Source organism: Pieris rapae, chromosome 22, assembly GCF_905147795.1.
Source record: "Pieris rapae chromosome 22, ilPieRapa1.1, whole genome shotgun sequence".
In the NCBI taxonomy this organism is placed as follows: Eukaryota; Metazoa; Arthropoda; class Insecta; order Lepidoptera; family Pieridae; genus Pieris; species Pieris rapae.
Genome location: NC_059530.1, coordinates 7,491,474 through 7,563,562, shown reverse-complemented (window position 1 = coordinate 7,563,562; position 72,089 = coordinate 7,491,474). Strand labels below are relative to the sequence as shown.

The 72,089-nt window shown below is 37.3% G+C and overlaps 3 protein-coding genes across 14 annotated transcripts; 1 reads left to right on the top strand and 2 right to left on the bottom strand.

Annotated features, from left to right (window-relative positions):
• The first annotated feature begins 14,822 nt into the window (after positions 1-14,822).
• On the top strand, positions 14,823-23,124 carry LOC110992886 (sorting nexin-25). 10 transcript variants are annotated; one of them, XM_022258871.2, is made up of 16 exons: positions 14,824-15,280; positions 15,353-15,660; positions 15,848-16,020; positions 16,209-16,395; positions 16,799-17,045; positions 17,281-17,490; positions 17,563-17,734; positions 17,815-18,155; positions 18,227-18,355; positions 18,429-18,569; positions 18,644-18,774; positions 18,849-18,985; positions 19,056-19,203; positions 19,826-19,959; positions 20,038-20,186; positions 21,919-23,124. In XM_022258871.2, the coding sequence occupies exons 1-16, from the start codon at positions 15,050-15,052 to the stop codon at positions 22,009-22,011; spliced, it is 2,931 nt and encodes a 976-aa protein (XP_022114563.2). In that variant the 5' UTR covers positions 14,824-15,049; the 3' UTR covers positions 22,012-23,124. The 10 variants fall into 10 exon arrangements, with proteins under 10 accessions (XP_045489103.1, XP_022114561.2, XP_022114565.2 ...); XM_045633147.1 differs by having other exon boundaries at positions 14,823-15,280; positions 18,852-19,203; XM_022258869.2 differs by having other exon boundaries at positions 14,823-15,280; positions 19,826-20,186.
• Positions 23,125-24,805: 1,681 nt separating this feature from the next.
• LOC110992902 (low-density lipoprotein receptor-related protein 4) lies at positions 24,806-44,833 on the bottom strand. 3 transcript variants are annotated; one of them, XM_045633174.1, is made up of 35 exons: positions 44,684-44,833; positions 42,367-42,550; positions 41,727-41,912; positions 41,392-41,510; positions 40,868-41,072; positions 40,462-40,591; positions 38,415-38,521; positions 37,769-37,928; positions 36,911-37,061; positions 36,532-36,842; positions 36,176-36,362; positions 35,834-35,987; positions 35,441-35,650; positions 34,517-34,698; positions 34,081-34,244; positions 33,864-34,001; positions 33,681-33,786; positions 33,393-33,543; positions 32,992-33,153; positions 32,218-32,430; positions 31,959-32,148; positions 31,789-31,885; positions 31,177-31,339; positions 30,901-31,034; positions 29,286-29,373; positions 28,572-28,677; positions 28,145-28,448; positions 27,524-27,852; positions 27,305-27,428; positions 27,134-27,228; positions 26,803-27,046; positions 26,364-26,619; positions 25,897-26,085; positions 25,618-25,772; positions 24,806-25,492 (listed from the first exon to the last, which is right to left on the bottom strand). In XM_045633174.1, the coding sequence occupies exons 2-35, from the start codon at positions 42,461-42,463 to the stop codon at positions 25,364-25,366; spliced, it is 5,736 nt and encodes a 1,911-aa protein (XP_045489130.1). In that variant the 5' UTR covers positions 42,464-42,550; positions 44,684-44,833; the 3' UTR covers positions 24,806-25,363. The 3 variants fall into 3 exon arrangements, with proteins under 3 accessions (XP_045489130.1, XP_045489132.1, XP_045489131.1); XM_045633176.1 differs by having other exon boundaries at positions 24,806-25,223; XM_045633175.1 differs by having other exon boundaries at positions 31,789-31,879.
• Positions 44,834-48,363: 3,530 nt separating this feature from the next.
• LOC110992873 (gamma-aminobutyric acid receptor subunit beta-like) lies at positions 48,364-59,903 on the bottom strand. Its single transcript, XM_022258853.2, has 10 exons — positions 59,660-59,903; positions 55,032-55,138; positions 54,480-54,547; positions 53,448-53,593; positions 52,973-53,130; positions 52,543-52,658; positions 51,675-51,843; positions 51,310-51,558; positions 51,031-51,219; positions 48,364-48,938 (listed from the first exon to the last, which is right to left on the bottom strand). The coding sequence occupies exons 1-10, from the start codon at positions 59,749-59,751 to the stop codon at positions 48,760-48,762; spliced, it is 1,473 nt and encodes a 490-aa protein (XP_022114545.2). The 5' UTR covers positions 59,752-59,903; the 3' UTR covers positions 48,364-48,759.
• Positions 59,904-72,089: the final 12,186 nt, after the last annotated feature.

Sequence of the window (72,089 nt, the reverse complement as noted above, 5' to 3'; positions counted from 1 at the left end):
ATCCATAAAAATAAAATAACACACTCGCACATTCACACCGACTCACAGTCATCACTTGCCGCACTCAAACAATCGTCTAACACACACCCGCTTGTAGCACAAATACACAAAACGATTCACAAGATAAAACACACACACGAAAACCCCGAGATCTTATTTCAATGGGTGAAAGGACACTCCGGGATCCCTGGCAACGAAGCCGCGGACGTAGCCGCCTCTAAAGCCGCGAACCAGCACTGCTCCCCATCCCACATAGCATGTCCCCTTTCCTACATAAAAACAACAATTAAAAGCGCGACCAAAGTCATAAACAATAACAGATACGTAGGAGACAGCACAGGCCGCTTTACGGTTAACATATTCCCGAAATTAGAAGATATAAAATCATTTTTTTCGACCGTACCCATTTCTTTTCAACTCACACAATTCCTCACAGGACACTCTTACGCCAAAAGCTACCTGAGCCGATTCAAAATCACAGACAACGACACATGCCCATGCGACAACCACACAACACAGACACTGAAACACTTGCTCGAAGAGTGCCCTAGGTTTATAACTGAAAGACATAACCACACACAAAAATTTACAACACATAATTTGACAAATACCAATCCCTTCTCCCTAAGAGAACTGATTCCGCACCCCACAGAACTAAAATCACTCATTAGCCTTATGACCTATATCGTAAACTGCCTAAAAAAGTTCAACAATTAAAATCAAAAGCCTATAGAATTGTATAAATTCACACGACCTATTGTTTATTTTTTATTTATTTTTTTGTATATCTAGCTACTTGTTGCAATGTTTAAAGGCATATTAAAATTAACATTACTTGCAGTGTATAAATTTAATATAACAGATATTTTTTCTTCTTTTCCTGTTTAAAATATTGAATCAACTGTAACTTAACACTATTACGGTAAAAGAAGTAATAGAAACCTAAAAACTTTGTATTATATAACCGTTAACTAAGCGTAAAATCATTTAATTTATTTATTTTAACACCGAGACTCCACGTCACATTGGACGCCAATTTTTTGCTAAAACTCAAACACAATTTACTTTGTATAATTATTCACTCATAGCAGGTCATAACCAATTTGTTTTGTATAAACTTTTTGTTTCGTCTATGTGACAAAAATTGTAAAGGTGTAAGGAAAAAGAAGGTATCAAATAGCCACTTCTTCCTTGCATCTCCACCCTCTCGTGAATAACTTTTGTAATAGTTTTTAAAAAACATACATAATCAAAAAAAAAATAATAATTGCGAACAAACAAAAAAAAAAAAAAAAAAAAAAAAAACCTAACCTAACCTAACCTAACCTAACCTAACCTAACCTAACCTAACCTAACCTAACCTAACCTAACCTAACCTAACCTAACCTAACCTAACCTAACCTAACCTAACCTAACCTAACCTAACCTAACCTAACCTAACCTAACCTAACCTAACCTAACCTAACCTAACCTAACCTAACCTAACCTAACCTAACCTAACCTAACCTAACCTAACCTAACCTAACCTAACCTAACCTAACCTAACCTAACCTAACCTAACCTAACCTAACCTAACCTAACCTAACCTAACCTAACCTAACCTAACCTAACCTAACCTAACCTAACCTAACCTAACCTAACCTAACCTAACCTAACCTAACCTAACCTAACCTAACCTAACCTAACCTAACCTAACCTAACCTAACCTAACCTAACCTAACCTAACCTAACCTAACCTAACCTAACCTAACCTAACCTAACCTAACCTAACCTAACCTAACCTAACCTAACCTAACCTAACCTAACCTAACCTAACCTAACCTAACCTAACCTAACCTAACCTAACCTAACCTAACCTAACCTAACCTAACCTAACCTAACCTAACCTAACCTAACCTAACCTAACCTAACCTAACCTAACCTAACCTAACCTAACCTAACCTAACCTAACCTAACCTAACCTAACCTAACCTAACCTAACCTAACCTAACCTAACCTAACCTAACCTAACCACCGTCGCAGTCGAACCGCCGCCCTGATCGGTCAGAAAGCGTGCCGCTCCGCCTTAGAAAAATCTTAAAAATAGGTTTTTTGTCGCGGATCGGGCAGTGCCGTATGTCATTGTACGCGTCTCGCGACGACGAATCCGAATATATAAACATTGTTGTATAAAAAGTGAGAAAAAGTGACAAAAAAGTGAAAAAACACAAAAAGTGCAAAAAATTTAGTGTAAAAGTGCGTGCGCCGCGCGATTTAGATCGATAACTGCAATATATTTTGGAACCACTAAATGCGCCTCATTAAGCCGCATTTAATAAGGTTAGTCCCAGATTTTTAACCCTACAAACAAGGGAGATATAAGAGAAAAACAAAAAAGGGGCGTGACAACTGGTGACCGAAATTGAGCTTTCCCCCATAAGTGCGATACACCAAAAAACGCAGCTTAAAAAGACGAAGAGATTGGTGTATCGTTCTAAAAAATTGGACTTGGGGAAAAATTTTAAAAGGGAAAAAACTAAAATAACCTATTTAAAAATCAATTAAGAGCATATTACACAAAAACTAAAGCGACGACCCCCAAATTAAAAATCATATATAGATAAAACTCAAGAAGACGAATCTTTTGAGGGGTCGATCGGATTTTTCCGGCTAAAAATAAAAAAGTTAAAGAGAAAAAACACCAAAACCACGTGTAACGTGGTTTGGGATCCCGAGGGATATTGAGGACGTGCTATACATCGTTGAGAAGCTCTCGTCGAGTGCAGCTAGCAGCCGTTTAAATCGTCGAGATCGAGTCAGCGGCTGCGGAGAAAAACCGACGGGAAGAACCACAACATAAAATAGGGAATAACTCGGGAACGGTAGGAGATAGGGCAATTTTAACGTCACCCCGGTATATGGATATACTATCCATATACCGGCTTTGACTGCACAGCCTCGATTCATATAAAGACATTTTTTAAATTTTAAAATTCGAAATTTGAAAAAATCCCGAAAATTTTACAAAATTTGTGAAAATCGGAAAAATTAAAAGGCCCGTATCTCAGGAACGGTGGATTTTTCGGGATTTTTAACAGCGGTCTTGTATACGAAGTATACAAGCCTTGTTCGGCGTAGTAAATTTTATATATATAAATAAAAAATTTTTTAAATTTGGATTCCCCCCCCTAACTCCCCCCCTCTCCCTCCGCTCTCGAGTTTTCACTCAAAAAACGCTTTTTATTTTAGAAATTTATAAATTATATCCCCGCAACGAAATTGTAGAGACGGCTCTACATAGAGTCGGAAAAAATTTTGTTTTTTAAAAAAACGACTGCGACTCTAGGATAAGTGACAGGGGTTCTCCTTTTGGAAACCCCTTTTAGATATAAGTGTTCTGACACGGCTACCACCCTTTTGGGGGTAGACCTTAGAATAAGTTAGGATATAAAAATTGACGGCTGCCACCCTTTTGGGACAGCCATTAGAATAAGTTTAGGAATTTATAATAATTTAATTGACAATAATTCATAAAAAATTAATAATTAAGAATATTCATTGTTTGTAAATTATTTGTAAATTATTATTGACTTGCCTACTACCCTATTGGGAGTAGGCCTTAGATTAAGTATAGATATAAGAAAATTTATTGTAAATAAAAATATTATTAAAATTGACACGGCTACTACCCTATTGGGAGTAGCCTTAGATTAAGTATAGTTTTAAGATTAATTATTCTTTAAAACAAAATATTATTAAAATTGACACGGCTACTACCCTATTGGGAGTAGACCTTAGGCTAAGTCTTTTAACTTATTAAATTCATCTGACAATCCTAATAGGCAAAATGTTGGGTATACGCACTCCACCAAAAACGGCACCTGCCATCAGGCGCAGTATAGATAAGTGGGAGGAGGCCTCCAGCCAGGCCCCTAGGGCAGCACAAGAAGAACCTCTGGCAGGGGGGAGGGGAGTGGGTAAGTCTCCTGCTCCCGCTCAAGCCAGGGAAAAAGAGGCAAAAAATTGTTACCTAAAGGCAATGGCGCACTTGGCGGAGTCCCGAAACATAAAAACCGAAATAAAAACAGGGGTACAGTCAGCTGTAAAGCGGCTGTACCAAATGGTAAAAGAAGCCGAGGAGGAGTTGGCGGGAGGCCCAGCAAGAATAACAAACAAAACAAGAAATGAAAAAGACAGGGAAGAAAATATATATGATAAGCTAAACAGACAAATTGAAAGATTGGAAACAGAAAATAGTAGGCTGGAGAAATGTAGGAAAGGAATAGAGGATCTGGCAAAAAAGAAAGATGAATGGGTCCTGACCGAGATAAGGAAAGAGTTTGAGGAGAAGGAAAAGAAGGACATGGAGAGGCAGAACAAATGGGCTGCAAGTATGAAATCGTACGCCGAAGCGACGAAAGTAAATCTCGGTCAGGGCAAAAACGACACAGAAGGCCCGGGGCAAAAACCTGCACTGCACTCTGTCGTGGTGGCGCCGAAGAACGCGACCGACACGGCAGAGGAAACGGTGCAGAACATCCGGCACTTGCTAAACGCGAAGGAGGAAGGTTGGCAAGTGCAAAAAATAAGAAAAGCAAGAGATGGGAAGGTTGTGGTGGGTTGCAGGACAGAGGAAGAGAGAAGAAAACTTAAAGAAAAACTGGGCACAGAAATGGAGGTCAAGGAGACCTCCAACAAAAACCCGCTTGTTAAGATCAAAAACCTACTGACCTGCAACACCACCGAGGATATTGCCCGGGCCCTAAAAAACCAAAATAAGCAAGTGACTGCGCACCTAGAGGAAAGAGAGTTAACTATAGTAGAGAAATATAGAAGGAAGGCGAGAAACCCTCTGGAGAGCCACGTGGTCCTGCAGGTCACGCCTAAACTCTGGCAAGCTCTGACATCGGCTGGCAGAATACACGTGGACCTGCAGAGGGTTTGGGTAGAGGACCAATCCCCTCTGGTCCAATGTACGATGTGCCTGGGGTATGGGCATACCCGCAGGAACTGCAAAAGAGATACAGAGGTGTGCAGTCACTGTGGAGGAGCCCACATGAGGGCCGATTGCCAGATCCTCGGGGAAGGAAAGCCTCCCAGCTGCGTTAACTGTAAAGCAATGAAAGGAAGAGACGCAGAGCACGGAGCCTTCAGCCAGAGCTGCCCAACCCGGCAGGGATGGGACAGGGCAGCGAGGCTGAGTTACGCGTACTGTTAAAAAAGCCGAGGGCTCCAACATAAACACCGGCTTTCTCCTGGCACAGGCGAACCTTGGAAGAAAGAGAATCGCGAACCAGGAGTTTATAAAGGAAGCGGGGGGTAGGAAGGTAAAGATAGCACTACTCCAGGAACCGTACACAGGGGCCAATAAACAGATGGCAGAAAGCCCTATGTACAGAGTAGTGCAGTGCGTTCCCACAGGGAAGAAACCGGTGAAGGCGGCGGTACTTGTTTTCGACGAACATATCGAGGTCTCACAAGACAAATCACTCACCACCGAAAATATAGTGGCCGCCGTCCTGAGAACGGACAAGTGGGAACTAGGGGTAATATCAGTGTACTTCGAAGGCGATGAACCCATCGAACCATACCTCGTACAGTTAAGAAGCTTCACGAAAAAGTTAAAAACCAAGATGGTATTGATTGGAGGGGACGTGAACGCATGGAGTGAGTGGTGGGGGAGCCGGAACGAAGACACAAGAGGAAAGGAACTACGAGGGTTCCTTGATGAAGAGGGGCTGAGCATCTTAAATTGTGGAAACACACCCACCTTCGACACCGTTAGAGGGGGCCGTAGATACACGAGTACAGTCGACATCACAGTATGTACAACGGCTCTCCTCAGCAAGGTAACGAAATGGTGGGTTGACACATCAATTACCAGTTCGGATCACAACACAATTTTTATGACTACAGCCCTTCAAAAACCCCAAACGCACACACTACCGAAGACGACCCGCAAATACAAAACAAAAAACGCAGACTGGGAGGATTTTAAAGAGAAAATAAAAACGGAATTGACACAACAAGGATTAGACAAAGGGACGATAAAAGAACTGGACACCAAGGCCAGGGTCAACAACGCAGTAACGGAATACACAAATATAATAATAAAAGCCGCCGAGAAGCATATCCCCAAACTGAAACAAAGAAAGAAAAGCTTCGAACCACCCTGGTGGAACAAGGAAATAGAGGCCCTTAAGAAGGACATGGTAAGGAAAAAGAAAAGGATCTCATACGCAGCTCCAAGGAGGAGAGAGTGCGTAGTAACTGCCTACCTGGAGGCAAAAAAGATGTACGAAGAAGAGATCGAAAGGGCTCAAAAGGAAGGGTGGAAGAAATTGTGCACGAAGCAAGAAGGGGAGAGCTTATGGGACAGAATGTATAAAGTAATAAGAAAGGCGGAAGGGATCAGGGAAGACACCACGCTAATAGAGAAGGGCATTTCGTTGAACTCCGAAGAATCGGTGCAGCTGCTGGCACAGAAATTCTTCCCGCCTGACAATTGTGAGATGGATGATGACATCCACCAAAGAATAAGGAAAACGGTTGAGGAAATGACTAGCAGCCTACGGGGAAGCAGCGCTGATGAAGTGCCAATCACAATGGCGGAGCTCATCAGCACTGCTCGAAGCTTCAACCCGAGGAAGGCCCCGGGTGCCGACGGACTCACTGCGGATATCTGCTGCGCAGCTATCACGGCGAATCCGGAGGTTCCCCTTGCCATCTTTAATAAATGCCTCGAAGTGGGATGCTTCCCTGATCTATGGAAGGAATGCACGATAGTGGTACTGAGGAAGCCAGGGAAGGAGGACTATACGGCCGCCAAATCCTACCGTCCTATAGGCCTGTTGCCAGTCATGGGGAAGATACTAGAGAAGGTAATGATAAACAGAATTAGACACAGCCTACTCCCCAAGATGAGCAGGAGGCAGTATGGATTTATGCCAGGAAAGAGCACGGAGGATGCCCTTTACGATATCCTGACGAAAGCGAGAAGCCACATAGAAAACAAAGAGATAGTGTTGATGGTGTCGCTAGATATCGAGGGGGCTTTCGACAACGCATGGTGGCCAGCTATCAAGTACCAACTATCAAAGAAAGACTGTCCCAAGCAATTGAGACTAGTAGTGGAGGACTACTTTAAAGGCAGGAAGGTGGTGGTACGCTACGCAAACAGAGAGCATGTGAGGCGACCTGGAAAGGGATGCATTCAGGGCTCGATTAGCGGCCCCACCTTCTGGAACATCCTGCTCGACCCACTACTGGTCGAACTGGAAGAGGACGGGACTTATGCACAGGCATTCGCAGACGACGTGGTGCTGCTGTTCAGTGGAACAGACACGCACTCGATCGCGCAACGAGCAAACGTAGCCCTCGAGTACGTGAGGAAGTGGGGTATCGAGAACAAGCTCAACTTCGCGCCACAAAAAACCAAGGCAATGGTCCTGACGCGAAGATTGAAGTTCGATACCCCAATAATAAGGATGAACGGACAAGACATAGCCATAGAGAAAGAAATAAAACTGCTGGGACTGACAATAGACGGAGGGCTCACGTTCAACAAGCATGTGCATAATGTCACCAGAAAAGCGGCAGAAATATATAAAAAAGTATCTAGAATGGCGAAGCTGGAATGGGGAATGACGGGAGACATGGTACTCCAGGTGTACCAAGCCGTCATTGAGCCGACGGTAACATACGCGTCGGCAGCCTGGGCACCGACAGTAAAGAAAATGTGCACAAAGAAAAAACTGGAGACGGTGCAACGGGCCTTCGGACAGAAGATCGCAAAAACGTACAGGACGGCATCGCTAAATTCCGCGACGCTATTGGCGGGGATACTGCCCCTCGACCTCAGGGTGGAAGAAGCCGCCGCGATGTTTGAGGCCAGAAGGGGGTCATCCCCGTTTATACGCGAAGGAGACCGGATTGAGCGTGCCGTACCTGCTATAGAACAACCCCATCCTGCGGAAAGACCAGATATAAGCTTCGCCATCACAACTGACCCTGGCCAAATACAAAATGAAAACATAACGGCCATATACACAGACGGGAGCAAAACAGAGAAGGGAGTCGGAGCGGCTTGGACGAAATGGGAGGGAGGCAGAGAACGAAAATGGAAGAAGATAAAGATGGCCCCTTACTGCACCGTGTATCAAGCAGAGCTAGCGGCTCTCGTCGGTGCAGTTAGGGAGGCGACGGCAGCGGGTACTGACGTGAACATCTGCAGCGACTCGAGGTCCTCGCTCGAGGCCATCGCGGGCGGACGCTCTCGGAACCCCCGAGTAGTCGAGATCCGCAGCCACCTGGTGGAGAGCCGAAAAAAGGGCCAAAACATAAGACTCCACTGGGTGAAAGCGCACGTCGGCACGGAGGGGAACGAGAGGGCGGACGAACTCGCGAGGGCCGCTGCGGAGACCTCTAAGGTCAAAGCAGTCCACGTAGAGTACCCGCTGTCGTACATAAGGAAAGAAGTAAGACGGAAAACGATAGAAGAATGGGACAAACGATACAGAGAAGGGACTACGGGCGGAATAACAAAGATTTTTCTAAAAGATGTTGCGAGCGCTCATAAGCAACTGAGAGTAGCGAGATTCAGTCCTGAGATGGCACAGATACTCACAGGCCACGGGCCTTTTGCCGAGTACCTGTGCCGTTTCAAATTAAAAGAGACAGCTGAATGCGAGTGTGACAGCGGGGTGCAACAAACCATCCCGCATCTACTTATAGAGTGCCCCATTTTTGCCTCCTCCAGATGCGACCTGGAACAGATGACAGGCATGGTGGTCAGTCTTGAAGGACTGCCCGGCATGCTAGCCTGTTACAGATCGCAACTGGAGGAATTTTGCTTAAAAATAATAAAAAGAACCGCCAAATTTAATGGAAGTAAGGGAGGGGCGGGGACCGCGAGGCGGCCGGCGCCCACTTGCTAATGGGTATCATAAGGATACTCACGGATAAGTGAAAGCTGCCCGCCTCGCGGGCCACGTCTCAGGATAGATATGGAAAGAAAATTAGATAAGTTGGAATATTGTAAAGTAATATTTTAAGAAAGTTGAAATTGAAATTATTTGTACAAAACCTAATAAAAATTAAAGCTGTGTTTTCAATTATTTAGAGGATGAATGTGAGAAAGGACGGATGGGTAGCTTAGACAACGCCCCCGGCGATAAAGTAGCCGGGGAAGGTAGGCCTATTAGGTGCAAAAAAAAAAAAAAAAAAAAAAAAAAAAAAAAAAAAAAAACCTAACCTAACCTAACCTAACCTAACCTAACCTAACCTAACCTAACCTAACCTAACCTAACCTAACCTAACCTAACCTAACCTAACCTAACCTAACCTAACCTAACCTAACCTAACCTAACCTAACCTAACCTAACCTAACCTAACCTAACCTAACCTAACCTAACCTAACCTAACCTAACCTAACCTAACCTAACCTAACCTAACCTAACCTAACCTAACCTAACCTAACCTAACCTAACCTAACCTAACCTAACCTAACCTAACCTAACCTAACCTAACCTAACCTAACCTAACCTAACCTAACCTAACCTAACCTAACCTAACCTAACCTAACCTAACCTAACCGTCGAAGACGTAATAGATAATCATCGGCCTCTTATGTTGTTTCTGCCATGTAACAATATCGCGTTTCGACAAAATTTATTTCTCAGCTGGCGCCATCTATTATCAAGACTCCAAAATATTAGAACAATATCAAGTTTTGTAATATTATATATTTTGTAACCTTTATGTTATATTGACGTTTGTTAAAAAAAAAAAAAAAAAAAAAAAAAAAAAAAAAACACCAAGGTAATACAAGCAAACCTACAGAGGGCCGAAATTGCCATCGAAGAGCTGATAATGGAAGCCCGGAAGCGCCAAATAGCAGTGGCTCTTATTCAAGAACCATACGTCGGATCAAAAGGCAAAATGAAGGAATATAAGGGTGCCGATGTGTACCAGAATGTAGACATGGTGGGAGGCCCCAATAAGGCGGCTATTGTAGTGTTCGATGAATCATCGAGGTACTGCAATATCCAGAAGTCACAACAAGGAACGTGGTGCCCATCGGTCTAAAAACAGCCAGAGGAGATGTAAATGCGAGCAGCCCATGGTGGGGCAGCAATGCCACCAACGACAGAGGTGAGGAAGTCGAGGCGAGTCTTGATAGTATGAGCATGGAAGTCATGAACCAGGACGGAGAATACACATTCGACACTATCAGAGGAAACACAAGGTATACCAGTCGTGTTGATATCACCGCTGTCACTCATGACCTTCTCGCACATACTGAGGAGTGGAGAGTGGATCATTATGTGACAGGCTCTGATCACAACGCTCTCACATTTACAATAAAAATAGATTTAACTCATAAAGTACACGTTGCCACCACGACAAGGGTATACAACGTGAGGAAGGCGAACTGGACCCATTTTTGTAAGAAAATCAGCCAGTTGCTTTCCGAACGTAATCTCTCAATAGAACACATAAACAGTATACACTCAACACAAGAATTGGAAAATACACTCACATACTACACAAACATCATCACAGAGGTATGCAACACACACACCAAAAATTAAAAAAACGAAAAATACCAACATCCCCTCCCTGGTTGTCAGAAACGCTCTAAACGCTCTACCCAATGGAAAAAGACGTCACCACAAAGAAGCGTAAAATACGAAACGCAGCTCCAGCCCGCCGTACCGTGGTCGTTGAAGAGTAGGGAGCATAGTTAATGATAGAAATCATTAAAATTGTATAATATATTTGTCAAAATGAAATTGTGAATAATAATTAAAAAATTGAAATAATAAAAATATTATTTATAATATTCTTAAACTGTATTGAAATGTGATTATCGGGTCTCCCATTTTAATATGTGATCCCGAATATTTAGTTCCATTTATATCAGCTTTATGAGTTCGACAACTTAGGTAAGAGGTTATTTAGTTAACAGCTACATTTTTTATACCGTAGTGGTGAAGTTTGCAATGCAGAGTCTCATAAAAGAGTTCAAAGTTTTAACTACATCACTGCGGACATATGCGATCATGCGATCTCGGCAAGTCCCTCCGTCTATTTGCCATTGGCAAACAAATCCCTAGCTCTCGGCTACTTCCCGGCCCAATGGAAGAAAGCCACGATCATCATATTGCGAAAACCGGACAGGGAAACATATGACAAACCGAAGGCATATCGCCCAATTGGGCGATAAACCTGTATAAGCAGATCGCGAGAGCCGCGAAAGTCAGCTGGGGCACCCAAATATAATACGCACAATTTAGACAGCAGTATTATAAAAATTTAAAAATTTTGTATAGAAATAGGGACCTTAGTTAACAATAGAAATAAGTAAAATTGTAAAAATGTATTTAAATGTAATTCTGAATTTAATAGTTAAATAAACTAACAAAAAACAAAGTACATAATATCAGATATTCCCCGACCCGGAATGCCGTGCTACTGATTGTACTCCGGCCATAGTTACGATTTCGCCGGTCTTGTTGCTCTGTTCTCTGTCAATTATCTTTTCTGTTCTTTCTGAGATGGCATTATAGACAGCCACAAGTTATTGATCATCATGAGGTGAGTTGTACATATTTTAGTGAGTCGCCCCGCCCTATTTTGAATCACGTCGGGGTCACCAGTTTAGTGTTTGAGGTACACAAATGAAAACCGAAATAGGAATTCCTTGTCTTTATTGTAAGCACTGTATTACATGACCGTTTTAGGGCGACTGACCTGATCCACGTGCCAAATAGAATTACGAACTAATGATACGTAGACATAACTGGAAATACATAGAACTGGAAATACGTAGACAAATGGAATTACGAAATTTTTATATAGACATAATCACACATAAGTTTAGGTTAGGTTTTATGATAATTTTTTTACTAAAAATATTCTTAAGACTCTAACATACGCTCTCTCTACTTTGAGGATTTGACATCTACTACAAACAATAATTTCCTAACGCCATCTAGTCTAACAAAATAGTAAATAGTCTAACAAAACTACGTGAATACGAAACCAATTATTAGCTAAATATAAAAATTTATAAATAAATATTGGGCTAGAAAAAATGGTGGCTGCCAATTATTTAACTTATATTGAGAACAAACATGTAAAAAAATATATGATTTTTTTTACATGTTTAATTCGTTCTGAGGTTAAAACTTTTTAATGTCAGTATTGCTAAAATACCGAAACCGAGCCATCATCATCAGCTGACGATGGACTCTGAAGGTTGGTACTGGATCTCGAGGACGAGACGACTGTGTGTGTGAGATGTTTACTGCTTGCCATCCTCGAGACCCAGTACCCACCTTCGGAGTCCATTATCAGGTTCATTTTGTCACATTTCTAGTATCGTCTCGCTGAGCTGATTACAACGAGCTCCATGACGGCATGTCTACTGCTTACCATCCTCGAGATCCGGTCCCTACCTTCGGAGTCCATCATCAGGTTCATATAGTCACATTCCTAGTATCGTCTCGCTGAGCTGATTACAACGAGCTCAATGATGGTATGTCTACTGCTTACCATCCTCGAGATCCAGTACCCACCTTCGGAGTCCAGTATCAGGTTCATATAGTCACATTTCTCGTATCGTCTCGCTGAGCTGATTACAACGAGCTCAATGATGGTATGTCTACTGCTTACCATCCTCGAGATCCAGTACCCACCTACGGAGTCCAGTATCAGGTTCATATAGTCACATTTCTCGTATCGTCTCGCTGAGCTGATTACAACGAGCTCAATGACGGCATGTCTACTGCTTACCATCCTCGAGATCCGGTCCCTACCTTCGAAGTCCATCATCAGGTTCATATAGTCACATTTCTAGTATCGTCTCGCTGAGCTGATTACAACGAGCTCAATGATGGTATGTCTACTGCTTACCATCCTCGAGATCCAGTACCCACCTTCGGAGTCCAGTATCAGGTTCATATAGTCACATTTCTCGTATCGTCTCGCTGAGCTGATTACAACGAGCTCAATGATGGTATGTCTACTGCTTACCATCCTCGAGATCCAGTACCCACCTTCGGAGTCCAGTATCAGGTTCATATAGTCACATTTCTCGTATCGTCTCGCTGAGCTGATTACAACGAGCTCAATGACGGCATGTCTACTGCTTACCATCCTCGAGATCCGGTCCCTACCTTCGAAGTCCATCATCAGGTTCATATAGTCACATTTCTAGTATCGTCTCGCTGAGCTGATTACAACGAGCTCAATGATGGTATGTCTACTGCTTACCATCCTCGAGATCCAGTACCCACCTTCGGAGTCCAGTATCAGGTTCATATAGTCACATTTCTCGTATCGTCTCGCTGAGCTGTTTACAACGAGCTCAATGACGGTATGTCTACTGCTTACCATCCTCGAGACCCAGTACCCACCTTCGGAGTCCATCATCAGGTTCATATAACACATTTCTAGTATCGTCTCGCTGAGCTGATTACAACGAGCTCAATGACGGTATGTCTACTGCTTACCATCCTCGAGATCCAGTACCCACCTTCGGAGTTCATCATCAGGTTCATATAGTCACATTTCTAGTATCGTCTTGCTGAGCTGATTACAACGAGCTCAATGACGGCATGTCTACTGCTTACCATGCTCGAGATCCGGTCCCCACCTTCGGAGTCCATCATCAGGTTCATATAGTCACATTTCTAGTATCGTCTCACTGAGCTGATTACAACGAGCTCAATGACGGTATGTCTACTGCTTACCATCCTCAAGACCCAGTACCCACCTTCGGAGTCCATCATCAGGTTCATTTAGTCACATTTCTAGTATCGTCTCGCTGAGCTGATTACAAAGAGCTCAATGACGGTATGTCTACTGCTTACCATCCTCGAGATCCAGTACCCACTTTCAGATTCCATCAGGTTCAGCAACTTATTTTACTTTGTTGTACAAGTTGCACTTGAAACTTGACAACTCTAAATTTGAGTTTGGTTTGGGAAGGTACTTATATATTATATACTTATAACATACAATAATTTCCGAAGTTCATGTCCTCGCCTCACTTGATATTTCTTTTTATATTGTGGCATTTCTAAAAAAATCCGCGGGTAAAAACTAAAAAAACGCAAATATTTAATTATTCTTGGCTCCGAAACACAAGCGTAGTCCTCCCGTCGCAAAGCGTTGAGGTGGACTGAAGACAGGCCGCATGCAGGGCTCGCGGGTGTGAAATTGCGAGGGAAAGCCCATTGCTTGAGTTTATTTACATTTTATTACTTTCCATGCCCAGGAAACGAATTAATACAATTTTTTTTTATCAAAATAATAATATATGCTACATCCAATAATACGTGTAAGATTAAAATAAATCGCATTAACCGTTTTGGAGCGAATTTGTAATTTATGTCTAATCTACGGTTCGATGGTAAATTTTTTTTTGGGAAATTGGTATAGCTTTTATCTTTTTTGGTTTTATCAATCGATACAGTAGGCTTCAACCCACAATATATATTTTTTTCAAATGCATATGAGCGACAGTTCTTCCAACAATTTAATTTAAACTAGGGCTAGTTGACCGATTTGAACACTGTTCAAGCCTTAACCAAGTGTCGCATTGGCTATTAGGTTATTCTCATGGTGAGCTAGATTTCGGTCAAATGTGTCCTAAACATGGTGATGGGCGGAGGTGGGTCTTTAACAACTGTTGAGGACATCCTAGGGGATTTCTAAAGCATTTGGCAACACAGCCTTGGCAACACTGAATTCATACTCCATAGTCTGTGCCAAAAATGTCAAGACTAGAAAAAAAGTAAATCGTTATTAAAATAAATAATTTTTAATAAGTATTTTTGACTTTAACTTCTGTCGTAATTTAAAAATTATGATAATTGTTTTAAATTCAATAAATCATCATGAAAGTTGATAAATTCCGCTGATTTAAATGTTTACTGAGATAAATTTACACTTCACTAGCTGACTTATATAAAAACAATAACAATATGAATCTTTGACTTTAAAAAGAAATGAACAGAATTTAAAGCGCTCACATATTGTATCTAAAGCCAAGCAAATAATAATGTCTCAGGGAAGATTTTATGTTGTGTTTCTCTTATGCATCTTACTGTTTTGGTGCTTTCCTTTAATATGGAATTTCACATATTTTATTTTATTTAGTACCACACTTATTGTGACTATTTTTACGTTTACTTTTTTTGGACATATTTCACTGTCGTCACCTCACCAAACATCGCTATTTTTATTTAATAGTTTAGAAAAAAAATCTCGTGTATTAGAAAGTGCATTAAAAGTATGTATAAGGTTTCTGAATTTTATGTTATCATAAAGAATGTCTAATGGTTGAATTAAAAATTTGTTTTAGGATGAAAAAAATGCTTGGAGTTTTAACAATAAAAAGCCACATTTACCAATTATATTTGGACGTACAGTGGATAGTCAGCTGCAACAGTTACTTGACTATTTTTTAAGAGATTTTGTTACTCAATGGATAAAGGAGCTGACTCATAAGCCGGAACCAATAATTGAAAAGTTTAAGGAGCATCTTTGGGGTGCTATTCAAAATATATATGACAGATTGTTAAGAATAGATGCTGAGAAATTGTTAGCCAATGACATGGTCACAAAAGTAACACAACACTTTGAGAGAATAAGGATTTCTACAAGTTGTGCGTAAGTAAACTGCTGTAAATTATTATTTGTTTCTGTTCACTCACTTTATAAACAATTTTGTAGACCTTAAATTTTGTTCTCTAATGCAGGATGGTTTCTAAGATATTAGTTTAAAAGCAAAGAAATGAATGTAAAACTCAATATTGTTATAAATTCAGTCATTGATTTTCAACTTAAATATTTTCAGAATAGAACTTAATCAACCTCCAGTGTTTGCTTTAATGCCACATTTGATGTCTTTGGATACAGAATTACACTATTTACGACAGATCAGTGAAATGTTGATTATATATTTGATGCCACGCTGTTACTCTTTGACACCAGGTTCACATCTACTCCGAGAAGTACTGGCTTGTAAAAGTTAGTAGAAAATACTTATAAAATCAAGTACTTATTAAATCTCATCTCATTATTGGTATTTGTACTGACCATTTATCATAATAATAAACAATTGGAGTAATAATAATAATGTTTTTCATCTTACATTGGATATCACAGCTGTGTGTTATGAATGTCGATATGCATAAAATAAATAAAAATTGTTTCAGTTCTGCAACCAGCTATCGACATTGTCACTGACCCAGATTATATAAACCAAAAGATAATACAATATCTGGAGGCTCAAAAAGAAGTGGATGCAATGCATGTGAGGACCCACGAATATGCTAAGACATTTGAGGATTATATTCGCCTAATAAATAGCTGTAATAATGTAGACACACTCAAGCGCTTACGGTATTTATTTCATAACTTATGTTTATTAGACTGTAAAATGTGTTGTACATGGCTCCATAACAAACAGCTATTTTACAAAAGACTTTATTGGATTTTTTTAAATGGGAATCTATTGAATTTTGATTTAATAATCTTTAATACCTTTATATAGGTAGGTTATTTCGAATTATGCAATTTCAAAGTTAATCTTGATGGCATCATCTTATTACACTGATAGAATTAATAAACTAAGCGCACATGGATTTAATTATCAAGGTTTTATAAATCACACCAAATTTGTTAATCGCGATGTAAAGTTATTTCAATTAATGAAACTATAATGTAAACTATAACTAAATTTAGTACATGACTAAGTTAAAATTGTTTTTTGTTAAGGTTAATAATGTGATTGATATGATTTTAGATATGACATAGTGACTCAAATTATGCAAGCGACCACATTGCAAAATATCAAGCGGGCAAAAGGCGTAGATATCGAGGTGATCGAGAAGAGTGGCAACTTGAACAATGTCAGTCGACAGCAAGTGGCAGATGCAAGGAAGCTAAAGAGATACATAGATCAGTTATGTATCGCAAAGGCCGACTGCGAAGCCGCTCTGAGAAGGCACGGGTGGGATGGAGCCTTGCCTGTACTCGAGTCTGACGTCAACGTGAGTCTTTCACTTTATTTATGTTTTTAAAGTTTAAGGGAAAACTTGATTTTATTGTATTTTTAGATTCTTTCAATCTAAAGCTACCGTTAAAGAATTTAGTTACACCATCAATTGATGCTTTTCTTCATTACAAATCGAGTCTGCATCTTTTCCTCGGGATGAGAACAGTTAACAGAAAGAGACAAAAGATGAGAAGCTTCCATAGAATATATATTTATCGATATATTTTCAGACAATGCCGTTGCATAAGATCATGGAGAGCGTCGCCGGAAGAAGGTATCTGTCGATGTTCTTAGAGACTCTGTGTTCCCAAGGTCTGGTGGGCTTTTGGTCTGCCGTCGAAGAGCTGCGGCACAGCCACAGGCAGAACTGGCACCAGCTGGGCGCCGAGATCTTCTACACCTACATCAGGTCGCCCACGGCCGAGATCAAAGTCGATAAGGTGAAGTTGGGGATTCGCCTCGAATTAGATTGTGCGGACGGATTCATACAACGTTGACATGTTCACGTGCAGGAGACCAGAAAGAGGATGGAATCCTTCCTCCTCGGGGACACGGGACCGGAAGTGTTCTACGAGGTGCAGGACTCGGTGGTGGACACGATTCAAGACAAGTACTACCACTCGTTCCTGCTCAGCGACCACTATAGCGCTCTCCTCGCCGAGCTGGCCACGGAGGAGGACAAGGGTGAGTGTTCTTCGAGATTAGTTTAGACCATTAAACTCTGTCGACTCTGTGGACGTAACTGAGGCTCTGTTGACGGTCAGACTCGGGCGCGGTGGCCACCGGAGCCGAAGAGCGCGACGGAGGCGAAGGGCTCTCGCCGGGGGCCGCAGGGACAGAGGGAGGCGCGGGGGCCCATCTCGCGGAGCACTCCACTTACGCCAGGAGGAAACTAGACCGGCTGCACGAGAGGCACAGCAACAAGACGCAAGCGCTGGCCGCGTTGCGCGCCTCGCTGAAGCCCGAGTCACCAGCCCTGACGATGCTGGCCAACGAAGTGGAGAAGCTGGCCGGAGAGCAGATGCGCCTCGAGGCCCACTTGGCTCGGACCGACACCTGGGCGGAGCATCTGGGCAGCTGGAGGGCCACGGTGCACAGCGCTGAGGTGTCGTATGCTCCCTCTACTCGTGCGATGTGGCGATGAGAGCTATAGATAAAGTTCGTTAACGGTCGCAGTTGCTGGACGAGTCCAAGCCCCCGCAGTTCGTGGTGGTGGTGCACATGGCGCAGAGCGAGGCCGAGGAGGAGAAGCCGCAGCACATCTGCTCGGGGTGGGTGCTGCTGAAGACGCTCGCCGAGTTCCAGGTTCACCAGCGCTCTTAGAGTCGAATCGCTCGCGAAGTACGGCTGCCCTTGATTCCGCACCCTCTTTTTTCAGGAACTGCATCGCAAGCTGAGGCCCATGTGTTCGGAGCTTAAGAACCTCGAGTTGCCTTCGAATTCCTTTAAATTTATTTTTGGGAAAAACGACAAAAACTCGCTGGAGAAAGCCAAACTTTTGATACAAAAATATTTAGAGGTGCGTCGTCGAATATTGTCCTACGAAATAAAACGTGTCTCGGAAACTTTGTCTCGATCTTTGTCTTTCTTCAGTTCATCCTGGAAGACGATAGATTGAATCAGTCCGAAGCCGTGTACAGCTTCCTCAACCCGAGCTCTGAGCACCTGAAGCGGGTCGACCTTCCCAAGAAAAACAAGTTCTCCTTCTCGACATTATTCAAAAGGTAAAGCTCACGATAGACGACGACGCTTCACGATCGCGTGAGCGGAGTCGGGACTCACGAGAACGTCTGTGCAGCAGCAGCGCCGAGGCGCCCAGTCGCTCCTCCTGCGAGAGGGAAGCGTTCCCGGCGTCGGCCGACGAGGAGGACATCTCCTCGTACTTGGACGGGAACGGGGAGACTTCCCGGCACCAGACGAACGGATCCGCGAGAGGTGAGCGAAGTCTCCATAGATGCTCCTCGCGGCGTTTGATGATCGCTTGTGACCGACTCTCTGCGGACAGCGGGGCCGGGGGGCGAGGAGCGGGACGGCGTGGCCGAGCCCCTGTATGCCCTGCTGAGCGAAGTGTTCGACGCGAGAGGAGTCTTCAAGTGGCTCCGGAAGACCCTCGTCTCCTTCGTGCAGATCACCTACGGGCGGACCATCAACAGGTGAGCGGAGCTATTTCTAACTACGTTTACGCCGAAGAATAAAAATAACAGTGAGAAAGTTGTGCTAATGCCATTTGACTCGACCTACGACTCGAACGTAGAGCCGATTACGACGAGCATCAACAGTTGTAGGTGATTTAAGCCGTCTCGGTTATTTCTTGTACGTTTATCTAGTTAAGGCTAGCGTTAGTTAAATTTATTTTCCTTTGTAGGTATTCAGTTTGTTTATTCAGGATATTATATAAAATGATATAATGCCCTGACCGTCCACACCGTTACACGCTTTGTTATGTACAAGGTACTCTCGATGAGAACGATGAAGTGTCGAGTCGTCATTATTCCCTCATTATTAAGTTATGTGTCCTGACGTTTCTGTTGAACCACTTGTTCCTGTTGAGCTCCTTGCGAGTTGATATACCATAGTTTCGTTCTTTGCTACCTTTATATCCACACATTGGCTATATTTTTATTTTTCTTTATTTAAAACTAATTATATACGTGACCGTCAAAGCAAATACATCTTCTCGAAGAGCTAAAGATTAGGAAGTTGTACGTGAACGTTTAGTATTCGCTCGAACCGAAGATAAAGAGATCGTCGACGTGAAAGAGCGAACTGTCTCAGGCAAATCAAGGAGACGATCTCGTGGTTGTTTTCGGAGCAAATGCTGCACTACTACATCAGCGCGGCGCTCAAGTCCTGGTGGCCGGGAGGCGAGCTCTCGGAGACCAGCACCAACAGGAATGTCATGGACAAAGGTAAACTTGGAGTACTATTTATTTGTCACTTTTATCGCTTTTGCGGTTTTTTGAATGGCGTTTCGCGACCCCGCACAGAGCACAGCCGCACCGTGGCCCTGCAGCTGCTGAGCGAGAGCGTCGTGAGCGGGCTCTCCTCTCTCGTGGGCGCCCACGCGGCGGCCAGGGGAGCCCATCGCCTCTTCTTGGTGTTGCAGGATGCCACGCACAACAGGCAGCTCTTTTACGTGAGTGTCGCTTCTCCTTCTTAAGAGACGACGTGGTTCGCGAGCATCACCATTACGATTAACAATAGAATGAGTGCCATCGAATAAGAAAATTGCGAAGGAAAGTAAACGAATGACAAAAGAACGACGACCACCACCGCCAATGTGCTGTATTTCATCTTCCATTCCGAAGGCGCCGACGCGTCACCCGGCGAACTTTCGGAGTACGAAAGTGTCTGAAAATAAATATTATTTTAGTCATTTTACAGATTCCACTCAATTTCGATCCAAAGTTTAGTTGTTTCATGATCGTATTAATTCGGCGAATTAAAAATGTCCGAAAATTTCATACTAACCGTATACCGTAAATTTTGATAATCCTCAACTTGGATCAACGATTCGCCGAAAAGACTCTCTGCAACCACAAATTAATATTAATCTACCCGTGCCGATGACGATGACGAGATGGCCGCGTTGGCGAACATTACCACTGCTATCGACTCCAATAGAATTGATTTCTTCCAACTCCCCTCTTCTTATGACAACGCTTCCGTAATCCTCGTTATATATGTACATTTGTTTTGCCAAGATTTTTCTCTTGTTTTCTCTTTTGACCTCGTTTAGGAAAAGAAAAGCTCGTGAGCGCTGACAAGACTGCAACATTCAATTGACTAGATTAGCGATTCGTCAATATTTTGTCAGTTTGTGTGAACTTGATTATTAATTATCGATCTTAGATAGGTAAGTAACAATTTAAAAGATAGATCCGGATTAAAACTCAATGGAATTTCTGTCCATTTAACTCTAACTCGTTCGATGAAGGACATTCCTTATCGCGAAGAATCCGACATGTCTCAAACCTGAAAAACTGTTGATTAGCTACTTGCCTATTAGAAAAATAAATTATGACGAAACAGATTCTGTAATCTGAGGTCCCGGACCTGAAAGGGCAGCAAACCCTTCTTTGTTTTTAAATTATTTTTAATATTATTTTTAAATATATGATAGGAATGTATTTTGAATCTTAATTAAATTTATTGTTGCATATACTTGTAGAACGTTGAATTTCTACTTTATGTAGATCCAATTAGCAGACAAATGATTAATTAAATGTCTATTTGTAATCTTTAAAAAAAAGTAGTAGTCCATTTATTAAAATAACTGGGAAAAATAGTGTTCTGATTTGTATGAAATTAATTTACATTATAGGGATTAAATCGGGATGGAAATAAGCCAAACCCCACGCAATTTTGTGTTGTTATTTCCATAACGCTTACAGACATACTTGAATTAAAAAAAAGGGAAACGAATACGAACCCTGTCCGTGATACAGAAATAATATCTCCCATTTTCGTTGATATAGTGCAGTAAATATCTACCAAAGGAATACGTCATTTTATTATTTCGTTCGGGAATCTTCCTCATCACCAACTCCACGATTTCGCCGAAGTTTCCATCGCACGTTGCACATTGTTCTACAACAACCTTATCACAGACGACAGCACTGAACAGAATCGGCATTATCTTAACATATGTTATATTGTTAAAATGTGTCGCGAACTAAAAGACACGTGTGTTCCCACTTCGAGATTCGTCCGTGAAAGCATTCCTCCGCAAACTTTGATAGTCTTAAATTAGCCGCCGAGACGATTCGCTTCATCGAGCTCGTCCCGCCAATACGTGATCTCGACTCGAGTACAATGTTAACGTACGTACTGTTGGAAGTAAGATATCAATTATTATTAATTTCCAGGAGCTCTTCGAGCTGGGGCTTCTCGAGGTGTTCCCCGAGCTGAAGCGTTACCACACTACCTCCTCGGTCGAAGCCAAAGCGTTCCGACAATAAACGAAGAACGACAATGAGTGAAGGCGAGCCGAAATCATTTGCGTCATCACGATCACGATCGATCTCATCTCGTGGCTTCGAACATTTTATGTTAATTTTATATAGTTTTTTTTTTCGAAACATTCCATAGATGTAGTGGGAGATAGAGGCTGTAGTCTGTATATCTCTTGATGTAGCCTCATCACTATACGAGTGATATACGTTAGATCTGTATGTACTAGTTTCTCATTGATTTGTAATTCAACCCTCGACGTGTACCTACCTGACTGTTATTTTATATTTATTGTAAGCATTAAGACGATGCAAAATTCGGGATCAAGTTTGTTTTCTTTGTAGTGCAAACGTTCGTGGATTTGCACTAGACTTGCTATATTTTTGTATGACGACTGTTTATTTTACTACATGTATTCTTGTATACTATTGTAAATAATCGTATTATGTATACCTCATTACTTTAAGGTGGTAAATGGCCTAGTCGACAATATTTTCCACTATTTATTTTGAAAATGTAAATCATTTTTGTTTTATCTCGTGTGACGAGTCGTGGCCTCCGAAACGAGTGACTGTGAAAAAAGGACGTTTAAAACTGATTTAGTTTTTATGAATAAGATCTGAGTATTTAAACGAGATTTTATAGGTATTTTTTTAAATATCAACTTAGACAGTCTTTACTAATATTTGAAAGCGTCCAGTCTAATAATTCACGTTTGGCAGACATGTTTTATGAAAAGGTTATGGTAATGTTGATTAAATTATTAATTTTGACAAATAAAATGACGCAGTGTCAGCCGTGTCACTTGAAGGCCTCGCTATAAATATAGAAGCACAATGCTATTTGTAATGTACGTTAAGTGTTTATACAGGGTTGGCACGAGAGTCTTCGAGTCGAAGGTGCTTTTGTTTAGAGAAGAACTAAAAAGTAATATATTGAGAACATTCGCGAAAGTCTTCGGGATCTCGACGACTCTAGTACTCACCCTAATGCTTTAAGTAATTACTAAATTTGGACGACCTGGGGCTATATTAACCGTTGAAGTTATTTAGGTGTATGAGACATGTTCATTGTCCGTGTCTGTCTGTAACATAGAATGTTCAATAAAAATGTCTTGAAAAGTCGTTTTATTGCTCTCTCCGGCATTAGATCCAAATAAAACAGCAGTACATTTGAATAATTTCTATTTATTACTTTCAGTACAATAATAAATTGGACAACAGTTTCGACACCTCTTCGTAGGAGGCTGTGAAGGTGTAAAAGCTGTTTATTTTCTTAAGACTAAAGATCGAATTCATACTGACGCTAAAAACGAAGAATTTAAATTTTGGCACGGAACGCAGTCATACGTTGGAACCAAATTGGGAACTTCCTCGTGAGCGCGTTTAGCACCTCCTCCGAAACCGGTTCATCTCTTTCCTGGCGTAGCATCTGGTATCACAGCACTAGACGTTTTCCCCATTTACACTATACAATACTGATAACAGAACGATTAAAATCTCCACTTAAAACTAATAGAAACGTCATAATATAAAACTCTAGGTAAGTAAACGACCGTTTCTCACTTCGACGTAGTGAGATTGGAAATTCTAAATAATTGATTTCTCGTCACAAACAAGAGGGGCGGATCGATTCGACCTTACTCACAGGAAAATTTTTATAGTTTACCGTCCGAAACAATTGATCGCTCGTCGAACATCAGACGATGGTAGTTTTTAAATTATCTAATAATAAATATCTTTACATGAAAATATATTGACTTTTCTATGTACAACGTGTAGGAAATCATATAAGCGCGAGTCACAGATTGAGCTAAACCTATAAAAGCCTTCGAAGCAACGAGGTAGCCGAGTAATTAACGAAATAATAAATATGTAGTGAGTCCGTTTTATCGACATCCGTCCTAATATCTATCTATCTTATTATAATCACCCTGTGGAATGTCGCACCTTCGCATCAGAAATCAATCCTCATTTGAACTTGTACGTAAATCTTATTTACTAAACAAATTATTGTGATATGAAAGTCAACGTTGGCAAGATGCTTGCAAATCTTGCACAGGATCATTATTAAAAAAATCAAGCAAAACCAGATTCAAACAAAATATTTACATGAATTATTGTACACGGACAAAAATGTCACAATTAAAACTAATTATTTACAATTGATATTTTATTGTCACCATATTATCGTGGTGAATATATGCTAGAACTTAGCTTCTTCCACACGACGCCACTTTAGTCGAATTTGAACTAAAGGTACCGATTATTTCACTAAATACGTAATTAATATCAAATAATTATATTTAAAGCGTTTAGGATTCAGTTAGGGATGTTGGATGGCTTTTAACAGTGTTATAATGTATATGTAGAACCGACAATAAAAATTGTCTTAGCTGAAAGAGCAGGTATTATCATAATAATTATTAAATATTTCTCCAAGTCATAATTATTATGACTTGGAGAAATAGCGAGTGTAGCGCCGAGGGAAAAAGCATCAACGATGTAAAAACAATCACCGATGTATCGTATATTGTTAGACCGTATGTTTGTGAACGAAAAAATGATCTCAGATCCCATAAATTTCTGATCATAGCTTAAAAAACGTAAAAATCTAACAATACGGCTCGTCGCTCTCTCCCCGTGAGCCTCGGAGAGTCGAATGAGGAGCGCCTTGTACAAAAATAACACCAATTATTTCTCAATACCTTACAACTAAGATATTCTTATACCATTTGGGACTTGCGATATCGCGCTTACAAAACTCACCCTCGACAAGGTCCGGCTTGTGCGTTAATTCGATGGCGGATATCGCAGTCTGAAGTAGGCTTAAGGACACACATGCCTAAATACGTCTACTACGAAACGGACTACAACGTGAGATCATCGTTTCAGTTAGATAATACTAAGTACTCCATTTCTATCGGCTAAAATGTAGTTTTCACTTTTTAGGATAAAATTCCCGCAAACGGGACGTCGGACTTGGGTAATTGATACAAACGTTTGACACATTTATTTAACGATATAGGTATTTAGTAACAAGGAATACGAATATACCTACGTAGGTTTATATTCCAGTTAATCTTTGACGTATTTCACAGCAACACTGCCTAGTTTTAAACGTACTACGCTGTATCCATTCAGGAAGTCTACTGTTTTGTAATTCTAAAGGTGCGCGGCGCTAGTTTTGCAGGAGATGACTTGGAGACGGCCGGCAACACCTTTAACCAAATAAAAGTAGGAATAGTAGTTTCGTAAACAAATATTTTCGTGTCAATTTCGGCAATCTCCCGCAAAAGACTAAGGCTCGTAACACCTCTTTGACTACAATATCAAGCGAGTGCTAATTATGCCGAGCCGTTTACGCAAACGTGTGTAAGGTGACCGGTTCAAAGTCGTCGTGTGTGGGCGGCCTGACTGGCAAGTCTTCCTGGGCAGAAGGCGCCGCCAAGAGGCTGGTCCCTTCCTGGTACACGTTTGTGACGCGACTCTACAAAATAATTTAATTTAATCCATTGCAATTTAAAGAAAACTTTAGGTTTATTTTCAAGATTAATTTCCATTAGTGCTAAGAGACGAGTCAGGTGCTTACAAAAGTCAAAGCCAAAGCCTTACCTCCTGTTTCTCGTATCTGAAGATTCCTTGGAGGCGGTTAATCTTTTTTTCTTCTGAATTCGTTTGTTCATAATTCGGATTGTGGAAAGTGATGTGGCAGCTCGAGTCTCGGTGGGTTTCTTTCAATTCGCCGTCACGGTCTTTGAGCACACGTACTGTAATGCAACACTCAAAATAAACATCCAATCGAGAAGCAATACCTGCCGTATTGCTTCCTTTTAGAATCTTCTTTAACATAACATAACTGAAATTACAACCTCGGTGAGAGAGAATACTCACGACAAACAAAGCCAATAGCCACAGCTCCAATGATGATGACGACCACGATAGACACCCCGATGATTATGGCTCCGGTGTGAGATCGTGATTCTGGAGCGGGAGTGGCCAACTCGATATGTTCGTAGTCCATGTAATCGTAGTTAGGCGGGTAGTGAGAGGGCATACGGAGCTCCACCTTCTGTTTCGGTGCTGTGAATGGATCCTCATCAGTAACAATTATATGATCTTTAGTCTACGCTTCGTTAACATCGGTCGGAACAGACGCTTATGTTTATTTCCAGACGGTTTTACGCTAAATTTAGTTAGCAGCGAGTCATAATAAGCCGTTTGTAGTTGTATAATGTTTTATCGCATTTATTTATTTATCTAAGCAAAATAAGTTAAATATTTGAGCTACTCTTAGATATTAAAATAGAAAAGAATGTATTGAAAACATAATTCAATGGTTTATTAACATTAGAACGTACTTGTAGAACAAACGTAGTCGGAGTGGTCGGGGCAAGCGCATATGTAGTCGTGCCCTCTGAAGAAGCAGAAATGTGTGCACCCGCCGTTATCCTCCATGCACGGGTTCCAGCCGTGCTGCCGCTGGTGCGATACTGCCTTTATCTCCATAGCCATTTCAAAATTGGAGCTAACTGCTGTCACGTTCTTTCCTGTGTTCTTTTCTGCGCGCATCACGGCCTTCTTATTCCAATCCGTCCAATAGATAAATTCGCAAAACTGTAATAAAATTTCTTGAAAGAAAACGTTTTTATTTAAATAAAACGATAGTCTCGTCTACAGCAGTAATTTTAGTAGTAATTTGTACGAACTGAATGTCTCTCATCAGAAAGAAGTACTTAGAAAATTAAATTTTATGAATATGTAATTTTTTTCTTATTTGATAAAATAATGAATGACTACCTGGGTCATTCCGAAGGGGTTCTTTGCATCTGGCACAAGTTGAACGCGATGAAGACCGTTCAGGTCAGAAGTGTCGATCCTATTCTTCAAGGCGTCTGTCCAGTATAATCTTCGTTCTACGTAGTCAATGGTTAGTCCATTCGGAAAACCTAGATCATGGTCGACGATAATTTTCCTCGCGGTTCCGTCTAACGCCGCTCTTTCTATGCTAGGATTCTCTCCCCAATCGCTCCAGTATAAATACCTAAAAGGAGATTTCAGCAAATTAAAAGAATGAGAAATATAGGCGTATTGTTTCTTCATATATTGAAAAATATAACAGACAACAAACCCTTTTGCTGGAAACACAGCCACAGATCGCGGTTCATCTAGGCCTGACACTAGGACTTTTCTACTACTTCCATCCAGCTTAGCCACCTCCACCACCTTCGACAACATCACACAAGCAAGTCAGCAAACGTCAACTGGAGAATTAATGTAAGTAATACGAATATATAAACACCTTATATTTATTGTCAGTCCAGTACAAATTGTCAGCTATCCAGTCGACGGCGAGACCGTTCGGCGTCTCTAGGGTTGTGTTCACTATCATTTTGTTTTCTGTCATGTTTTCCATATTCAATGTCCTGTAAAGTCGTTGATAGCCATAGTTCATATAAACAATGCATTGCTGATGTAGAGTGAGATTTAAACGACAAACTTGTTTTAAACTGAGACTGACCTGATTTCATGAAGTTTAACATCAGTGTAGAATATTAGTTTCTTATCCCAATGAAAGTCTATCGCGATAGAGCTCTCCATGTGTTGTACAGGAATATTGATATCTTTTAACTCGGGAGTGTCGAGAGAAATTATCGTCATGCTGGTACGGGTGGCGAACGTGAGGAAGTTTTCCGGGTGCTTCTTGCAAATCTTGGGCTCCGGTGTCGTGTCGTTCTCGAAGAGCAATCCAGTGGGACATGCGCAGGAGAACCCGTGAGAGTTTCGAAGACACAGATGTGAACATCCACCATTGTTTGTGCCACAGACATTTTCCAGCTTGTAGTCACTCTTTAAATAAATAATGTCACAGAATGTACCAGGTTTATAAATAAAAAACATTCCCTAAATAATAATTACCGTTCGTATTCGTCTAATAGAAAATCTATAAAATCCAAAAGTAAAATACTACATTAAAGCCCATTCTGAGGCTTTAATTTTCATAATAATTTAGTGAGAGCGGCGCCTGGATTAGTTTTTCGAAATATAAAATAAACTACATAAAAGTGAAATAAGTTTTTAATAAGTTGTTCATTTTAATTCAAGAAAACTCAAGGTTTTAAATAATCTTTTTTAAAATTACCTGAATCGCTCGAATATCCATCAGTCCCTCGAGATTCTCCCGTATAATGATTTGGTCTTGCACATTATTCTTATCGGCTCTATGCAGAGCTTTAGTTTTCCAGTCAGTCCAATAGATGTACTGGCCCACAATAACGATGCCGTACGGGTATGGCACATTACTAAGAATGGTCCTTCGGGCCCATCCATTAAAGTCCGCGCTCTCGATAGTGTTTGCTTTAGCGTCGTTCCAATAGAGACGGTTTTCTAAGCGATCTACGGCTAGACCATTGGGCCATTCCACACTTTGGGATACAATTACACGCCTGGAAACAGTGGACCTCTAGTTGAATATGTATGTTTGCCTGATAGTTAGCTAGAAGGGGTTTGATATGGAAACCTAGTATTTTTATTGGTTTTCGGATGAACGCACTACGAAGCTAAAATACCTATGAGTTCCGTCCATGTCAGCTCTTTCAATCTTCGCCTCTGTTCCCCAGTCAGACCAAAACATGTAGCCTCGTTCGTAATGCAAAGCGATGCCGCGAGGAGAATCTGGAGAAACGCAAATTATAGTAGGAATAGATGTATTTTTATGATAAAGTAGAAATATATATTTACTAGCAGACTCGGCCACGCGTTGCTGTGGTTAAGGTTTTTTTTATAATATTACATAGTAGTAAACTATTCAAGGGAAACGGTAGGAGAACTTATGTGAAAGGTTGGTATTTTTAAAACAGCGCCATCTGTTGGAGTTGTGTCAAATTATAATTAAATAATTTGCAATAAAATAATATTGCAACTATAATTAAATATATAAGCTATCCTATCTCTTAAGTTGGACCAGACTGCTCACGGTGTGCCAATTTAATTTAAAATCGGTTCAGTAGTTTAGGAGTCCATCGCGGACAAACATCGTGATAAGAGATTTATTTATTAAGATTATAATTTAAGATTGTTGACTTATTATAGTTATTGGAGCGTGTAAGGCTCTAAGGTCTTGCATTTTAATCCTAGCTGTGCACATTTAGGTCTATGTGCGCAATAAACACTTGCTGAATTATTATTGTGTCAGGCACAGGTGGCGGATCGTTTACCTGCCTATATAATATATAATTTCTTCTCGTTCTTTCTACGTATATTAAAAAACAACCATCGTTTACCTAATCCTGTCCACACGAGTACTTTTCGATTAGAGCCATCTAGTTCCGCTACTTCAATGCTATTTCGACCTCCGTCAGTCCAATAGATCTAAGAAAAAAATGTAGACCGTAAATTTACTCACCATTAATACAGAAAAAACAAATTATATAATTTTTGCAGCAAAAATGGATGTTGGAATTAGCAATGCATGCAATCATTAGAACAAATAGTCAAAAATATTTTGGTATTGTATTGAATAGTCGTTTAACGTGGAAGCCGCATATTCACATTATTAAGACGTGCAAACTTTCTTCTATAATTCTATAATCTATAATTGGAGTGCTGTATGGTAGTCTGCGTTGCTTCCCAAAGTCTGTCCGAGTCATTTTATATAATATTATGGTAAAGTCACATATAGACCACTTTATCGCACTATGGGGCACTGCAGCACCTACCAATCGTTATAAAATACAAATTATACAAAATAAATTATTGAAGACATTATTCTATTGCGATTATTTGTCTGCAACTGAAAAACTATACAGAGATACCAAATTTATGAGTATTAACCAGTCATACGTTTCCAATATCTCAATTTTCGTATATTTTATCAAGAAATATTCATAAATTATGTTTAACACATATATGGATTAATAACGAAAAACTAAGTATTATATATAAAGGCACACAAATATTTAGTACATTGCCATACAGTTTAAAAGAAATAAAAGCTTTTAAGAAAATTAAAATATATACTACATATAAACACAGTATATAATAATAATAGCCTTTTTTTTTTCTTTTTTTTTTATCGGACATTTCGGCGTATTCTTTATTTTTATTTTTCGTAGATTGATTCTTTCTTCCATTTCTGCTTGTCCGCTTGCCAGGTGGCAAAGGCCTCCTCCATTCTGGGCTTTCTAAGGCCACTCTACCCCATGTTGTTCCCGCGACTTTTCTAATGTCGTCGTCCCATCTTTTTTGTGGTCTGCCTCTCTTTCTCTTTCCATCTCTTGGGTACCATTGTGTGACTATTTTACACAATTTATCCTTTCCCCTGATCATGTGACCTGCCCATTTCCATTTTTGTCTTCTTATTTTCAGAGCCACGTCCTGTAACGTCCACGTTCAAAAAAAAAAAAAAAACAAAGTAAGGAGTAGCGACATCAGAACACAGTATATACGTACATATAATTAACAACATACGTATAAAATATAAATTGATGGATGTATTTACAAAACATAATAAAGGCCTTTCTAGCATTTATTTATATCTGAGAACGAGAGCCTAAGAAATCATTGCTATTCAATAGTCAGAAAATGCATGTTGTAAATTGTAACATCAATGCGAGCTACCTGCACTTTTGTAAATAATATTGTACATAATGTTAGCAACTAATATTTTTTATTTTATATAGCTTATCTTCAGATAATTTCATAACACATGTACATAACTAACCAACTGTAAATGTTCTCGCTAAGTGAATATTAATTCTTTGAGAAATAAAGTATTTTTGCACCGAAAAGATAAAACCACCAAACGTCAATATATTTATTGTGTTTTGATCTTCTGTTAAGCCAAATGAGGCGTGTTCCACCTTAAAGACAAAGAACAGTCCTGACTTTTCCACTCACCTTCCTGCCCGTAGAGTCGATGGCGAGGCTGTCCGCCGTCTGCAGTCCTCGGGTGATGATGGTCTTGATCTGGGAGCCATATCTATCTCCGCGACGAATAACCCGCTCTGCGGTATCCGTCCAGTAAATCAGACCTTACAGATACAAAATTATTATTTTTTTAATTTAGTAAATGCACGCTACGCCACGGACGACCAGATACTGGACTTGATTCCAAGCTAAAAATATTTTCTGAGTTGTCCTCAAAAATCTAATTATTTAATAACAATATCTTACCAGTTTGATGATCGACATCGACTCCAAGAACATTTTTGAGTCCTCGGAATGGGAACACGACATCGACCAGGTACGGGACATCGAAGGAGACGAAGCGAATGTCTACGCGATGAGCGAATATCAGGAAATTGACTGGGCCATCCGCGCATCTTTTACCGTCCTCCTGTTTTATTTTATACGAATGTAATAAGTAAACAATAACCAACAACAGAAGCCAACAGGCATGCCATGGGCCGGATGGGATGGCGTTGATCCCTTGAAAGATGGGACGAGCTTTGGTGTGGGATGCTATTTGTGTTTACAAAGATACTTATCGTAGACACGTTTGCCCTGTCTCACCTCCCTCGGAGAAGCAAAAAAGCTGAGGCTGAGGAAAATAATAAACGGCTCAAATATATGAGTCTTTCCTCCAACTACGATTTTGTTCCCTTTGGAGTTAAGACTCCCGGGCCCGGGTTCATGTGCATAGGCTAATTAAAGATTTCATTTGGCGTCTGGTAGATATTGGCAATGACCCCAGAGCTGGTTCTAATTTTCTTTCTATTAATTATTTTTATTATGACTACTAATAATAATAATATAAATAATAAAATATATGTAAGACAAAATTACCAAAAGTTTTACTCCCGTAGGACACGCACACGTTCTTCCGTTGGGTTTCAAAAGGCAGAGATGAGAACAGCCACCATTGTTTCTGCTGCAACTGTAACTTAAAGTAAAGCTTAATGTTGTAATAAAAATTTTATCGTATTTTCGCACGTATTTTTTAAATATCTCCTCACCGGTTACTTCCACCCTTCCTGTCCTTGTGGAACACCCTAACGTCCATCAGTCCTTCGACGCCTGCGCCCAGCGTTCTGCGGTTCTTTCCGGTGAACTTATTCGCAGCTTGTATGGAGTTCGTGTCCCAGTCAGTCCAGAATACTTCGTCACCGTAAAGGTCGAGTCCGAAGGGATGTGGGAGGTGTTGGCCTACAAAAAACATTCTTGTTAAGTTTGTTGCTAATACCGGGTACAATTTGTCCTTGGTAAACGGCTTACCGATTAATACAGTACGTCCGGTGCCATCAAGGTTTGCGTACTCAATGGTACGGTTACCGTCCGTCCAGTAAATTCGATTGTTCGCCAAGTCCAGAGCCAGGCCGTTGGGCCACGTCATATCCCCGAATATCAAGCGTCTTCGATTACCGCCATCCATGTCTGCCTTCTCTATACACGGGTTTAGACCCCAATCTGACCAGTACATAACGCCACCTATAACAATATTATCTTATTGCTCAAACATGAACAGAATATTTAAAAAAATTAAAGTGTAAACTTTTCTAATTCTTATATATATTAACTAGATAGAAGAACTAAAAAAAGTTATGCAATGCTAAGTTAACAATTATGTACACTCCGCGACTTTATAATCGTTTTGGAAAATAATCATTTGTTCTTTAAACAAATAAATATGTTTTCACAAAATATTTCCCTTCTTAAAAAATATTATTTATAAATGTCAATACGTGATTAGATTATTGCGTTCTAGACTTTGCGTATTACCTAGAGTGATTTACATTTATTTTTAAATAAACAGCTTTCAACAGCTGCCCGCGCTGCGAAGATGTGAAGTGAAGTCAACAGACGCAACGGTGTGATTGCGCGATAATTAATATAAAATTCTTCTGCAAATGTAACGATGACTCTCGAACTCTAAACAATATAAATGCTATAGCTTTATCCTATAAAAAAAATACAAATTCTCGTGCTCTGCATTTTGTCTTCTATTAGTTTACGCATACGTATAATATAATATTGTCATGAGGAAGATACCTTTGGGATCGACTACGATGTCTCGTGGCTTGTCAATGTTCTCCCAAGCCAGAAGACTTCTCATGGTACCGTTTGAGTTGGAAACCTCTATCCTATTAGTGCCTGCATCTGTCCAGTACAACTTATCTGTTATCCAATCGTAGGCTAATCCGGCCGGAGATACTATAACGGAAAAATATCGTAAGCCACATCATTCTTTACCAATAAACCGATCTCAATCTACTTAATTTTTTCTGATTCCTTGTCACTGTGAAAAATATAATATATGTACCTTTCATTTTGACGTTACATACTTTTAATATATATATAGTTTTGACAAATAAATTTTGTTAAAAAATAATGTTTTTTTAGTCTGAATGTGTAGTTTTTACGTACGGTATTCCAGATATCTTCTAACTTACTTAAATTCGTGTTCACGACGACAGTCTGATTGGATCCATTAAGGTAAGCTCTATTTATGGTGTCTTTTTCCACGTCCGTCCAGAATATTCTCTTCCGGGCGTGATCCCAGTCGAGGGCGACCGCCGATTTGATCGAGTCCACCGGTATTACCTAAAATTGTAAAGGAATTAATAATATAATAATTAGCCCGAGGCGAGATACTTTTTTCAACTGATATTGTTTGCACGGGAATTATGTATATACTGGTTGTATATACATAAGAGAAACAAGTACTAAACAGTTCATACCATGTCCAAAGAGTCCATCTGTTTACGTGGATTCAGAAGTTTCAGTCGTATATCTTTTCTTCTTGCAAACAATAATAATTTCTCAGGTGTATCTTCACACGTGCGACTGAAACAAAAGAGAAATGAGCACTAATCCTTGATTTGCAAATAGGAAGAATCCAGTGAATACTATTAACAACGCACCCGTTAGATTTAAGATTGAAGCCGATCGGGCAGCGACAAGTGCATCCGCTACTGTTTGGGAGACAAAGATGTGAACAGCCGCCATTGTTAGAGCCGCAACGGTTCTTGTAGGTGGTCGACTGTCGTAAAGGGTGGTAACTGGAACAGAAGACACGTATTACACGTTTAGCCGCCTTTTTAGGCGATTTATAGTTTGTATTTGCAGTTTGATTTATACCTCTGTATGTCCATGGGCACTTGTAAGCTCGCGTGTATTGTCTGCATGCCCATGCCGGTTTTCTTATTGATAGTGGATATGCTCTTTGTGTGCCAGTCCGTCCAATAGATGGCGTCTTCAAATACCGTTAGTGCGAAGGGATGAGGTACACCTTTGCTTGTTATCTACGCGATAAAAAGGTTTTTAATTAGCAATTATATATTATTATAAGATAGTTTATGTGCGGAATAAAACCGGAAGTACCTACATATTATTGACTACTCATCTTAAAATCTTAATATAAAACTATGTCATTGTCATTGAGTTCAGTAAACCTAAGAGCAATATGCTTATTAAAAAACGATACCGTACTCAAAGTATATATTATATTTATATGAAACTGTGAAAGTATGTATCTTGAAGTTAAATGTGACCAATTCATTTAGCTAAAACAGACCCGTTTTCTATCTCTTCCATCAAACGAAGCCTTTTCGATGACGTGGTGTTTAGCATCTGCCCAATATATCTTGGACTCCGTGTAGTCGATAGTGAGACCATTAGGCCAAAAGATTTCGTCCACGATGACACTCTTGCGTCTGCTGCCGTCCATATCAGCCCGCTCGATTTTAGGGTGTGGACCTGGTAATTGAGAGCATTTCGTTTAAGCGTAAAAACTAACAGCATTTGAAAAGAGTGTACGACTACCTCTTAATTCCAAATTGAATATGGACTTTTTGTGACTCTTGCGACATCACCGCTATGGGTATTAAGTAGACTTGCAACGAATATTCGGTTACAATTCGGTATTCGGCCTATTCGGCTACTTTTATTATATTTCGCCGAATAGCTTACATATCAATCGGCCGAATACCGAATACCTTAATAATATATTTTGTAATAGAGAAATAATTGATAAAATTAAAAATTATTGAATACGTATTATATAAGTATATATTCATATTTTCATTACTGTTATGATCATTTATGTAGTCATTGGTACACAACACAGGTTCATCTTCTGAATTTAAAAAATGGAGGATTCTATGCGCATATTTGAATTATTGTGGTAATCAAAATTTCTCATTTCTTTTATAATCATACATTAAGTAGTCATGCAGTTTGTTAGGAATATACCGCGCTAGAAACAGCGGGCGCGCGGGCGATGAGTTCCTTGGAACAAAACGAAGGAGCGCGAAATAATGACGTCTGTACAAGTTTTTAGCGCTAAAATTCAGCCAAATACTTTTGCCTAATATTCGGCTATTCGGTCAAGGGCCTCGCCGAATATTCGGTATATTGCCGAATATACTATTCATTGCAAGTATTAAGAGAACTCTACATCCAGTTCAGAAGAAGTCAAATCAGGGTCAAACCGACTTACCCCAATCCGTCCAGAATACTAGAGCGTCTCCTGGATGTACAGCGATAGCCCTGGGTTTGTCTAAATCACTGGCCGCTAAAACCGCTCGCTGTAATCCATTTAACGTTGCCACTTCAACTCTTCGCGTCCCCGAATCCGTCCAGAAGAGAAGATCGTGAATCCAGTCAACCGCCACCCCGCTTGGTGTTTCCAATCCCCATCGTATCACATCTGTTAAATTCCACATATTTAACGTACGATTATGGAATCTAAACTAATATCCTAAACTGAACTGACCGCATCAGGTCAGTACAAGGAAAAGACAAAAATAAAATTTCAAATGATATTATAGAAATTTCATAATTACTCTGCACAAATAACTGATCAGTATTTTGAAAGTATCTGTAAAGCTACCTGTCATATTGTTGCTCTCTAAAGGCGCCACTCGGATGACCTTCATGTTGTTTTCAGTCCAAAAGAGTAATTTCTTTTTATAATGGTAGTCCAAGGCGACTGCATTGTGCAGTCCTTTTAGAACTGTGACGTAATTATCTCCGGATAACCACACCTTAGAATGTTGAAATATTTACATTTAATTAAACCGAATTTAGCGGTTAAATCTCTTAGTGAGTTTATTTAAACTCGCTAGTAGTAATTAACTTAATAAAATGCTACTTTCAATAAATAAGTTCATTTTAGTCTTATTTTTAAGCGTACATTTTCATTCAAATCATCTTGTCTACTTAATTGATTTACCTTGCGGACACCGATGCTGTTTGAAAATAGCAATGTAGGTGATTCTCCAGTTGCTTTACAAGAACGTTCGTCTGGTCGCAGTACATAGCCCGTCATACATCCACAGCGGAAGCTGCCTTGAGTATTAGAACACGTCTGGGAGCAAACTGGGTCCTGCTCGTACATACATTCGTCGATGTCTCGGCAACTATTATAAACATAAACAATTAGCGTGGTTTAGTATTTAATATTATATTTAATCATTTAGCGTAATTTAGATTTAGTACAACAAGCTAATCTGGCCAAACAAATGATACAAGAATGAAGCGTCGAATGTTTAAACTAAATTGGCCAAAATAATCATAAAATCTTCATACCTGTAACCGTCTTCATTCAGGAGATAACCAATAGGGCAAGAACATGCTGGTTTTCCATCATGAGTGGTGATGCATTCTCTCTCACATTTATCTCTTCCGGAACATTTTCGCTTCTTTGGACATTTTTCTTCATCGTCACCCTGAGGACAGTCCTTCATGCCGTCACAGACGTGTTTTCTGTTCACACAATTTCGGAACGCTGAATGTGTTTGTAACTTGCACATGTATTGGTCTTCTTCACAATTTACTTCACAATTTGTTTCGTCCTCACCATTGGAGCAGTCGCGGACGCCGTCGCATAACCAGGTTTTCTACAAACCCATGTTTGATTACATTCACGAAGTCATGAAATACTTAAATGATTCTCAGGAATTGTTACCGATATGCAACGCCTGTCCTCACACGTGAACTCGTCTGCAGTGCAGTTCCGTATTCCGAGTGCTTCGCAGTTGAGTTCGTCGTCACCGTCGGTGCAGTCTCTGTCCATGTTGCATCGCCAACTCTTAGGGATGCATCTTCCATCGTTGCACCTATTTTATATTATTTGCAAACTTATTTGTTTCTAAAACTGTACGATTTATTAGTCCGTGATAAAAAATTGTACCTATAAATAATGCTTTTATAAATTTATTCTGTAGTGTTTGTAAGTTAGAAATTTTATTTTTGCATGCTGTACCCCATATGTCAATTAGATATATGAAATGTGGCTTGACTAAACAATTATAAATTAAATGACGTACGGATTGAGGAATACATTTTGGTATTGACCAAAATCTGCCTATAAGTGATTTTATTTTGGTAATTATGTGTGATATATAAAAGTTCCACTTTAAATATGTATCTATTCTAAGACCCAGATATTTTTCCCATTTTTTGTTAGTGATTTCAACATCTTAAACTTTTAACGGTTGAAAGATAGGAATGATTTTTTTTTTGCTCTGAATATTACATAAGATGTTTTTGAGATATTTATAGCTTTAGCACATTTTGTTGAAATCAATAAGATATAGAATTTAGGTCTGCCTGTGCATGAGTAACCATAATCTGGATATTTATACCGGAATAAAATAAGCTGGTGTCATCAGCGTAGAGAGTGATTTGGCCATGTAAACCGAGCTCGTGAATGTTATTAATATATATTAAAAATAACAATATCTTATCGCTATTAATAGCAAATGTAACTTATGAACACCGAACCACCAAGGAAGCAGGTAAAATAAAGAACTAGTCAACTTACTTATACTCGGTGGTTTTGCAATTTCCAGGCAGAAGAGGGCAAGAGTCCTCATCGGTCCAGTCACCACAATCGTTGTCACCGTCGCAGCGGAAGTCTTTACGCACGCACTTGCCATTGTCGCACTGAATTTCGTTTTCGCCGCATCGTAAGAGATCGACAGCTATACACATTACATTAATTTAATAACGTATTAAATTTATCTACTTGGCAACAACTTAAGAGCATATTTGGAATCTTCATCTCTCAAGTGGGTGGAGCAGCATCGTTTTCCATGCTGAAATTATAGCGTGCCCCATACACTTATCTTAAAAAAGGCCTTCTGTGCGTTTGTTGATTTTTAAAGCATTATCTTGGAATGCCGCCTTGGTAAAATGGTACTTAAAAATATATTTTAACGATAATCTTTAAAATAAACTAGTATTTTGATGAAAACTACAATAATTTCGTAGGAACCTTAAAAAGTAATAAAACCACTGTTGAACTATCGCGGTTTAGAAGTAGGTTAGTATGTGTCCGTTAATCAATCAAAAAATCTAAATAAAAAATATTCTAAAATCTAGTTTATCTACATTTTGACAGATGGTATGAATCCTTTTTGTTGGTGTTCTGTTTTGCTGCGTTTCACATAATCAGCAAACAAACTTACGACAATGGATCTCGTCCGAGTCGTCAGGGCAATCGGCCTCCTTGTCGCATCGCCAATGAAGAGGAATGCAGTCGCCCGATATACACATGAACTGATTGTCTCTGCATCTAGACACAACACAAAAGTAACTATTACTTTAATCATGTCTTGACGCTCTGTATCAGTCCTGCTCAAAGACTTGTTAAGTGTTTAAGGGGGTTCCTAATGTACAATAAGTAAAAACAAGTACATTTTGATATAAATGCATTGTATACATACTTTTGTAACAATTGTACGAAGGTATGCAATTTTTGGTAATTAATGTAATGAGATAATGCGTACGTAAGTACGTACTTAACTAAAAATAACTCTACTCTACGACGGTCAAGGAATGTTGTTGCTAAGTAAAGGAAATTCTATTTCCAACAAAGACTTTATTCAATTAAAATAGTACACGCTAACGTCAAGCGATCCTAAGAAATAACATAATTAAAAACGGTTTGTTTCAATACATCGCTCGCCCACGGAAATGGATATAATGGGTCGGGATGGCGCAAGGCTTGTGTGGGCGCGTTGCCATGGTGACGGGACTCCCGCCCGCCCCGGCGCGTCCCCTCGCCACCCGACGCATTATCGATCCGCCCGGTGCAGGCTAGCCCCGATTTTAACGATACCTCACAAACGGTTTCAGAATCATCTTATTGCACTTCAGACGTAGACTTTAATAGATCTTGTAATGTTTCATAATTTAAACAATATATTTAATTAATCAGACGGCATTTTTCACTAAGTACCTAATCTGCGACTGTCATTTCGAATCCGTGCTTTTTTATATATTTATTCAAACTAATTTCTTACTGAAATAGAACGATTAACTTGTTCCAGTACATACGTGGTTCAATGCACAGCCTTATTAGATTAGATTATATTTTTTTTATTAAGAAAAAACATTACAAAGTGTATGTACACTTCATAACATGTTTAAACCTGATTCCATAAAGGTATAGAGTCAGATCGTTCTATTTAAATACTAATTGAAAATATATTTATCGAAATTACGTAACTGACGAAGGCAACGAAGGATAAATCACGTAATGTATGCAAAATAAATCTATTGACGTAACTCGACGTCGCCGAGATCCCCATCAATGGGATTATTTCCATCTCGGCAACCATTACCATACTACAGAGTACAGTGGATAGTTTTTAGTATTAATCAACCCTTGAAATAAAACGCATTCTTCACTTACGGTTAAAAAATAAAAATGAAATATGTTTATTATATATGGAATATGAGATACAGATATCACTTATTAAACGCATTAAATTTTAACCGGTAGGCATCCCTACTACGAAAGAAGGCATGAGAGTGGAGGTTTTTCGACTTTCGTCCACCGCGGACTTTAATTTGTATAAATTAATAATACTTTTCGGTTATAAAACCCTTCCATTATGAGGAGGGCAAATAGTGGTTGTCAAGCGATCTCTTTCAGACTGCATTAATAAGACTGTCAATCCAAAGGGTTGACGACTGTGAATGCTTGCAAGGAGATATAGATAGAGTATGTGAGTGGAGCAATAAAAATAAGCTCCAATTAAATATAAACAAATGTGCAATGGTGACATTTCGTCATCATGAGTACAACGTGTCAGGGGTGATACTCAAGCGGGAAACGTCGGTAAGAGATTTAGGAGAGAAGAAGGCCTAGGTTATTTGCGATAGCAGTCTATTGCACAGATCCCCGTTATCCAGGACGTTGCGCCTACTGAATGCTGTCTCCGACACTATCGACATATTTGTATGTTCGCAGAGTTTATTCACAGTAGCGATATTGTATATGTGTTTAATTTTTATGTACATTATTATATTTTATCAAATGTTTCTCGACATTTTCGTATTGGCATAGGCTGTAAGGATTAATGTGTGATATTGTAATGTAATACACATTAAAAACACAACAATCTGAAAGAAATTTCAATCAAGAAATAGAAATAACAAATTCAAGGCCTTACTAATCAGATAAGGCCGGCACCCTTTTTTCTTTATTATTCTTGATAATTTCCTTACTTGTCTTTTGAGCAATGATTTTCATCCGTGTTGTCGCGGCAATCGTTGTCTCCATCGCAGACCCACTCTTTATGAATGCATAATCCGTTGGTACACGAGAACTGCGCTTCGGTACAGTTCAAGTCTGAACCTAGTGTAAGTAAAAAATCATTGAAACATTTACAATTTCAATAAGCACGCAGTGACACAGAAGTCGTGAAGATAGAAATGTGAGTTATAGGAGAGCAAATTATGTTTCCATAATAACCAAACCAAGTAACACGTTCCTAAGGTTTATTTTTTATTAAATACCGATTGCCTGTGTTGCAATCAAAATATATTGGTAGTACAAAACTACGAGAAACCCACGGCTTCAGAGTAAAATACAGTGTTAATATGTAATAAAAAGCAGTAAAAAAACAGTCACCACAATGAGTCTCATCGGAGAAGTCACCGCAGTCATTGTCCCCATCGCAGAGCCAATCAAAGGAGATGCAGACATTGGTGCCGTGGCAGAGCGTGCGGTTGTCCTGTTCATCGCATGACCTGCTGCAGCCGGCTTCATCTTCGTTGTCCTTACAGTCCGTATTGCCATCGCACCGCTTTTCGAGCTCGATGCAGGTACAGGATGCCTGAGTTCATAAATCATGAAGCAAACGTATGTCAACGTTTAAAAGACTAGTTAATTGTTCAAGTGGTAACTAATGTTACACAGATTAAGCGAAGTGCCGCAACTGGCCATACTCTTCGAGTTCTGTTTCAGTAATATAAAGCACAATAATCCAATAATTTTAACATCATATTAGAAAATGGAGAGAATTGCGAATGCACTAAATATGCCACAGGTATAAACTATTGTTATACTTAACCACGGTAACATAGGTATACGATATAGATTGGAAATTTGTATATTTTTATAAGATTTAGTAAAAATAAGACATGAAAACATACCTGACAAGCGAAATATTCTTTGGTACATGGCACATGGCATCCACCGTCATCAGCTCCATCATCAATATCATCGGCCACCACGTAAGAATCCCTCGGATTTATGTAAACTCGTCCAATAGCTGTAAAGGCGTTACTTTATTATGGTGCATAAATACTTTTGAAAATTTATGGGTTTCTTTATTTTAATTACCCCAATAATATTAACAGAAGCAACTTGCTTCAACTACAGAAATCTTGCTGTTATATTGATGATCTTATATCGGGTTTGTAAACACTGACTGGCCGAGACGATTGAGGTGAGAATGCAATAATTATGTCCATCTAACAATACTCACGGTGCCAAGCATCCACTCGCGTATACGGATTGTGAGGTCTTATTCCAGGGACCTGCATAGGCCCCGGTATTCCAATATTGGGCGGTTGGTACGGTGGCACACGCCCCACCGAACGAGTGTCCGGCGCCGGAGGCTCCAAAGATCCATTAGTGTAACGACTGTGAGGTATCGCGTCATCACAAGAGCCTAACAAACAAAGTAACCCTTATGATTAACATATGGAATGGTGCATAAAATGCGGCGGATTTTACTACATTTAAGTATGCTTCATTGATGCCTGAACATAGGCAATCTGGCCGGACATTAAACATTGAAAAATTAGGTTTTAAGACATTTATTCTCATAATAGACAATAGTTACATGAGAATACTTATATGCTAAAGATTTATCACGTCGTGGGTCATTGACGAGCTTGAAGGATGAATTAGCCAAGAAGATCTTAGGTGAACTTTTCTTTCCGTAGATAACTGGGATCACTCAATAGATGGTCTTTTGATCTTAATTTAAATATTGCTAGGCTGCCTACACTTTTTATATTTTGTGGGAGTCTACTATACAGTAGCACTCAAACATACTATTTATAAAGGCAACGCCTGAGCTAATTTTACCTTAACTACATATGATAAACATTTTAACTCACCGGTGTGGACTATGAATACCGCAACTATGTTGAGAATTAACATTTGTTGGGACAGCATTGTAAAAGCTGAGAAGTCGACAATTCCACAGGGCACCATCTAAGTGACCTGGTCGCGCTCAATTTCGTGTAATCTATGTCTCGGAGAGTCTAACATGGCTCGCTTTATTCCAATGCTTCGGACCTCCTATTGAACATACAAAATGCACTGTTTACTGAAATATAATCTGTTTTCCAAGATTCAGTTCAGCCGGAACAAAGTAAATATACGATCACTAAATATAATTTCAACTTGTCAAACATTGCGCTTCGCATCAGCAAAACGGCTCGTGCGATCAGCCAAGATCATCAGAAGCATTTAATAAACAAAATTTTATCTTTTCACTTTTTACATTTTATTTATCACAGTATGAAATTATATACGAATAAAGGTACCTCAACTAATCCTAATATATACCAAAAAATGTAATATAATTAAATCATAATCCAATTAACACTATTTAATTCAAATATGGCTAAAAGTAGGTATTTTTCAATATACTTTTAGTTACACAGTAGTTCTATTTTTATCTCGACGTATCTAATTTGATGTCGAAGACAGAAATATCTTATAACTTAATTCATAATAACGATACTGACGTCATTGTGTGGGTGAACTGAATTTATATCAAGTGAAATTGTATAATGAGATTGTATTATATATTAAATAAAAAGTATGTATACAGTGGATGCCATCATAGAACCTTCATCCCCTGAATCTACTTCGACTTAAAATAGAGATTTTCGCATTTGTTTCGTTGATTGATTAACTTTCTAGATACGTAATAGCTAGACTCACGTTGTTTTTTGGGCTTTATATAATGATGAAAATATATATTAAATAAAGATATAGCAATCCGCCCATCATATTCTTCAAGGTTGGTATCAATTTTGTAATAAGAAACATTAACGGCGTAGGAATTCTTTAATTGACTAATATAATTATGAGTTATATATTTAAGTATTCAAAATGAACATCCCACTTTTGTATTCCACCCCTTGACAAGTAAAGTGGTGGTGGTTTTTGGGAACGTTGGACTGAATCTAGAATCGGGTTAGACTTGCCGTACGGTATTAAAATTGCAGCGCAGTTTTCTAACGGTTACATATTTCTCTCGAGAGAGACGTAACTGAAATAGTACCCGTGAACATAATAATGAGGAGAGAGCATTGTTTGAAGTATAGTATTGTATAAATTAATGTTATTCATACTTTATTATAATTGTGTATGGCCATATGCACGTGAAAGCGAAGATTGACGAAATTCATCTGTACGTGAGAACCAAACGGCAAATAAAAATATGGCAAAAAGCTTAAGATATAAGCAGCCATTTTGAAGATTGAAAATCCTGAATCTCGACAGTGGGCATGCGCAGACTAAGCGCTACTTGTTGATCCCGATTCCATTCACTACGCACAGCCTCGCGCATTCTACGCCGTAACTTACAAATTTCCATAAATTATTATCTCACGTTTTTTCCAATTGATTACATTATTCTACCTCAAATTTCGCGAAAAAATTTTCTACATAGTATTCTTTTGAGTGTTTCACGTGGCGTATTTAAGAAATGATATTTATCCATGCATGGCTGTTACAGTAAAGTCGATTAACGTAAATTTTCAATAAGATAAAATTCACATTCATAGGGCGTCCGACTTAAAGTATCGAATCGCCTAAAACGCTCTCGACGATAATGTCGTCTTTGTATGCACTTAGGTCTATTTTACATTTGTATCAGTATGTATACAAGTATATGAGTATTTAGCATTGTAATATTTAATATTTTATACACATTACATATATTATACATAGTTAAATAAGCATTGATTTGATCTCGTAAATAAAATGTTCATTTACATTTTTGTGGGGGGAAAGCCGTTTATAGGTTTAGCATAGTTTTCTAAATTTGTGATTTAAATCAAAATAATGTAATAAGATATAGCATCATTTAAATACAAGCAAACCGGTCGATCAATACGGCTCAGAGGCTGCGCGGGTGTTCATCCCCCTCCCCTCCGCCACCCGAACTCCGCCGCCCACGGATGTGACCGTGAAAATTTTATGCGACGCCAATTTTAAAATTATAAAACATTAAGAGTTATTTACATTGAACATTATACTCAAATAGCCGACAATATTTTTTTCAAGTACACTAACTTAGTTTCTCTCGGTTTATTTAAATAGTGTTTAACGTTACTGATTATGATTATAGTTAGATAAATTTAAAACGACATATTCCGTTATATACATATCAGTCGATTTCGGGTACGCAGTACATACCTTTCCTTTAACCACAAAAGCACAAGTAAGACATTATCCACACAAAATCACAAAACAGTTTTCCAGTGTCAGAATCACTGAAATCTTGGTTTTAATGAACAATTGAAACTTAGTTATTCGGGCACTTACGCTGACGCGTTCCTCTCCGTAACGAGGAAGGTACTGAGTGATCTGGAACCTTACCCGCCCGCCCTGCGCCTTGCGCCCCGCGGTCTGCGCTACATCGATGAATGGACCGCCCGCCCCAAGCTATACCTATTTAAAGTATAACACTCGCCTACATTTGTATTATATCGTCTACTGAGAATAACATTCGATGGAAATAGACCAGCTTACGGCAGCCATGTTCGGAGAACTTAAAGTTATTTAGAAAAACTATAAAAGCCACTCAGACATACTTTAGACTGAAATAAGAAGACCAGAAATACGTACTTTACTAATATTGTTTTTTTTAATTCAACATATTGTATTTAATTAAATTACTAGCTCAAACAACATTAAATACTACAAAACCTTTCAAAAATTAGTATACCCATCAAATATTTCTATAAATAACAAAAAAAAATGTATTCGGCTGCATTACATAACTTTTATAACAAATCCTTACTTAACTATTAAATATATTTAATATATCTAATGAATAATATTAATTACTTTTGGTGCGTAATTTAATTTGGCTGAAGTAGAATAAGTAGTAAAATGTCAATCCAAATAGAGAGATGTAAATAAGTGACGAATTTAGTTATATGAAAATATGTACAAGTTAAAAAAGAACAAAAAACGCAAAAGATATGTTTAATGACATCTAGAGGAATATTTTAGTATCTATCACCTTTAAGCTGTGTAAGTATTTCCACATCAACCCACTATTGTTGGAGGTATATTGCAAAACAACTTTGAAAATCTCGAAGGACTAATTTCACTATTTCATACAAAGATGTCTCTGATTGAAATCTCGTGTTTTTACCAATAAATAACTGAAACATTTGATACTGTCTAACGAACCATAAGAAAAGCAACACGGGTATAATACAAGCAACATCAGTTGATCATGATCGTTTTTAAGTACATGTTGTAGATATGACGGTGATGAGTAATAATAATAACGCATATGCAACAATAGACAGATCCACCTCCTCCCATTTTTACGGGTACGATCAATGGTTTGCTAAAAGCCTTTGCTGATATTTCCGCCATTTTGGATTTTTATAGGTATAAGTAAAATATGAAAATAATAGAATTCAGTTCAGTTGAGTTCTGCGTTATCATTTTATGATGAAAATAAAATTTATATGACTTAAAATAATGCGTCATCTATTATGAGCCTTGGACCACTTGTAAGCTGTAGGCCATTTTTGTAAGAACTCAATATTTGGCCATACCAACTTTATATATCCTAGAAGCGGTTATAACTGTAAATAAAAATAGGTAAAAAAAACTTTTTAAGATTAACGGTTTTATGTTAAACATACATTGCAATGTTTAAGATAAATGTACTAAAAACCAAAATATAATAAAATAGATACAGTCGTGGGAATTATAAACATATGCATAGACTAGACTAAAATAAAACTATGGGGCACATCAAATTGTCTACAAATTATCGACGTGCGATAGAAGAATCGTTTAATTCGTCGTTAAAATAGGCAGTTGACCCGCAGACGGTGAGGAAATTACTTACTTTTTTCTTGCTCATGGAAATTTCAATAGTTATACACTCCATGTAATGGGGCATCTCCATTCAATTTGTAGACAATTGACGTTTATAGTATATTGTATTCTGCTTGTTGAGCCCTTTCATTTGATACCCATATTGATGGGATTGATAAAACCTACGTTATCCGCCATTTTGTAGCGGCCGCCATCTTGTATTTCAATTTTTTATAATATATTGTATTCTGCTTGTTGAGCCCTTTCATTTGATACCCATATTAATGGGATTGATAAAACCTACGTTATCCGCCATTTTGTAGCGGCCGCCATCTTGTATTTCAATTTTTTATAGTATATTGTATTCTGCTTGTTGAGCCCTTTCATTTGATACCCATATTGATGGGATTGATAAAACCTACGTTATCCGCCATTTTGTAGCGGCTGCCATCTTGGATTTCAATTTTTTATAGTATATTGTATTCTGCTTGTTGAGCCCTTTCGTTTGATACCCATATTGATGGGATTGATAAAACCTACGTTATCCGCCATTTTGTAGCGGCCGCCATCTTGTATTTCAATTTTTTTATAGTATATTGTATTCTGCTTGTTGAGCCCTTTCATTTGATACCCATATTGATGGGATTAATAAAACAAATTATCCGCCATTTTGTAGCGGCGGCCATCTTGAATTTATAATGATAATGAATAAACATAATTGTATTGTCACCAAAATCCAAAGAGTATGCAAAATTTCAGATTAATCGGTTGACAGGAAGAGGGTGAAATTTGAATTACTAAATTTGACCCAAGAAGAAATTAATTAAAAAGAATAAATAAAGAATAAAACAAACGGGGTGAGCTAAATAAAACCGTTTAAAAAAGCATCCAAAATTGTTCGAAATATATAAAGTAACCTATTTGTATCCAATAGTTGTAGGGTGTGTGTTACGCCATGGGAATCAATTAAGTCCCCATCCCAGAATGATATGTTGCTTGCAACATTCAGGACAACATTAAGAAACTTCAGATCGCATTTGCTCAGCAAAGCCAGACGGTACTTCACTCCGGGCCACCGCTTGCAACTATATAAAGCGCAAATTTGGCCAGTATCAGCTCTTTCCACTTGACCGTATACAACGAAGAGCGGTTCGAATCGTCGACGACCAATATTTCCGAATCAATTCGAATTAGGGTCCTTCAAGAAAAAAGCGTACCAATTCTTAAATGGCTGGCAACGCACTCACGAGCACTCTGGCATTGAGAGTGTCCATGGGCCTTCGGTTACATGATGGTATAGTATATATATAGTATGGCGGTATCACTTAACATCAGGTGAGTCTCCTGCCCGATTGCCCACTGTTCTAAAACACAAAAATAAATAAAAATAATCGACCTAAATGTACCACTTTTTTGAAAATAAATTGGCTATAATCTTGAACTCGGGGAAAATGAAATAAACACCGGATTATAATATACTTTATTTGGATTCTGCATCTATAATATATATAATACCTCAAAATTGAATTGCACTTTAACATAAACATTATTTACAAATCTATCTACTTGTAATCTAAATAACTATCTAAATGCTTTCTTTGTTTTTTGAGTCTTCTTGGACCACTTTAAATGAAATTGATGTACATATTAGGAAGCTATAATCATATATTTCGTAAAGTTTTAATCTAATAATAAACCCTTGAAAGAACGTCACCATTGGAGATCACATTGTCACATTTAAACACAACAATAATAATAGAATTTATCTCGTCATAGACAATTTGAAACACGTTAAGTGAGAAATTCTATTTGCTACCTCTACTTAAATTAATTAGCTAAATCTAGATAGTGATTACATTGTAATAGTTTGAAATATTCTTAAACGATTTAGTGTATAAACACAGTTAATCTCATTATGGTAAAATATAAACTGCAATGAAATGGCAGTATTTTAATTTATAGTAACAACCAACGGCGGAACAATAAAAATATACAAACAACATCTTTATTACGGATAAATTAACTTTTTTCAGCACTTGCTGTAATTAATACTTATTTATAATTGTGTTAAGCTTTGTACAGAGAATATTTATTAAACTTAGTCAGAGTATGAGATTGTTTTGCATTGTTCTTATTTGTTGACAAATTATTTTCACTTTTTACAAAATGCCCCATTTTTAGTTTTTTACGTTCTCGTTATACGTTTAACGTCGATAGTATCGCAGAATTGTGCAGCGCCCTTGATAGCTCAAAGGAGCAAATATTTTGTCGTAGGCACGTTTTTTGTGAGCGATTAATATCCACATGTCAAACTCATGCTAGTTTTTATATAGCTACATGTAACTTTCTTTTGTTTTAAATTAAATTAAAAAAAAATATTGTTTCTCATTTTGTCTTACATTTATAATGACTTATCCAAAAATTATCTAATCGATTATATAGAATACCCAATACACGGCATTAAATATTAGGAAACAAATCGGGAATATAACTCGGGAGTACGTATCTATCACGTTGACGTCGCGGATTTTTGGCATCGAAGCCTTTAAAACTGTTGCGCCTTTCCGGAGCGCGTGCATCACTCGAGGTTTATGGGTGGCGCCATCTGAAACATATTTATTTATTTAATTAATTATATTTAAGTAATCTAACAGTTATTTTATACTTATACATATTACAAGACAAAACACTGAGACAATATAGAAAGCCAAAACAGAATACATAGATAAACAATATATGTATATAAAATTGTTCTTATTTTGTTTAAATTGTATATCAAGTTTAGACAAGTGGATTTTAAGTAAGATATCGTATATTATCAGATGTCACGCTGCCATCGCGAGCTAATATGCTATTGACATATGCTGGACCTAGTTATGCCAATTAACTTACAACTTGTGAATATTTAATTTTTGTAAATAAAAAGTTGCGAAGTTGCGTTTTAGTTGGTGTCCACGATCCATATTTAAAAAACAGTAAAAAAAACTTAATTCAAGTTTCTTATTTGGGTTTTGATATAAATTTTGCACGGCATTTAGATTAATCCTTAAATCATGTAATGTAACTACAATATTGGAAGTAATATTGGAATTGCGTAGAGATCAACAGACAATGCGTCAGATACTCGTAACATTTCTTCAGCATGTTACAAGTCTTATTAAGTAGAACAGTGGTATGAAAATTCAATTACTGAACTGGAAATGAAAAATTTATTTGAAGGGATAACGAAGATACTATTGGCTGGTCTTCTTCTATTCCAGTTACTTTCCCTCCTATTATTTATTCGCTGAAATTTCGATCAATTTATACGGTAAAAAAACAGAGTCCAAATTTGACGAACTAAAATCAATACTGTCCATGCAAATCATACATTGAACGGACAAAATCAAACTATACACAGTACTACCGAAAACTATAGAACAGATAAAACTGGAGGATTGATTGTATTCTGCCTGTAAACATAATTGTACGAGCCAAGGCTGTACATTTTGCTCACTTAGGTTTTCTTAGTTTTATAAGCGTGATGTTTTTCTATATACGTGACAAGGCTCACACATCAGGCTCAGCTACAAACGTGAAGATTTCCATTGTATGTACGTGCCGGGTTGTTCACTTGGATTAGTTATAAGCAGGACGATTTCCTAAATCGTCGGAGTCACGCCCCGAGAGTATAGCCGTCCGCAGGCATTCTCTTCATCTGCATTTAACTAAGTCATGGGAGTTACACCCCGAGAGCATAGCCAGACGTCGGCACTCTCTTCGATTGTTTAATTATAATTTTATTATATCGCTCATAGTCTATTGTTATACGGAAGTGGAGAATATAAGGTAATCTACAAATCTTCTATTATTTCTACCACCTGATGACCCAGGAACCGTACAATAATGATTTCGAACATTCATTAATACGCTCGACCTACGGAACCTGAAATAGCTTCCTCTGGATGGTGGCTGTTGGTTACTTACCTTGTGATTCAAATTATTAAACATTTAGCTGCAACCTAACACATGATTACTAAACACGGCATTGTTCACACTACAAGCAAGAGCCAGAAAATAAAACATGAAGCTATCGAATACGATCGTTTAGATGAATGGTTTAATGACAACATTTGTGGTTTAACTGTTCACTATAATTATTTAGAGTATTTTATCTAGAAAAGGATCAATCCTACACTCAAAAAAATATTTTCCGACCTTAAACAATGTAGTGTGCCATTAAAAAACTCATACAAAATCTAGATTCCAACTGCAGTACAGGCAGAGATGGATTATCTAGTAAATCAATAAACTGCATTATTATTTGCCTAATGAATAAATATTAAGCAGTTGCACTATTACAAAACTACATTTTTGTTTTTGAAAAAAAAATATAACCAAATAGACAAGAGCTAAGTACAATACGAACTAATCAAAAAGGTACATCTTCCTAAAATCAGAACCGATTACGATTGCTTATAATGTTTTTAATAATAAAAAAAAATCATTTAAGTGACATTCATGTTTTTTAATAAGAATAAACTTCTTTAAATCTTATTTAACCTCCTCAGACTAAAACAACTAAATGACTAGATAATAGAAAGGTCGACGACATGGTTCGTAATTCTATACCAAATCCTTTACACCACCGCCAGTACTGCTTAGACCTTTTGTCTATCTGCGATATTCAAAGACATAAATATTATTATAAAACATACTTCTTGAATTCCTTGAGTGCGGTCGAATTCTATATCGTAGATTTGTGTGGTCTCGTTGCAGCCTCAGGGACGGCGGGGCTCCGGCGGCCACCTGGAGAGGCTTCGATCTGAGGCCTAACAAAGGGGAGACGCGGCCTGAAGTGGGCGTACACTCCCGCAGCGCAATGATCTCTTCGGGCGATCGAGTACCTAGAATCAATACAAATATTATATACTTCTTTCAAATAACAAATAAGAATTATAAGACAATTAACACAATAAAATTATAAACAAAAATACCTCCAGAGCTTTTGAGATCCTTCTCAACACTGGTGCTGGCGGATAGGTCTCTGTTTTTTAGCTTGGCCCGTTTTTTCGCTCTCGCGCCCCAGTACGTGTAATTGACGGCCGCGTACTCCAGCAGAGCCGCGAAAACGAACACGAAACACATCACGAGGTAAATGTCAATGGCTTTGACATACGAGATGCGAGGCAGACTGCTTCGCACCCCGGTGCTTATTGTCGTCATCGTCAGAACCGTTGTTATGCCTGCAACGTGAACGCTGGTGGAAGATATTTTTTCATTTTGTTTACCATTAAATACTATGGGTATAAGAATTTTTGAAAAATGTCGATCTTATTTTAAAACCAACCAAAAAACTCACCCAAAGCAACCCTCGCGGATGTGGCCTCATGGTTGATCCAAAACGAGACCCAGGACAGCATCACAATCAAGATACACGGCAGGTAAGTTTGGAAGACGAAGTACCCGATATTCCGTCGCAGCTTGAAACTTAGTGATAAACGCTGATAGATGCCTGTCGCTAACTTCTCCTGCGCAGTTAATAGACTTTAAGAACCGATTTCGAGTTCCACTTGTTGTTTGAACAAGCTTTAATCGCCTGAGAACTAACAACAACATGTCTACCTGAGCGAAATAATATGACTTCACTTTATATTACGTTACGTCAATTACGATGTACTCTATTTAAACGTAAACGTAAAAGCAAACGACATATTTATGGTTAAATATTAACAATTTCGTGTAAAAGGATATTTATTCTAGAACCTACGCTAACCTCACAAAGTGAAAATTCAAGCTGTGTTTGCAATTTCCGAGAATATGCAGTTTCCTATCTTACATTACTTATTCATGCAGCAGGTAACCAAGACATGAATTTTACAAGAGGAATTGTAAAATAATTGTGCTTTAGTAAGTTTATTTTTTATATTTATTAATATTTTACACAGAAATGTATTTAGATTTTACTTCTATAACGTGGAGTGGCGTATAGTGACACGCGATAGCCGAAGCAGCGCGTGCTATTTTATCGAGTGAAGGGAGCATCCGGGATATAGCTTCCAGATACCCCGGCCCACAAAATGACTATAATAACATTTTTTGGCATTATAAAATTGAAAATTTCCTAAAATTCTGTAGATTCGCCTTAATTCCTTAATTATTACCAAATACATTCCCCTCACTTTTCGATGTCCTTCCTATCACGAAGGCTAGTGATGACGCGTACTAACCTTCCTGTCATTCGTTCCGTGGCCAAGTATCGAGAACTGAGGAAGTTCCGCGTCCTCCACTCCTCGCACTGGTGTGTCTTTCCAATACATCACCACGTCAGATACAGTGTACCCATCTATATAGCATAAACATACTGTTAGAATGTAAAGTCAATGTAAACTTATTTAAATAATTGTCTTCTTTTTACGGAATAATTCCAACTACAAAAATGAAAACTTTGAAAAAATATGTAATAGAAATGCATCTACTATGATATGATTGATTCAGCAAATTTATCCAACGTCCATCTTAACGATTAGGCTGTATGCATAATTAGCTACTTTGGCAGCATAAAGATTTAAGAGCTCATTTAACAGTGCAAGCGGCGGAAATCTTCAACAGTGCAAAACAAAGCTTAGCTCGGCTTATATTAAAGTTATGGAGTCACACAGCTTTCAATCTCGACGGTGCAGTTTTGGCTGTCCAAGGGGTAGTAATGGAGGTCCATCATGCACGCCAGGGTTGCTGTGAACCGCATTCCGTATGTGATGCTGCCATCTCCTCCAAGACGGACTAGTTTATTGCGTTCGGTCACATCATGCAGAAAACTGCCAAATCGAAAAATACAAATTGTCGTACAGGTTAACCGACTTAATTGGCCATTATATATATTTTTAAGTTATATCGGAAGTGAGAGTTTTATTGGATTTTTATTCATTAACCTTCCAAAACGGAACAAATTATTGTGTGGAAGTGAAATTTATACGGAGTACTGGATACGGTTTTCATTAAATAAAAAACAAATTGATTCATGCCAATAATCATTAGGCATTGCTTTCGTGTGAGCTTATGATTACATTTATTTTTCGTGAATAAGGTAAATAAGTTGTAAGATAATCATTTAATTTGAGCAGCATCGTGTTACCTGTTCTTATCATTGGCAAAAAAGGTATCCGGGACCCATATCCGGTCGGCAAAATCACCAGACAGGGTGAGGACTTCTTCGGTCAAACCAAACTCCAACCTTTCATCTTTCCAATACTGATTCAGATAAAGGGTTATTGTGTAGTCCTGCAAACAGTGTTACCCAAACCGAAGTCAATCAGGATATATTATGATGTCATTTATATAATTTTATTTAATTTCTTTTCTATCGTAATATTTAAATTATTTTAAAACGACTCCTTGCGTGAACATGCGTTACATACACCGCTCAGCTCACTTTAAAAGAATTAAAAATGCAAGTATTAAAGGCTTTTTAAAATTTTATAAAGTTGCTTTGTCTTTTTTCTCATATTCTCACAAATTGGCGAATACTTGTTCGAGTCCTTAAATAATATAAAGAAATGCACAACTATGAAACTCTGATTTAAGTTTTAGGGCTCCGTTTCTTACATCTTGGTGCAGGCGATTTATCATGAAACTGCATAATTAATTAATTATAATAATATGTTTAGAATCGTTTTGAAGTTTGAAATTCAAATATTACTACACGTTAGTTACAAATACTTTTGCGTGAACGGAACTACTTAAAAAAGTTGTGTCAGACACAATGACAAACAATGTAAGTCACGTATGCTTAAAATCGGCAATTAGCATTTATTTTATTGAGTGGGAGGCGTCAGACAGCTGTGGCAAGCATCGATTGGCCGAGTCAGCACACCGCCCCCGGCGACCGGCGAGCCCAGAGATGTATGTCAAGAGCTGGCCTTGCGCTCTTTCCCCTATTAAAAGCTTTAACGAACACGATGAGCGATCAAGTGCGACATCCTTGAATCCCAAAAGAACTTGTCAAATCTCCGTTCATGTGCGTCAACGTCTCATTCAAGCAAACTTAAAAATCTCACGTGTTGTACGATCTTAGCTTAATTAACAATTATCATGGCTATAGAAACGTAGTCTTAGTATAAAAATATTTTTATGTTATAATATATGAGTAATATAAGACGTAACATACCATATTGACTTCTGATATGGCATCAAAACTGGCGATCGTCAGATCCATGCCGACGTACAGTGGGTCTCCTGAAAGCAATAACGAATTATGCACGAGCCAGAACCGCTGACAGACCATGTGTTTACTGAGCCAGCAATATATTTTGTATATCTCGTCATACGCTTCGAGGCATTCAATATTTCTCCATCTTTTCAGATCCCTTATCTTCATCGACAATATCAAGTTTTTTACATATAAAATAAAACAAGATTTATTGTATTGAAAAAATTTGCGTATAACGTTGGCGCGGTGAAAATTATTTCCATTTTTTGACAATTACACAAAATCAGAAAAAAATTCATAAATCTATACCGTTGGAGATCTTTGGGAGTGACTAATGCACATACGAAGTAGAATAACTTGCGTGGAGTGTTAGTGGATGATAGTTTGTGTCGTTTAAATCATTCCAAATGAAAACCCACAAAATTTTACATTACGACGTTTCTGAATGACCTACTTCAGAAGTACAGTTATTAATTTATTGATCGATTAGAACAAATAGTGATGTTTTACCCCCGAAGTTAGGTCTCAGTCGTATGTCGTATCCGTCCAGGATGCGTGTCACGGTGTGTGTCACGTTCTCCATTCGATCGACGATGCGCTCGCGCGCGCTATCTAACCTGAAATGTATCGAGTTATAAAATCCTTTTTATATTAATTATTCAACAACTTCAAGAACATAATTAATTGCATTTATTTTATTTATTATTAATTGTTCGAATCGTAATTTTCGTTAAAACCTTCAATGCTACTAAGTTTATTAAAATTGTACGTCGCAGCGATGTCATCGGAAAATACTCAACAACGATTTTATTTCTACCACTTAGCTTTGTATAACTTTGCATAACTTTTTTCATCGCAATTTATTTATTTTACTTTGTAAATAGAATTGAAGAACTTATTATTTATAGTTTGCCGTAAGGCATTGCGCACATGGAAAGAGATCTATTTGTGCGCAATCCGGGGTTTAATAACACAATCCCGCAATAAACGTGACTCAACATAAACCCTAAGCGCACACTTCTTACAGAACACAGAGAGTAGACAGTACTATTAGTATAACGTGATAACTTCAGTCTTTGTTGAACAAATAGATTGAACAATTTTTTGTATTTTAAAAATTGTTTGACACAAAAGTGCTAGTTGAACTATGTTTGTTAGAGCCTTTGTTTAGTTCACATCGGGTCACCGCTCAAGGTTTACAAATAAATTTAAACCTGGCTTAACCAAACTCATCTGCTACCCTGGATGCTGACATCTGATAGATTAGCACTATAAACACTATCACACTTAAGCACTAAAAATCTTATGTAAATAAAATGCTTTGAGGTGAGATAAACGGAGCCATTGGTGGCTCTTGCACCAATAGCTTTGTTTATGATGATAATAGATGGGGTGAGGCCAATTACTATGAGAAGCACTTTTTGAAGAATTACGTATAAAATTACAGTAAAATATATAATTAATAAATTGCGAAAAATGTTCTAAGTTTGAATCAACACAACTTGGCTTTGACACTAGGTACACTTTTCGCAGTCGGGTAGGTTTCGGCAAATCCTTATATCTTATTCTACATACTACGAGGTTTTTGTTCGTGATTGAGTTCGCCTTCTAGCGTCAAAGAAGCTGTCATGATCCTCTTTGTAAATCTGATTTCCGAAAGTTATTCAAATGCGAACGCGCAAGGTTGGTTTACTCCTATGAACTCCTATGAAATAGAGGCTTGGGAAGTGGGGTTCAAGTGCACAGGTGCTAATTAAAGATTTGAGTTCGCGCCTGGTATATATGCTAATAACGCGGCTTCGGCAAGATAAGCAAACTCGCTCGACGAGTATTGCGTATCGTTGTGTATTTGACTTTTTTAAATGATAAGCTACTATGGAGAGAGTTATTTCATTTTTTTAATTTTATATATGATACAGGAGCTATAAAAATATAGTTGTTTCGTCGTCGTAATTTTGGTTTTCTTGGCAGATTTGATTAGTCTGTGTTAAATATTTGTATCTCAATAATGCTTTTAATAATTTATTTTGCAGTGTTTGGCAGTTAGAATTTTTCTTTTTGCATGCTGTACCCCATGTTTCAATTATATATATGAAATGTGGCTTAACTAATCAATTATAAATTAAATGACGTAGGGATTGAGGAGTACATTTTGATATTGACCAAAATGTGCCTATACGCTGCTTGTGGCGGCGTCCATGCGTGTATGCGGTGCTATTAGTTGTTTATACTACGTATTTGCGTGTTGTTCTCATGAGTGTGCAAGTGCGTGCTCCTATTCCACCATGCCTCCAGCTGATAGAGGACAAATCTTTGTTTTTAATTTATTTTATTATTCTTTATTACTCAATATGTCATATGGAAAATGGTATAGTGGTTGCATCTCCTTACAAACATTGTCTAAAAAAAACTTGGCGATTAAAAAGAGTGGCGGAGAGTTTATTGCCAGTTCTTCTCTTCCGTTCTACGCCCTGGATTTGAGAACTGGCAGTAAATGTAAAATTAGATTAATTTAATATTTCTTTTTTTTTTTTTGACGTTCATAAGTGTACATTATGTTACCTATATGATAAAAATATAATAAATAAATTATAAGATATAATAAATTTTGACTTTGACTCAAGTGATTTTAGTTTGGTAATGTGTATGTATGTGTGATATATGAAAGTTCCACTTTAAATATGTATCTATTCTAAGACCCAGATATTTTTCCCATTTTTTGTTAGTGATTTCAACGTCTTGAACTTTTAACGGTTGAAAGATAGGAATGATTTTATTTTTTGCTCTAAATATTACATAAGATGTTTTTGAGATATTTATGGTTAGCAGATTTTGTTGAAACCAAGAATATAGGTCTAACTAGCTAGACTGGTCTAACTAGGTAGAATTTAGATCTAACTAGCTTGAGCAACCATAGTCTGGATGTTTATACCGAAGTAAAATAAGCAGGTGTCATCAGCGTAGAGAGTGATGTAAACCATGTAAACCGAGCTCGTGAATGTTATTAATATATAATAAAAATAACAATAGACCTAATATAGACCCTTGTGGGACGCAGCATATTACTGGTATTTCTGAACTTTGAGTATTACCTATTTTGACTGTCTGGGTTCTGTTCGATAGATAAGATTCGAATAATTTTAGCGCACAACCTTTTATTCCTATGTGATCATAGTACCGGAAACCCTTTCGCTGGGGCTTTCCTCGCTCAAAGAAGACATATTGCAATACAGGGAGTAAATGCAGCCAGCCGTAAAGGTACTACAGGGACTAAACTTTAAATTTTCTATTTATTAGTTTTTAATTAAAATAGTTATTAATTTTTGGGTTAAGAAAATTATTGTAAATACTGTATATATAATATATTATAAAACATACGTATAATGTTCCAATAATATTATGCAAGCGTGTGTGTAACCTTCAATATACTTCAATACTTAAGTCAAAATCAAACAGGGACTAGCAGAAAACAAACGAAGAACCTTCGACTGTTACTCAACCATGTTATTTGCCAGTTAGCATTTTTCAGTTTCGAGGTCAGTTCAAAATAGCGGGTGGTGCATTTTTACTTATTCCCATTTTAATTCCCCGGTGTAAAGACAAGATTGATATCTTGCTTCTAGCTGAAGCTAGCTAGTATAATGTTTCAGATGATCACAATTCTCTTCGTTAAAATATTTGACGATTGTAATCATTTCTTATTTTTTTTAAATATAGACAAGTAGTTTATGTCCTTCTGTGAAGGACATCTTTTGTCGATTTTAGGTCCACGTCATGCTGGTTTATTCACGATGTTCACTCTGCATGCCGTTATATATGAGCAATTGTGCGCATAGAAAGAAGCATCTATTCAAACACACCTGGAGTTAAACGTTGACTATGCCGTGTTAGCCTATTTTAACTATGGAAAATCCTAAACAATTTACATTTCGCCTATGATAACAGCAAATATATTACTTAAAAATGATATTTACATAATAATGAAAAAGGTGGCCGTCTTTCGTGTTTCCTTGGACATTGATTAAGGTCGTATCAGAGAGACTCCTGTCAAATTACATCTCGAAGACGCGGACATATAAATGAGATTCCTCGCACGAAATTACCATTTAGCGTGAGGATTCAGCAAACTGAATGTGGAATTGAGTTACGGAGCTCGGGACGGCAATTAGTTCAATGGATTTACGTGTAATGCCTTTCAACAAGCAGAACACCAATTAAGATCGGTTTAAGAATTTACCAAACACCTGTCATTCTCTCTTAGATTTCCATATATAAAGTATGTAAGTAGAAATATATAATATGAGTTCCGATTTATGTAAACAAAAACATTTCAATAATTTATATTATACTAGCTGACCTGGCAAACGTCGTCTTGCCAAACTACTACCTTTAACTCAGCGCCATCTGTTAGAATTGTATCAAATAATAAACAAATGTTAATGTTATCGTAATTTTAGTAAGGATGCCTATTTTTTTGAAAATGTAATATAGCCTATGTCACTCAGGAATGATGTAGCTTTCCAACAGTGAAAGAATTTTTCAAATCTGCCAAGTAGTTTCGGAGCCTATTCAATTCATACAAACAAACAAACAAAAAATCAAACCTTTCCTCTTTATAATATTAGTATAGATATGAATGAAGTTGCTGCGCTTAATAAGAAATGCGTACGTGTATAATAAATTCTTAGTAAATTATACATTAAGAAATAAAATAAAATTGAATTAAACTGAATTTTAATACTATTTGCTTACTTTTAAGAAGTATAACTTTTCTAGTATTAGAGCCGGACCTTACGCGTCGGCCGTCGGTAAAACAGTCAAGACACAATAAAAATTATTTTGCAATAAATCTACTTAAAACTGCGTAATCAATAACAGAAATAAGACGATGTAATTAAAATAATTTTAGAGTTTAAATATTTCCTTGTTAACTCTTGATATCTTTAATCCATCGACGGAATCATGTCATCATCATAATCATTCTTATGCGAACCCTAATACTTTATTTTATTTATACGCTTATATTATATTTTAATGAATATCACAGTTAAAAACGATTTATTTACGTTAGTTGTTAATAAGATGAAGTAAATGACTTGTTCTAGCAGATTAATGAGAAAAATAATTTGAATACTTACTGAACTGGTACAAAAGTGAAAAACAATATGATAAAAATCATAGAGGCCGGCGCGTGCAGTGAGCACGACGTGGACGTGCAACGCGCGATCATCGCACCACGGATCCGCGCGGCACTCGCATCGCGCCTTCACGCACTCATTTAGCCACTATTGAACATTATTTCAGAGTAAGTATGCGCATTGAACACATTACGAAAGTCCTAACGTAAAGCGAGTTGCGAAGCTGTGACCGGCAGGAGCTTTCTCATCGGCCGAATCTCGCGGAATGCCGTCGCGCCTGCGCCGCTACTTAGCGCTAAGTTTGCTAACTTTGTGAGTTCCCTCCTTTTCTCTAAGAGAATAGGATAAGTAGATACACGATTTCTTTGTCGATATCCGTGCTACGACTTCAATGTTAAAAAGTCGCGTTATTTTTACAAGACAAAGTACCTAATGACATAATTTGAACCGACAATTAAAATATTATTTGGTGAGTAACTGAGAAACATTCAAGAACTGTTAAACAACGTAAGTTGCATTAGTTCATAAGGCCTTTTAGGAAGTGTCGTCATCACACTTTAACATTTGCTTAAGTATTTGTTGCGTGTCCAATAACGTAACAAATCTGAGCTTTTCGACTTTACTCCAAAAATATAGAACGAATTTCAACTGGATCACAATTCACAAAGGGGATTTATATGAATGTCTCGAGCGCTTGTGATATTTCATTGAAGATACCACTCACTACGTTTGATCATATCATTTCCAGTCGAGATGTCTTGGGATACCTTAATGCCATAATATCACAATATATTTTTATTTGCTAACACTGAAAATGTTTAGAACTGCCCAGTTAGAAATATTGCTAATGAAAACTTTTTTGAATTTCATTATAGAACTGTTTAGTAACCTAATGTCTCATATTGCATTCATCTGTTTTTGTGAATTGGCGGCAAATCTAAAACTCTTGTTCAAATAAAAAAGAACCTAACGCGAGAAAATTTTCGGTCAATGATTTATTGTGACTTTTGTTGTGGGCTTACTCAACAACAAAGCTATAATAATAATATATATATAAGGCTGCGATTAGCATTTCTTAATGGAGCCCCACCATGAGCCACTGTTTACAATTGGTCAAACAAGTTTAAGCATGGCCGTAGCAATCTCAATGATGATCCGCGTGAGGAACGTCCTTTAACAGCGACTACAGAAGATAACATCAATATTGTGCGACGCTTGATAGAGTAAGGTATGGGACTGATCTATCAGCAGATACGGGCAAGGCATTGGGATGAGTCAAGTTCAAAAAATATTACACGAATATTTAGGAGTCAGGAAGCTTTGTACTCTAGATGGATTCCCCATGCCTAACCCGACCACCAGAAACACCTTCGCATAGGCTGGTGTCGCCAAAGTTTAGATAAGTTCAACGGCGGTGACTGAAATGAAAGAAAAGATAATTGCCTCATTCTTTGGTCAGAAGATGGACGGACAGTTACTGCAGACTGGTATGTCAATCCCTTTTTGTCTTGGAAAAAAATTGGCAGCAGCGCCCTCGAAGCAGGATACGCCCCTTCACCACGATAATCCTTCAGCGCACTCTACGAAATGGACTGATGACTTTCATTAATTCTACTAAAGAGAACGAGAACTAAAGATAAAATGCGAGGTATTCGCTTTACGAGCCCTGAAGATGCGGTGACGGCGTACGAAAATGACATAGAAAAGAAGAAATGGAAGATAGGAAAAAGCCTAAGGAAGAATGGGCCCACTGCTTTTCTCAGTGGTTTCATCGATTGTGACGATATGTAGAGAGAAACTAAGATAACTTCTCAATTTAAATAAAAAATTAAGTCGTTTTTATCATCTAAACATTTTCAGTATAACCTAGGTATTTGCCAGAATATGCAAGAAGCACCAATAACATTAATTTAATAGAATATCTATCTCTTAATTTTTATTTATAGCACAGAACATCACATATATAATACATTTTTCTGCGATGCTCCAATCTAGTGTTCCAAAACATATGACTATTAATTACAATGAACATATAATTTGCATGAAAAATTACAAAATTGTACTTACATACATTTTTCTTTTAACTTAATAATTTTAAATGAATCTCTCTCTGTCTTGAAATTGAAAATGATTAAAACTATGCCTTATCTCAAGTTATGGATCATCATTTAATGGCTCAATCTCATAAACATAAGGTTTAGTACAAAGGGGAGAGTGAGGTGCACTCGAGATAATGTGGTCATTGTTTCTCCTCAAATCCGCACTTTCACGTAAAATCTTTGAACTGTTTACCAACCTCTGTTTTACTTATTTTACTATTTATTTATTTAACGTTTTAGAAATAAATTTAAGAGCAAGAATAAAGTAAAGTACCTATTTAGTTTATCTGAAAGAATTCAGTATAACTGAAAGAAGAACGAAAATTTGAAACAGTTATGTCCATTTTGGGCTGAGTAAAAGATAAAATTCAACTTTTATAAATAACTAGAGTATAATATAAATATACACAATCACCAATATAGTTTTTTCGACCACCCAAGCTGAAATAGTGTTTCAGCTGTTAGCTGTGATGACTATAATGGCACATATTGCAAATTATAACGTACTCTTTAAGCACTTTACATACAAATGAAATTAAAATAAATGTTAGTCGTTGAAAGATCCACGACATGCTAATTGAAATTCTGCTTGAGCTGGGCGTGATCAAATTTACATTTTAATCCATTATTAAATCTGTTATAGGCCAAACTCAATTACGTGGTTGAGGCAAAATGCATTTTTCATTCAGACATCGTGACACTTTAAATTATGCATAGTCTAAAATTCCGTTTCTAGTTTCAGGCCCGCTTTAAAACAAAAAATGACCACTTAACAGATATACCGGCATCTTATTAGATACGCATTTTTTCTTCGCACTATACTGTATCTCTTCTATTGTTTCTCTTCAAGAAACCGCGATGCAAACCGATAAACTGCCCATTTAATATTCAAAATTTTTAAATTTAATAATTAAGTATCATAATCGCTCGTGTAAGATTTCAATAATGGAAATATCTATTAAATTTAAGACAGCGTATCTCTCGACACCCACCGCAATCAGCAATGCTGTTGGGATTTCATCATTTGCAGCCATTGTTTTATCCAAGACTTTGAATCATTAATACTGCAAATACAACAAGTCACTGCCATATTAAAAATAGATCTGCAGTTTTAATAGCTCCTAATCGTAGCTATGTTGCAGAATGGCCTGCTGATTTTGTATAAGAAATAAAGTAATTCATGCATTGAAACATTCTTAAGACGACATGAATATTCATATTAATTCCCAATTTCTATAGAACGGGCGCATGTCGGCCTCGAACGAAAGTATTTACTCAAGCGTAAGTTCGTAATTATGATACATAATTTGTAAATATCGTAAAATATATTTAAAACTCAACCAAAACTCTCGTGATTATCTTATATACATAATATATAGAATAAATAAACACGTGATAAATATTTAGAAAGTTTTGATGATGTCTAATCACAAAAATGTTGGCGCATGCGTATTACAAGGATCCGTTGCTCTAGACAGGCTCCCAGGGCGCGAACAAGACGTCCAACATCTCGTGCTTATAAAGAGCCTACACGCGATACAGAAAATATATAAAGATAGTTTGCATAAGTTTGCCCGTTTGTCCCCTGTTCTATAAAAAAAGTTCTCTGACAAATATCTGTAATGATCCGAGCGCTGTTTTTAGAAGTTCTAGTTATCTTCTGGTGAGTTTTTTCTTTTGTTTATTACTTTAAAATTATAGACATTAGGTTTTCATCACTAACTACAGTGATGAAGGGTTTATTAATCACAGATTATTTTAAAATGTTCTTGATATATACTCTAAATAATAGACCACATCTCAATAAATTATACTTGTAACAGTTTCCCACCTTAAATTAGTATTACGTACCAAGTACTATTATGTATTACGTACTTATTAAATAAGAAATATATATTAACGTTTATCGCAATTTAAATCAATTTTAGATGTTTTATTGGTTATAAAAAGAAAAAACAATAATAAAGATCAACTACCGCAATATATTCGTTTAAAAAGATTTCAACTGAAAGCACCAGGCTGTTTAAGAACTTGTGGAACGTGATTGTACATTAGCAAGGTTCCATACGTAAATTCTAAAATATAAGATGCATACATCTACTTATGTATAGAGTAATCAAAGTTGTAGGAAAAGGAACAATGCCAAAGCGAAGAGAATGAACGAGGCTTATTTTGTGTTGGTCTTTTTACAAAATTCTTTGCTCAACGTACGTTCCGCAATTAGACGTATTCTGAACCGTAACTATTGAATAAAATAAGTTCGTAGTGATATAAAATCCAACATTGAATCAGTTATTCAACACTTTGAATACAGCAGACATTCATTCTTACCGCAAAATGCTAATTGAATTATTAGAATGCGCGTTGCGTTGTTTAGCAACAGCCTTCGAAGAAATAAACTGAAACCACTTTAATGGTATTTTCAGATCGTGTTCAACCGAAGTTTTTTAAAATTGTATTATAATGATACTATTGAATATTTTTGTATTGACTTAGGTAAAAACTAAATAGTGAGTTGGAATATGTATAAAGTATCCTGAGATATGACATAAAGTATATATGTATTTCTTTATTTTCCCATTTGGCTAAGTTCTCCGACATATACGTTGCATCACATTTTCTTTTCATGTACGAGCTTAAACATTAAAAAAATACATTAGTAGAAAGTCCGAGTCACGCACAAGAACAGAAACATGTTACCAGTAAGAAACAAAACTCACATTGCTGTCGAAGTTGAAATATAATTTGTATTAATAATATAGCCTTTTATTCAGACCAACTTTTTAGATACACATATAAACATAGATAAAAATGAAAAAAATTATATTAATATACAATTACAAACTAAAAATATATCTAATAACTAACCTTAAAATTTAATTATTAAAAAATATTATTAAAAGGAGTCCCTTTAGGCAAGGTTCCGAAGATACTAGCAGCGTTCCCCCTTTGAATAGCTAATTTGTATTAATTATGTATGTCATGTATATAGGTACATATTGAAACCTCGAACCAACATCGAAGTAAGCGTAAATGCAAATACTTTTTTACATATTCCATACAATCTGAATAATTTCCGAGAATGCTTCACAAAACTTACCGACGTATCAGAATATTTGTGATATATATATTCCGTTTGTTATAAAGGTTTAACGGGTATTTTGTAATTTCAAAATATTTTTTCTGAAGATTCGTAAAATGTCTGGTTTGATGAGAATTTTTAATTCCCTTGCTTCAGTAAATGGTATAGTAGAAAAGATTTTAATTATGTCACAGCTTACTGTAGACTCTAGCGATGAGGCTAATATTGTACTCAATAGCTTTATTGCTTAACACCCAACTATATTACTTTCATTTATAACACACACACTATTTCTGATAAATTGTGTTAGCCTGTAAAGAAAAGAGATAGATGAAAAAAATATCAAAAACGGAGCAAGTAATGTTACGTGTATTTGCATGATAACAATTGACTGAAGCCAATCCCTCCTTGGATCATCTTTGTAACGCCTTCATCAAGGTAGATTATGATGACGTTATGCAATTTCGACCCGACTTTTTAGCCTCTCTATGGCCGATTCAGATTCTGAGGTCGAAATTCATTAAGTGTTTGTACATCGTCAATCTAGTAGGGATCTTATGGTTAAAAAAAAATTAAGTTTCTCTAATAAAGAAACCTCAGCTACTTTTACTGCCTGGTATATGGTTGATGGGTGTTTCCTGTAATGAGATAGGAATTACTTGAAAATCCGGTTCGATCGTTCATTGTAGACCGTAGACCGGAATTAAGCTGCATACATTGATAGATTAGGATGGAACGTTATTGAAACGCAGGCGAATGCTCAACCCAACATCCTGCATGTTTACAGGATACTTCATCATGAGATTGAGGTCAAGCTAGCTCTATTTTAGAGACATAACAAACCCAAACTTTAATATAGTTTATAGAACGACGAGAAACATGATCGGTCGCGTTAGATATTCGAGATAAAGAAATAAACAGTACGCGCACATAATTAATAAGTTTTCGTCTTAGCGAACACGCTTTATTATATTTTTTATCATGAGAAATGGAAGGTAGAGATACATTAGTTTGTACTTTATACTCAACATGAGAGGCTGGGCGTTGCATACAAATTCAATAAAATGTTTGCTATCTTTTGCCCGCGAGCAAATCACATCCTTCGCGCTTATCAGTCGCTCGATGTCTATTCAAGAGACCTTTTAAGATCTTCGCCCTTCGCATTTTAAGAGTATTGAAATTTATGAGTTCCCTTTGAACGCTTTTGACATCAGCGTGACGAAAAGAGTTGGATTGTTGGTTTTATTTAATTATGCCTCGAAGCAGAATTTTATGTCAATGTTGTTTGGGTTTTAAAGAAATTTTACGACATGTTCTGCAAAAGCTGTGGAAAAGTTAAATGACTTCGTGAAGTTTTATTTGACGAATTATTCAAATACAACTCATAATATAAGCCATTTCCTGCTATGACTTAAAGAAGCGATCATCGTCAGATTCGTTTTGTGATTACTGATTTAGCCTTTCAAAATTTATTTATGTTAGGATCGGCGACGAATACATAATATGTTTACTCTTTGTCACAATATAATAAAATAAAAGATTAATAAACTCACTTAAAATACATACAAAACAACAAGCTCCATTCTACAAGCGAACAAAACCAAAAATCTGAGTTGGCATACCTGCAATGCAATCTACTTAAAGAAATTGAAATATTTTATATTAACTTATTTTTGCTCGAGCTTCGAAGGTTCAGCTATTTCATCGTAATCTTAGAGTAAAATCAATTATATCGTAATACATATAACCTTAATTCAATCTATTATTATCCTTAAAATGAGTAAAATAAGTGTTTGGGTTAAGAAGAAAAATTTCGTCTTCAACCAATAAGGCTTATATAGCAATATTTCTCTTGTCTGAATCTTATACTAAGTAACCAGATTACATTAAATGACCTCTTACTAGACTATTTTCAATAATGTTAAACTCGCTCGCTGGTGTGTCACCTCTGGCTGCTCGGCGGCTTAAAGGGTCATTAGATAACTTGACTCGCTGCCAATTAATTATCGAACGAGATGACGAGTCAATGTCAACGACCATTTTACTTGAAATGCAAACGATGCTGCATGAAAGTCAAGTGACCAATATATTTTTAACTATTCAAACCCACCTAAACTACTGTTATTACATAGTTTTAACTAAAAAAAATCATCGACGTTTTCTTGAAATATTTAAGCTCCCTCGCTCTTTTCTTGAAGTGCATTCATTTTTATTACTCGTTAAGGAACGTAAATGAAAAAAACAAATTTTTCGTTTATTTATAAGTATATATATTTTTTTAAATATCACCAAAACATTAGCTGGTCGAATCATTGTTATAATTTTAATTACATTCAAGTGTTAGGTTCTCTTTATTTTTTTTATTATAGACCAATTTTTTTTTATTTAAACAAGAAATGTTATTTATACTTACAAAACCGCTGCTAATTAAAATATAGTAAGTTTGATATGAGCAGTGACTTTCACAGCGGCTATTTTTTATATTAGTCACATAATAATGACAATGGTTATATTTATCTTATGGAGCAAATTTAATATACATATTATATAATATTACTTGTGTATACGAGTACATTGTTTTATTATAAACATAGAAAATAAGCGGGACATCCCCGATGGTGAACTGTGTGATACTTTCAATTTATCCTGCAACGGCATAGGCATTTTTGAATAGTGTTTGGCTTCTTAATTGCCAATCTGTGATTTGTCATTGCTTAAAGCTTTTTTGTCACGTTGACTAGACGGAAGTTCTAGTTCATCTTTATTTTTTTTAAGACTAGATTTAGTACGAAATTATTATGATCTTGACAACAAAGCTATTATACATTTGTATCCAAAAAATCTTTAAAAAACCTAACATTGAACCAAGTATGGAATCTATGGTATACCTTTACATAAGAATTGGTTTAATGTCAAAAAATGCTAGCAACTAGAAACTCGGGGTAGGAATGTGTAATAAACCCGCTGGAATTTACTTTGTCGTAAAATGCTGGAGTTGTATTATAGGTGTATTCCAATTTCCCAAAAACTGTAGGAACAATAATTTGTCCCATATTATTCAGTCCAAGTCCAACCAGGTGTCGTTGCTGAACAGTTTCGTTGCCGCAGCGATCGTTCTCGTAAGAGACGAAATACAAAACAATTTTATGTTTTCTCGTAGTTTTGTTAAGATCGCAACACAAAGGTTCACACACGACACGTATAAGTACGAGCCAAGTCTGAATACAGTCAGGGTCCCTTGGCTGAATACAGCGAGATACTTATAAATGAAAGCTTTGTTTCCATTCTCTAAGAAATTGGATTTATTCATTTTTATCTCAGAAATTCGAGACATTGCACCAAAAATCATTTTTTACCAAATTGGCATGCGTCTATCGTTCTGTAATGACAACGTCTTCGCGTGTACATCTGACATTTTGTATGACAATCTCATAATAATTACAAACAGCAGTAATATTTTATTCAAATATGTAAAATACCGTATATATTATAATTATGTGTGATAATGGGGACATCAAATTAAACACGAGTGAAAAATAGTAATGAATTCAACAAACCTACTTTCACACTAATTTTTAAAAATGATTGACAGAACTTACAAATAATCCCTAATTATGGTTTGGTATTCAGAAATCGTGGAAACCGTCGGAATGATTGAAATGAAATAAATCATCGATGGATAATATAATTTCAAAGATGCATGGAACGGCTTAACAAATGTATGATTTGGAATTATTCGTCGAACAATATTTACCATACTTTGGTCATGCGCTGATGGCTTTGGGATATGTCTTAGAGGAGATTGATAGTTTTCAGCCCCCAGTACCCAGTGCGGTGGTTCTTATCGGTCACCTCTGCGTTCTCACTGACCCTCGAACCTTATCAACAGAACAAGAAAGTGTACGAATTATGAATATTATATTTCTAATAAGTAATCTACTAGTGTTCGTATACGATTTTGTTTTGGCCCTGGATTTCAATATGCCGCCTATTCATGAGCTAGATCAATATATGGGATAAGAATATAATTTCTATGTTAGAAATTCAAATATTTTACCATATAAGCTCGTGGGGCCTCCACTTACTACTTAACAAAGCACTTAAGTGAAATTTCATTTGTTTTCAATTAACATTGATGTTGTTATATAAATAAAATTATTATCCCCAACCTAACCTCCTTTATATAATCATTTTATCTCAAGTTATAAAATATTATTTTCTGATATTATGTGTCTGAAATTTAACCATTATACAATTATAATGATCATGATGAACAGGCACATGTTCTTGAACGTCTCGGTTCAATTCCCTTCGACATGATCATTCTTCGAGGTCAATAAATACAAAAGATTATGATATAGACACAAAAGTGGGGATAACGGGCCAGATAACAGGAAATTCTATTTCGTGTTTAAAGTTTTTGCAAAAATTACCTGAAAGAAAACCAGAATTAATAAAATGCTTGTTGTACACAGTTGTTGTGCTAAAGCCTCATTGTCAAAATGTTATCTGAAAGTGAATTGACAAATTGTATACTTCGATGAAGAGTTCTCTTTAAAAGAGGTTCTTGCGAGCAACGAGAGCACGAATTCTTCTTTCACTTTCAAATAAATTATTGAAACTCGGAAAACACATTTAAAAATTCATCGCTTAAACTGAAACTGGAAATTAATACTTAACACTGTATTAAATAATACAAAGACACATCACAAATTCTGTCGATGCTCCTTTTACTAGGGTAAGGAATATATATATACTATATGTAGCCCATATTCAGTGCCGGTTCTTATTCAGTTCATCATATCAATATTTTCACTTTAGAAATATCTATATTCATGTACAGCAGGGTTGTCCTCATTCGTTTGAAAAATTGCTGTTTACCAATATCGCTTCAACGTAAGCATTTATTTATAACAGCTGTATATATACGGTAGCGGGCTGATCAAGTTTAAAGAAAGCGTTGTTAAGGGCATATCTCGCACCTAATCTGCTGTAGTGATCATAATTTGTTTTCTGCTACATAATTATTCATCTTTTGCTTAAACTACCTGAAGGAAACCAGACTATCTACTTTTCCTAATTAATTATTTTATCTTGTAGATATTTTTATCGATTTTTTTTTGTTTGCTTAAATAAAAATAAATCTGTGGCCCTACAACCTCTTTAGGTCCTGGCCTCAGATTTTGGAATCTGTTTCATGATCATTTTTTAAATCTAATAGGCAAGTAGGTGATCAGCCTCCAGTGCCTGTCACACGTCGTCGACTTTATGGGTCTAATACATGTCGGTTTCCTCACGATGTTTTCCTTCACCGTTCGAGCAAATGTTAAATTCGCACATAGAAAGGAAGTCCATTGGTGCACAACCGGGGATCGAACCTACGACCTCAGGTATGAGAGTCGCAGGCGGAAGCCACTAGGCCAACCCTGATGTTTGCTTAAATAGTCATACATTTAAGATATATTATGTGGTTAACTTGTAAGTGTCATACTTAGAAAAAAATACTATGCAATAGATACAGAAACCAAGGAAAGCCATTGGTTGGTTATTGATTATGTCTCAAATAGTACATTCGCAAGTATGAATTTAGATAAAATGTAATGTATAAATATTACCACTAAAATTCTAAAGTATGTCATAAATTAGGTTTTTTATATAGAATAGAGGATAAACAGGCAGGAAGCTCATTATTTTGATGTAATGTGAACTCTCAAAACGCTCTTAGGACTCTCGAAGGCGTTGCCGGCCTTTTAACAAAAAGTACGCTCTTTTCTAAGAAAGGCTCCTTCATAATCCTAATTTCATATAAATAACTTTTGTTAACAATAAAATCAAGCAAATCTTTTCTTACTAGAGAGCTATTAGAGGTTTGCTTTATTTTTAAAGTTAAAATTTTTTTTTACAAGATATTATGTAAAATTAATAGCGCAATTTGGACACAATATAAAATACAATCATAATAATTATTGTATCAATTCCTTTCTCATCAGAAACATACTTGTACAAAACATACATTTTATAAGTTCATATTATCTAAGATGATTTAAGTTTACTTTGCTAAAGTAATCTGAAAGATTTACACTAGTATGATGACTGATGACGATGATTAACATTCAAAAATATCGTTTTTATATAATATATAAAAAAATACTTACTTTCTTGCCGTAGGTTCAGTTGTAAATAAACTTTTCTACTAAAGATAGATTAAGTTGCCGTACATTTAGGCAAGAGTTTATCACGGTTCGTTAGGAGTTTACTAAGCTTTCCAAAAACTTTGCTCGTCTTTTTCTTAGTGAAATTATAAGATATGGGTTTCAGCTCCTTTAGCGTTCAATAACCGAGACTCTTATTGCTATTAAATAGCCATTTTTATTTACCCTCCATTCTTAGGAAGCGTTTTATTATTTAAGTTATTATAGGTTTAAATACGTTTTATTCATTCTTGGAGAAGTTTAATATTGGGTCAAATAGATTTTCTTTATATAAATGAAGTTATTAGATGGCTTACGTTCATATTTTTTTCGATAAAATGATTTCGGTATTTTCAGCAAAACTCTAAGTGAGCACTTAAAACCGGTAAGTAGGTGCTCGGAGACTGAGGATCTTGCGAAAAATACATCTTTTTATTTTTCATTGATGTCACACTCACTTTAACAAGACCCGAAACAATTAACATTCGATAAATTATCTCTTGTAATTCGGAAAAAGTAGATAAATAGGAGTTACATTACAAGTAACTAACTACAATACAGAAAATTTGTGTTCAGAACATTATGTCATTGATATCTGTCTTTGGAACTGAGAGGTTAGCACACACTGTGAACAACCCCTGGTAAAACGACAAATTCTTTAAGGTGAATCGGAAAATTGGCTACAATTGAATATAATATACGTATTAAATGAAGTTAAAAGTGAGTATTTGCTATTTGATGTAAGTAGAGCATGCAATCATTTGGATTGAGCAAATGAAGCAATCGCAGCGCGCCAGGGTCCAATTAGAATTATGGGAATTGGAACAGCGATGAACGTCTTCATAATATTTGACTTATATCTTGGACATTTTTCTGTTTCTGCAAAGGCAACGCGTTTTATTTTCTACTAGCAATGCCCCGCGGTTTCACTCGAGCTGATACCGACCTCGTGGTAGCGGAAAGTCTACTTAGTCGGACTATACATATATTTTTGTTATTATTATATTTCCTTTTAGATTATTAGATACACACTTACAATCATAATTTATTTTTAAATT

Bases quoted from the DNA above. Each gene is read 5' to 3' on its own strand.
- LOC110992886 (XM_045633146.1), top strand. From the start codon at position 15,050: ATGTCTCAGGGAAGATTTTATGTTGTGTTTCTCTTATGCATCTTACTG. The intron at 17,735-17,814 runs GTGAGTGTTCTT...GTTGACGGTCAG, and splicing joins GGCCACGGAGGAGGACAAGG to ACTCGGGCGCGGTGGCCACC. The intron at 18,775-18,848 runs GTAAAGCTCACG...ACGTCTGTGCAG, and splicing joins TTCTCGACATTATTCAAAAG to CAGCAGCGCCGAGGCGCCCA.
- LOC110992902 (XM_045633174.1), bottom strand. From the start codon at position 42,463: ATGGTGCCCTGTGGAATTGTCGACTTCTCAGCTTTTACAATGCTGTCC. The intron at 34,002-34,080 runs GTATAAATCAAA...CTTCTGTTCCAG, and splicing joins GTGCCCATGGACATACAGAG to TTACCACCCTTTACGACAGT. The intron at 33,544-33,680 runs GTATGAACTGTT...TTACAATTTTAG, and splicing joins AGATGGACTCTTTGGACATG to GTAATACCGGTGGACTCGAT.
- LOC110992873 (XM_022258853.2), bottom strand. From the start codon at position 59,751: ATGATCGCGCGTTGCACGTCCACGTCGTGCTCACTGCACGCGCCGGCC. The intron at 55,139-59,659 runs GTAAGTATTCAA...GATACATTTCAG, and splicing joins TTCACTTTTGTACCAGTTCA to GTTAGATAGCGCGCGCGAGC. The intron at 48,939-51,030 runs GTATGTTTTATA...AATATGTTTCAG, and splicing joins GCACTCAAGGAATTCAAGAA to ATGGCGCCACCCATAAACCT.